This window comes from Delphinapterus leucas, chromosome 1 (assembly GCF_059928025.1).
Source record: "Delphinapterus leucas isolate spDelLeu-1000000601 "Yukka" chromosome 1, BTC_Dleu_Yukka2, whole genome shotgun sequence".
In the NCBI taxonomy this organism is placed as follows: domain Eukaryota; kingdom Metazoa; phylum Chordata; class Mammalia; order Artiodactyla; family Monodontidae; genus Delphinapterus; species Delphinapterus leucas.
The window spans coordinates 47,074,547-47,146,635 of NC_143129.1; the positions used below are offsets into that span (position 1 = coordinate 47,074,547).

Here is a 72,089-nt window from a genome sequence, read left to right on the forward strand (position 1 = left end):
TGCGTAGTGACTAACAGGAATCTGCTGAATGGATTAATGAATGAATGAAGGTGTGTAGGGAAAAACCAAGGCTTTCAATAGAAGTCAAACAAGCTCATTCTTAGAGATAGCTACATTCTGAAGCAAATTAAAAGTGTGATGTCATTGGCTTTGTCCTCTACGCAGCCCAAGTCATAAAGACCCAGAGAAAGAGGTCTAGGAAAAGATTTCTCTTATCTAGTGATATGGACTAAATGTTTGCTTCCCCTCAAAATCCATAGGTTGAAGCCCTAACCCTGCCCCCACCCTGCCCCCAGTGTGGCTGTATTTGGAGATGGGGCCTCTAAGGAAGTAATTAAGGTCAAATGAGGTTATATGGGTGCAACCCTGATCTAATAAGATTAATGTCCTTATAAGAAAAGACACCAACATCCCCCAACCCCCAAAGCATGCACGATGGAAGAGAAACCTCACTAGAAACCAAATTTGCCTTGATCATGGACTTCAAGCCTCCAGAACTGTGAGACATTAAATTTCTGTTGTTTAGGCCACCCAGTCTGTGGTATTTTGTTATAGCAACTCAAACCAACTAATACAGTTTCTAATGTCTGAAGTTTGGAAAACACAGATATTCCTTCAGTGTTTTCAGAAACCAGCTGCTTTAACAGTGTTCTCTCTCCAGTGGAACTGGATTTAAACTTCCCGTGTTGTGTTTTTTTGTTTGTTTGGCTTTGGTTTTTGTTGAAAGGAAATTTTAAGACTCCATCCAATCCAGCCTTCTTTTTACCATAGGTAGGTCAATATTTGATTTTCTATTCTTTCCTTCAACATTCCCCGCAACTATAAACTTTCTGACCTTTTAACACCTTAGCTAGCTTAGTTCTTGGTCTATGCAGAAACTCAATTTCTCTTCTTAAAAATGTATATTATCAATATTATTACTGATATCAGCCATGGTTATCTTAGTTAATAATGCTAATATATTTTCTTTCCTAATGGTATTTCATTTGTAACTCTGCTATAACTGTGGAGTGAAAGTTGGGGCTCTCTGAAAGATTTCAAGTTTCAGGGACTTCCCTGGCAGTCCAGCGGTTAAGACTTTGTGCTTCTAACGCAGGGGGTGTGGGTTCGATTCCCACACCCCCCCACACACAAAAAAGTTTCAGCTGCCTGTCTGAGCACTTTAAAAACAGCAAAACTTTTTAATTACAAAAATTTCCAGACCCAGGAGTAGAAAGATTAGAGCTTCACACAGATCCAACATTATCAAGATTTTTGTCACACTTGCTTAATCTATTCCTTTTCCTTTTTTTCTTTGCTGACATATTTCAGAACAAATCTAAGATATCAAGTCATTAAACTCTATGTATCTCAATATGAATCTCTTAAAAAAGGGAGACATTTTCTAATGTAAACACAATGTAATTATCTAATGTAGGAGAATTAACAATAATTCTTTTGTCTGCATGCTTCTGAAGTGAAACTACTCATACAGAATTCTGTACTATGAAAAAGTTAGCAATGCATTTGTATAGCAGTATTCTGTAGACTCAAAACGGTTTTAAAGTGAAATTTAGTATGTTCTGAAATGCAAGGTGCTGATCTACCATCTAACTAAAGCTGAGCTCAAGAAGGCCTGAGACAACTCTTAAAAACACACAGGGGCTTCCCTGGTGGCTCAGTGGTTAAGAATCCGCCTGCCAATGCAGGGGACACGGGTTTGAGCCCTGGTCGGGGAAGATCCCACATACCGCGGAGCAACTAAGCCTGTGCGCCACAACTACTGAGCCTGCGCTCTACAGCCTGCGAGCCACAACTACTGAAGCCCACACGCCTAGAGCCTGTACTCCACAAGAGAAGCCACCACAATGAGAAGCCCGTGCATCACAACGAAGAGTAGCCCTCATTCGCCGCAACTAGAGAAAGCCCGCACGCAGCAATGAAGACCCAATGCAGCCAAAAATAAATAAGTTAATTAAAAAAAAATACACAGTATAAGGTTGAAGTCTTTGTACATTATTTTAATAAAAAACACACTGCTGTGTACAAATATACAGATCTCAAGTTGTAACATTCAAATACAGAATGCGATAAAGTAGCTTTGTAAGTTCTCTTCACTGAGACAGATTTTCTGTCACATTTAGACTTTTATGATTATTAAGACATAATGAACAAGAGAAGTACGGATTTTCCAGCCTCATGATTAGTAAATTCCTCTGCAAAGGAATGAAGGTATTCAGTCATTAATAGGGAAACAGTTGGCAAATTAGATGACACTGCCTACAATGTATTAATGTAAGAGACACAATAAGAGATAAGAAACTGCAGTTAACGTTAGAAGTATAGGCAATATAGCTTTCTCAGACTTCTACCAATGATTATATACTTGATATATAAACATTCTTAAATGTAAAATAGTTCGGTATGATTGCATCTATTATTTGTTCCACAATGACAATTTGTTTAATGTATTAATCTGATATATATTTTTGACCTGGAGTCATTTACAAAGAAATAATGAGAAATCCTGAAAAGAAACTATTAGTTCCAAGTCAAATTATGTTTAAAAGTTAAGAGATCTATGGAAAACAGAAGTGTGGGTAAGAAACACTGGCTACATGCCAATTTTTATTTCTAACAGAAATTCTTACACATAATAATCTTCACAAAGTAATCATCTTCTTTACCTTACAAAACAAAACCAAAAAATCCTAAAATTAATCCCACAAGTCCAAATTAGCGGAACTTAGAGTAACAAAGTCAGAGCCAGTCTTGCCACCTGCACGCCAATTTGATAAATCAAACTGCTTTGCAGGGGTGGGGGAGGAGTGCATCTGCTCCTGTGCAGAACTGATGATGACTTTCAGTCCTTAAATAATGACAACTGTCACACAGCTCTTTTTTTAAAAGAAAGATGTATATCCAGGAAACCCAATGGAATATGTTACGTCTGAAATTCCATAAAAGCTGTAAGGCAGCCAAGTGTTGATGGTATTCAAGGACAGTAAAAGTTTGCACTCTTAATGACCATTGACAGGCTTTGTGCCAATATTCAAACAATACGCTTTTCACTGACTATCAATGCAAAGGTGAGGGAAGAAATACAATATTACATCATACCCCAGCACAGAGCTACTATATTTGTGTAAAAGAATCACTACTTATCTGTTGTTTTAAATGAAGTCCTGTCCAGGCATTAAGCTGGAATGTAAATGTTAATAGTGCCTAATCTCAACTCCCAAGATAAACAAAAAGAGTTTATGTGTCAAGACTGATCCTCTTTGGCCGCAGTGGATACCATTTTCTCTGGGGGCAGTCTTTAGTTCGCTTTCTTCTCAGTACCAAGTCAGTGTCTTTCCTAGCAGAACTCTCTGCTGGTGTGGTTTCTATTTGTGCTATAAAGCTCTCAGGTTTAACATCTGGTTTCCTACAACAACTGGAAAACACTTCTTGGTGGACTCTCTGGAGCTGGATAACAGGCTGCATCTTTAAAACTTGGGAAAATCCATCTCCTTGTTCAATTAATGCAGGCAAGGACTTAAAAAACAAACAACAGTAATACTTAACATTAATCTCAGGTTGAAACGCAAACACACAGAGATAGACACAACACTTGAGTATTTTAACTCTTCAGATCAAGGCTTTTTCTAAAACCTAATTTTTTAGGTCATAGATATTCAACTTTACCTTAAAATACCAGTTTTAGCTGAGCAATTTTAACAAAAAGCTAAAACTAAAAAGATATGTTCTGCTCCTATAATGCCTGGTAGTAAAATAAAACTCTGGCAAAACAGGAGGTAACAGAATTTCAGAGTTTAAAATTTAATGTCTAAAATTCCATATTTTACGATAGTAAGTATTTTAGAAATCTTAATTATCAAGAGCAGGGATCAGCACATTTTTTCTGTAAAGGGCCATACAGTAAACATTTTAGGCTCTGAGGGCCTTTACATCTCTGTCGCAATTATTCAACTTTCCTGTTGTAATGTAAAGAAGCCACAGACAATAAGTAAACGAATGTACATGGCTGTGTTCCAAAATAGTTTTATTTACAAAAACAGGTGGCAGGCTGGATTTTACCCTGTCCCACCACAGTTTGTCAACTCCTGATTAAGAACATGTTATGAGGGCTTTCCTGGTGGCGCAGTGGTTGAGAGTCCGCCTGCCGATGCAGGGGACACGGGTTCGTGCCCCGGGCCGGGAAGATCCCACATGCCGTGGAGCGGCTGGGCCCGTGAGCCATGGCCGCTGAGCCTGCGCGTCCGGAGCCTGTGCTCCGTGACGGGAGAGGCCACAACAGTGAGAGGCCCGCATACCCCAAAAAAAAAAAAAAGAACATGTTATGAGAGAAGTGTGAGTACCAGAAAATCATGGCATCAGTACAAACCACAAAAGAGTGTTACAGAAGATGATCAAAACAGAGGAGATTCTGAAGGAGTTTTAAAATAATTTTCCTGTACTAGAAATCTAAATATTTTCTGTTTGGGCAAAATAAATGTCAATAATATAAACAATTTTATGATAATAATATTAAAACTCCAAGTTGGATATACAGTTGATGGAAGAAATTTTCACATATGGAGGTATGGGGAAATCACTGTGGCTTATACATGATTTAGCCTGAACTTTACGCTAACTGAAACAGCCTGTCTTGTGGCCTGTCAAACACACATTGTACATCTGCTTTCATCATTAAAGAAAAGAATTTGTTCATCATCCACTTACATAAAGGGTTAAGCTGCAACCCACTGCAGCCACCCGGACAGTGAGCCCTCAGGGGAATTCAGGCATTCTGTGCTTTGAATGTATAGGCTTCTAGATAGTTAAGATGCAGATTTAAGGATGAATTTCAGTGACCCCAGATTCTTGCATCTTCCCATACACAGAAAAAATCCTAAATTCATTAACTTGAGATGTCTGTTCTTTGTGGTTAGCAGTCATCTTTTACCAAGCTGTAACCTTGACCACATTTTTTCCAGCCAAAAAAATTCATATATCCTCTCTCCTCCCCTACCCCTTCGGAGCAGTCCCAGCAGAGCTACTGAGAAGCTGTTTCCTGGGCTATAGTCCTCAGTTTGGCTCTAATAAAACTCTTCTTCTATTCTTATTGCATATTGTTTATTGATTATTTGCATCAACACAGAATAATATAGTGGCTGAGAGTATAGGCTCTGGAGCTAAACATCTAGGGTTTAAATCCTGGCACAATTACTTATTTGGGCAATCTACTTAGCTCCTCTGTGCCTTGGTTTCCTTATCTGTAAAACAGTAGCAGTACCTATCTCAGAGGGTTAGTGTAAGGATTAAATGAGGAAATATAATACATGTACAGCAGTTAGATGGTGCCTAATCCATACTAAATGCTGACTAAATGTTAACTGGTATTATTATCCAGAATTGTTTGATGGATTGCTAACTCTCAGAACTCAAAAATATAACCAACCTTTAAAGAAGCCAGGTATAATACTGGCACATAGTAGGTGTCTAATAAATGGCAATTATTCTGAATGTTACCGTCACTTAATAAATTCATTAAAGATCTAGTTAAAAGACTACTGAGAATTCCCGTTACAACAGACTAAAACACCTAAGAATGCTAAAAGCAAACACCTAGCCACACATGTTATTCACTTATAATTTAGTATGTAGCTTTTACCTTCATGGCTTCACTGATCTCCTTAGCTATTGTTTCTCCTCTGCTTTTCAAATTTTCCATACGAGGGGCTGCAAAGAAACCGTCGAACAGTATTTTAGGCTTTTTATCTAATACGAAGTCATAAAAGACATGCAGATGCTATCTGGACAACAATCTGTTAGAATTATTCACCTTGGCTCAATCTTTCTTAGAATACTTTGTAATCTATTTAAAACAAGTGTCCTATTAAGTTTATCCAGATAAATAAAAAGACCGTGAAAATATTAGAATAGCAGAGAAAAACTTATGGTTATAAGTATAAAATGATAGACAGGGATGTCCCTGGTGGCACAATGGTTAAGAATGTGCCTGGCACGGGTTTGAGCCCTGGTCTGGGAAGATCCCACATGCCGTGGAGCAACTGAGCCCGTGCACTACAACTACTGAGCCTGTGCTCTAGAGCCCACGAGCCACAACTACTGAAGCCCATGCGTTTAGAGCCCGTGCCCTACAACGAGAAGCCACTGCAATGAGAAGCCTGCACACTGCAACAAAGAGCAGCCCGTGCTCACTGCAACTTCAGAAAGCCTGCGTGCAGCAACGAAGACCCAATGCAGCCAAAAATAAATCAATAAATATTTTTTAATAAAATAAATAAAATGATAGACAGCAAGAACTGTACTATGAGTAGTCTTAACACTGTGTGTCCCTGAAAAAGAACCTAATGTTTGTTCTGCATATTATCTACCACTATGTTTAACATTTTCAAGCACTATCATCACATTTTAAAATAAATATAGGCTAATATTTGGTATCTGTAGTACTCTGAATTTTATAAAAGTAAAACATATTTGAACTTAGAATATACAGTCACACTACATCAAGGACACCTAGATGGAATTTCTGAAAAAGAAAATGTGGAATAGATTGTCAGTAATATTCATTTTTCTTTCCTTACTTCCTCAATGCTTTTCTTTTTTTTAAATTATTTGTTTGTTTATTTATTTACTTATTTATGGCTGCGTTGGGTCTTCGCTGCTGCACGTGGGCTTTCTCTAGCTGCGGCGAGCAGGGGCTACTCTTCAATGAGGTGCGGGGGCTTCTCATTGTGGTTGCTTCTCTTGTTGTGGAGCACGAGATCTAGGCACGTGGGCTTCGGTAGTTGTGGCACGTGGGCTCAGTAGTTGTGGCACACAGGCTTAGTCGCTCTGCGGCATGTGGGATCTTCCCGGACCCGGGCTCGAACTCGGGCTCAAACCCATGTCCCCTGCATTGGCAGGCGGATTCTTAACCACTGCGTCACCAGGGAAGCCCCACTCGATGCTTTTCTGATTCCTAATACATTTTCTTTTCTTCCAATCTGTGTTACAAATGTTCGTGCCTACTTCATAACAGAACTGCATATTTAATGATACCTCTGTATAAAAATCTTAATAAAACTCCAAGTGAAACTGGAGATAAGAAAAACCATTCCATTATGAAATCATCTACAAATTAGTTTTTTTTTGTTTTTTTGCAGTACGCGGGCCTCTCACTGTTGTGGCCTCTTCTGTTGCGGAGCACAGGCTCCAGACGCGCAGGCCCAGCAGCCATGGCTCACGGGCCCAGCCGCTCCGCGGCATGTGGGATCTTCCCAGACCAGGGCACGAACCCGTGTCCCCTGCATCGGCAGGCGGACTCTCAACCACTGCACCACCAGGGAAGCCCCTACAAATTAGTTTTTAGAAGAGTAGTTCTCACTAGAAATTGCTTAAAGTCTAAGCAAGTATATAACTATGTTAGGAAGGCCACAGTTTTACTGACTTCAACAGATTGGCAAATAAGCCAAGCAAAGAATTTCTTTCATAGCTGCTCTTTTTCTTTTCTGACTTTTCTTGGCTCAAAAAAGTGAGAACACATTTAGAATAAAGAAAATGAATAGCAAAGGCAACTGAGAGATGCCGGAGAGGGTGTGGAGAAAAGTGAACCCTCTTGCACTGTTGGTGGGAATGTAAATTGATACAGCCACTATGGAGGACAGTCTGGAGGTTCCTTAAAAAACTAAAAATAGAACTACCATATGACCCAGCAATCCCACTCCTAGGCATAAACCCTGAGAAAACCATAATTCAAAAAGACACATGCACCCCAATGTTCATAGCAGCACTACTGATAATAGCCAGGTCATGGAAGCAACCTAAATGTCCATCGAAAGATGAATGGATAAAGAAGATGCAGTACACATATACAATGGAATGTTACTCAGCCTTAAAAAGGAACGAAATTGGGTCATTTGTAGAGACGTGGATGGACCTAGAGGCTGTCATACAGAGTGAAGTAAGTCGGAAAGAGAAAAACAAATATCTTTTATTAACGCATATATGTGGAATCTGGTATAGATGATCTTATTTGCAAAGCAGAAACAGAGACACAGGTGTAGAGAACAAACATGGATATCAAGGGGGAAGGGGCAGGGTGGGATGAACTGGGAGATTGGGACTGACATACACTATTGATACTATGTATAAAATAGATAACTAATGAGAACCTACTGTATAGCACAGGGAACTCTACTCAATGCTCTGTGGTGACCTAAATGGGAAGGAAATCCAAAACAGAGGGAATACATGTATATGTATAGCTGATTCACTTTGCTGTACAGTAAAAACACAACACTGTAAAGGAACTATACTCCAATAAAAATTAATTTAAAAAAAAGGAACTGAGAGAATGGGCCCTTAAAGGAGAAAGGCAAAGGCAAAGGCAACATGATAGCCTCAGAAAAAGGGTTCTTGACCTTTTTTAGTTCCCAGAGATTTCTTTGGCAATTTGGAGAAGCCTATGGACCCCTTCTCAGAATACTTTTTAATGTATTTATTTTTTTAATTGAGGTATAATGTACATACAGTTAAATGCAGAACTTAAGTTTAGCATTCAACCACCTTTGACAAATGTACACCAAAGTCATGGGACATTTCCATCATTCCAGAAAGTTTTCTTGTGCCCCTTTCCCAATCTTCTATACAAGAAGCAACCACTCATCTGATTTCTATCATTATACGTCAGTTTTGCTTACTCTAGAATTTCAGAACAATGTTTTAAAATATAATTTAAAAATATAATTACTTAAAAATTGTAATAGGTAATACAGGTGCTTCTTTATTAATGATTTAAACAAAAAGATCGAGCGGCAGGTCTAATTACCATAATAAGAAAATAATGAGTATAAACAATATTGCGAGGTGTCTGCAACAACTGAAACTGAAAATATCTGTGGCTTCCAGTAGCAAAAAAAAAAAAAATTACAGGTACTGCTAATACTACCACCATTACCTGCATTCAAAATCGAAGGAAATGCTAAATTTCAGTTTGAGGTTAATAAAAATAACACTGTAATTTTTTTCCTCTCCAAGTTCACAGCCTCCTATATTCTCAGGACCCTTGCCTTAAAATAGTATGCTAATTTAATTTCAATTCTTTTACGATTTGGGGAGATTCCCCCAAGAGCATTCAGGCAATTATTAAATTTTCCCCTGGGTATGGCAAATAAATGATCCAACCTTCAGTACTCTTGTAGCAATCTGGCTTCCAGCCAGGCCCACATTCTCTCCTCATCAAACTTGCACACCTGTGTGGAGCTGCCCATTCTTCTAACATTTATTATGTACTTTCCATGGACAAATACCAGTAGTTAAGAGTAAGGAAAAATGGTCTCTGCCCCTCAAGGAACTTTCAGTTTAAAACAGACACATGGAGGGCTTCCCTGGTGGCGCAGTGGTTGGGGGTCCGCCTGCCGATGCAGGGGGCGCGGGTTCGTGCCCCGGTCCGGGAGGATCCCGCATGCCGCGGAGCAGCTGGGCCTGTGAGACATAGCCGATGGGCCTGGGGGTCTGAAGCCTGTGCTCCTCAGCGGGAGGTGCCACAACAGTGAGGGGCCCACGTGCCGCAAAAAGAATAATGAGAAAGTGTAAGATTAAATCCAACAGAAAACATATCTCCTACTTTGAAATTCCACCATAATTCAAATTACATTCAGTATATATATCCACTCAAAAAGAATTCAGAGATCACACTGTTGAAAGGCAGTAGGCAATAGAGAATGGATAAGACAAAAACAGAAATATGAGAAACTACAGGGAAGATATGTGGTTGACCTTTGTGGATAGATTCAGAGTAAGAGTAAAGAAAAGCAATCTAAAAATCGAATTAAAAATTTAATATTCACATAATTTCTTATCACTGTACAAAAATAGTTTTTAATATTTAATGTGGCAATAATAGGAAGTATTTAAAAATCATTTTTATAATAAAAAATGAGATTCCTACATTTCGTGTGCTTCTATTAATTCAGTAACATTTGGTTCTATTAAAAGGACTCTCAAATCTTCTATTACATATTTCCCATTAGCTTTGTTCTACACACAACGCTCTAAGTAATTCATCATCTTTTGAAAAAAGGAGTATGAAAGTTGTAACTGGATCTAAAACATTTCATAATTAGACTGATAAAATGTAACTGGTTGCAAAGAGTTGTTTCTTTTTAGTTCAATTTACCTTTCCTGCACATGTAAACTAACAGAGATAGAAAGAATATTTGAAGAAATATGATGATGATAGCAGAGGGAGGAACACTCCCAAACTCGTTCTACGAGGCCACCATCACCCTGATACCAAAACCAGACAAAGATGTCACAAAGAAAGAAAACTACAGGCCAATATCACTGATGAACACAGATGCAAAAATCCTCAACAAAATACTAGCAAACAGAATCCAACAGCACATTAAAAGGATCATACACCATGATCAAGTGGGGTTTAACCCAGGAATGCAAGGATTTTTCAACATACACAAATCAATCAATGTGATACACCATATTAACAAACTGAAAGATAAAAACCATATGATCACCTCAAAAGATGCAGAGAAAGCTTTTGACAAAATTCAACACCCATTTATGATAAAAACCCTCCAGAAAGCAGGCATAGAGTGAACCTGCCTCAACATAATAAAGGCCATATATGACAAACCCACAACCAACATAGTTCCCAATGGTGAAAAACTGAAACCATTTCCTCTAAGATCAGGAACAAGACAAGGCTGTCCACTCTCACCACTATTATTCAACATAGTTTTGGAAGTTTTAGCCACAGCAATCAGAGAAGAAAAAGAAATAAAAGGAATCCAAATCGGAAAAGAAGAAGTAAAGCTGTCAGTGTTTGCAGATGACATGATACCATACATAGAAAATCCTAAAGATGCTACCAGAAAATTACTAGAGCTAATCAATGAATTTGGTAAAGTGGCAGGATACAAAATTAATGCACAGAAATCTCTTGCATTCCTATACACTAATGATGAAAAATGTGAAAGAGAAATTAAGGAAACACTCCCATTTACCATTGCAACAAAAAGAATAAAATACCTAGGAATAAACCTACCTAAAGAGACAAAAGACCTGTATGCAGAAAGCTATAAGACACTGATGAAAGAAATTAAACATGATACAAATAGATGGAGAGATATAGCATGTTCTTGGATTGGAAGAATCAACATTGTGAAAATGACTATACTACCCAAAGCAATCTACAGATTCAATGCAATCCCTATCAAACTGCCACTGGCATTTTTCACAGAACTAGAACAAAAAATTTCAGAATTTGTATGGAAACACAAAAGACCCCGAATAGCCAAAGCAATCTTGAGGGAAAAAAACAGAGTTGGAGGAATCAAGCTACCTGACTTCAAACTATACTACAAAGCTATAGTAATCAAGACAGTATGGTACTGGCACAAAAACAGAAACATAGATCAATGGAACAGGATAGAAAGCCCAGAGATAAACCCACACACATATGGTCACCTTATCTTTTATAAAGGAGGCAAGAATATAGAGTGGAGAAAAGACAGCCTCTTCAATAAGTGGTGCTGGGACAATTGGACGTGTACATGTAAAAAAATGAAATTAGAACACTCCTCAACACCATACACAAAAATAAACTCAAAATGGATTAAAGACCTAAATGTAAGGCCAGACACTATCAAACTCTTAGAGCAAAACATAGGCAGAACACTCTATGACATAAATCACAGCAAGATCCTTTCTGACCCACCTCCTAGAGAAATGGAAATAAAAACAAAAATAAACAAATGGGACCTAATGAAACCTAAAAGATTTTGCACAGCAAAGGAAACCATAAATAAGACAAAAAGACAACCCTCAGAATGAGAGAAAATACTTGCAAATGAAGCAAGTGACAAAGGATTAATCTCCAAAATTTACAAGCAGCTCATGAAGCTCAATATCAAAAAAACAAACAACGCAATCCAAAAATGGGCAGAAGACCTAAATAGACATTTCTCCAAAGAAGATATACAGATTGCCAACAAACACATGAAAGAATTCTCAACATCATTAATCATTGAGAAATGCAAATCAAAACTACAATGAGATATTATCTCACACCGGTCAGAATGGCCATCATCAAAAAATCTACAAACAATAAATGCTGGAGACGGTGTGGAGAAAACAGAACCCTCCTGCACTGTTGGTGGGAATTTAAATTGATATAGCCACTATGGAGAACAGTCTGGAGGGTCCTTAAAAAACTAAAAATAGAACTACCATACAACCCAGCAATCCCACTACTGGGCATATACCCTGAGAAAACCATAATTCAAAAAGAGTCATGTACCACAATGTTCACTGCAGCTCTATTTATAATAGCCAGGACATGGCAGCAACCTCAGTGTCCATCAACAGATGAATGGATAAAGAAGATGTGGCACATCTTCTTGTGCCACATGTGGAATATTACTCAGCCATAAAAAGAAACGAAATTGAGTTATTTATAGCGAGGTGGATGGACCTAGAGTCTGTCATAGAGTGAAGTAAGACAGAAAGAGAAAAACAAATACCATATGCTAACACATACATATGGAATGTAAAAAAAAAAGGTCATATAGAACCAAGGGGCAAATGGGAATAAAGACGCAGACCTACTAGAGAATGGACTTGAGGATATGAGGAGGGGGAAGGGTAAGCTGGGACAAAGTGAGAGAGTGGCATAGACATATATACACTACCAAATGTAATATAGATAGCTAGTGGGAAGCAGCCGCAAAGCACAGGGAGATCAGCTCGGTGCTTTGTGACCACCTAGAGAGGTGGGATAGGGAGGGTGGGAGGGAGGGAGATGCAAGAGGGAAGAGATATGGAGATATATGTATATGTATAACTGATTCACTTTGTTATAAAGCAGAAACTAACACACCATTGTAAAGCAATTATACTCCATAAAGATGTTAAAAAAATAAAATAAAATAAAACAATGGGTCCAACTGCTAAAATGTATTAAAAATGTAATAAATAGGATATTTTCCTGATGTTTCCAGATTTTTTGGACACTTTGACTGAATTTATTGTACACATGAAAATATAATGGGCACATTATTTGAAAATGTAACATACTTTTTAAAAATAAGTTTATCCTATGTTTCCCAACTATGCAGACACTCTATCTAGATCCAGGTGGCAGTTGCATGTCTTAATGTGTACGTGTGTTTACCAATTCATCAAGCTGTGCACTGTATATTATAGCTCAGTATATACAAACATACACACAATAATGAACAGAATCTTTTTTTAACATTTACTCTAGAAAGTTCTTACTTTTATGTATAGAGTAAGGCCATCATTTCCTTCTTCATTGCTATTGCATGAATCTATCATTCAAGGGATTCTTAACTTTTTTTATAAACATATGCTACTTAAAAAAATGTTTCTTCTATAAACCCACAATGATGGACAGTAGCTGTTTTCCATCTGTTGCACAAGCAAAGACAATGTAAAAAGCACCAAGTAGTTTGGGTTTGTGCGTAAAATGGAGTTTAGGTCCCAGGCTTGGATAACTATGAACAGATTTTCACACATGAATGTTTGGTGGAACATTCTAAAGTTGTGCTGCACTTATAAGACATTTAGTATTCCTGGCTCCTGACTACAAAATGCCAGCGTGTACCCTCCCATTACTGTGGTAACAGAAAACTTCCCCCCACTTTTTCAAAGGGCCGCTAGGGGGCAGTACTGCCTCCAGTGAGAACCATGGTGTTCTTTTTCACCTTTCAGAATTTCCCTGGGAACAAGAACCTCATTCTCTTAATCTTGGACGGTCTAGTGCTGAACACAGTGCCTGACATGTAGAGTAGGTGCTTAATAAGTATGACAGACCAAGGCTATGATAAAGTATTCTATGGAGGCACAAAGGGAGGTGAGGTCAATCCAACAGGGGAATTGAAAGGAGAGTAAAAACTTCATACATGTTGTAAGAGAGTTGCCTAGCCTAAGAGGATTTGGATGTCTGGGGGTGAGTGGGAATAGGAGGTGGGTGGTAGAGGATGTGCTATACCAAAACAAGGGAATAAATCAAGAAAGAAGAAAACACAGGAACCAGGAAACATGGTCCAAAACAGAGAAGAAGTAAAGGAAATTCCCAGGATGATGAGGAAAGGAAACAGACAGGATGAAAGCTTTGCAGCAGGCCTAGAGAGCAAACAGTCCAGATTATGCTAGGAAGACAAAAGACTCCCAGAGGAATGCCTCCAAGAAAAAAGGAAAGGGTTTTAAAATGGATTTGATGGATAACCATTTGATGGAAGTGTTTACTATACTGAGAGGAATTTTACAGTTCTATTGAAGTGTTTGGGAAAGAATTAGTGAAAGACACAACAGCAAACAAAGCAAACAGAAAAATAAAGCATTCTGAAGGGGGATGAGAAGATGTTCAAGAAAGAAAATATACTCATAGTATGATTACCTGACTCATTTGAAGAACATTTAACATAACAGTATCAATGCTAAATACTAGTGATTATTTCTGACAAAAACGAGAGATTACAAGTAAAGCTGATGTGTGTAGATTATTCTTTTGAGAAACCTGGCTATGAAAAGGAGGAGAGTTCAGGGAAAAGAAACACAATGGCATGAAAGCTTTCCCTACTTGACCCTACGACAGCCCATTTCTGGTATTATGGGCTGTCATACATTGCCAATCAATCTTATGTAATAACTTTAGCAACTCTGTGAGGCAAGCAGATTTCATCAGCCTCCTTTTATATATAGGGAAAAAGAAGCTGTTGAGGGCTGAGAAATGTATCTGAACTGAATAACTGAATAAACACTGAATAGAATTAGAACCCACAGCACATGCTCTTCTGTATTCTATACATAACTTTCCAAAATATCACTTTGCCAGGAATTATACTATACTCAGAAGAATGATCAAAAATTAGCTCCAATATAATGAAAATCTCTTGAAATAAAAATAAATTATGCCTGGTAAAGAATGAAAAGTAGAATAAGTCTAGAGTTAAATTTGTTTCAAATGTTAACATTACAGTACCATTTTCTTTCTTTTTAGTTAAGTGAATTAAATTCCTTTCTTTGAAAACTAAGGATCATCAATAATTTTAGGAATAAAACCAAACACACAAAGATTTTTTTCTTTGGCCGCACCGTGCGGTATGTGGGATCTTCATTTCCCACCCAGGGATCGAACCCACTGCCCCCGCATTGGAAGCGCAGAGTCTTAACCACTGGACTGCCAGGGAAGTCCCAAAACACACAAAGATTAAAAAAAAACACAAGGGGGAGGGGAACACACAATTAAATATCACTAAACATGAAATGTCTGTAAATGTATCAAAAAAGCTTTTATCAACATTAACATCTGCTTTGGAAATTTCAAAATATATAAACTTTTCAATCCCTCACTTAAGATTCCTTTTAATGAATTTTTCACTTTTTGTAACTAGTAAGAGCATACAGATACTCCTGATATACACGCATTTGACTTAAGAACGTCTCACATGCAGACGGCTAGTCCCTGCCATGCAGGAGATGGGGATGGGCTTCCTCCAGAAGCGTTCCCAATGGCTCTCTCCATAGCCTCGATGGGAACATCTTCATGGGACCACTGTTCATACTCTCACCACAAACAAAGGTGTTTAGGAATCCCTCCTACTTAAACATCATGTAGTAGAACTAACGTGCATCTGAAATGTGATTCTCCTAATGTTTTTCATCATAAATGTGCAGTATTGATATTTCAGCTACCCTGTAGGTTACATAGATCTTTAAAGGGTAGCCTAGAAACGTATTCATTTATAATACCATTTGTAAATTGTTTTTCAGGGGGGAAATACAATTCAAATTCCAAAGCTCAGATTAAATATGAATGTCTGAAATGTAAGTGGGTGACTACCTGTAAATATTCCGGCAGTGGCTTAGCAAGTCATTATTAGGAGAGAAGAGGAACAGCCTCTAAGTCCTCAGCTTGTAGGGTCAGCAAAAGAACTGGAACTATCATAAAGTCTACTACAGAGAAACTTAAAATAGCTCCTTGTCATCACTACATGTTTAGAGAAGGACAGGAAATAATTAAAAGGGAGTCTCATCGATAAACTTCAAATAACTTTTAAAAAATGACGATATGGAAGCAATGATTAGTTTTACTAATAGGATCACAAAACATTGTAAGTGACAAATGAAAACTCATCCTATTAGTAGATAGTTAATTAAAAGATTGCTGCAAAGATATTAAAAAGTTTGCTCTTAAAAATGTGGAAGTTACGCACCCTTGAGTACACTGCCTTCCCTAGTCACTTGCTTTCTAAAACATAGGGAAATGAAAAAGTGGAAATGAAAGATTGAGTAATCAACCTTGTTTGGCTTTCAGGTCATTGCACTGACTAAACTAGGAAACATGAAATTCCAAAAGCCTGCACAAATTCAGAAATTCAGCAAAAAAGCATTAACTGAATGCTTCCTTTCTATTTCCACTGTATTTTATGAGCATGTATGAGCAAGCATGCATAACAGAGGATGTCTGGCTTGTACGAGTTTCTAAAGGGGTAACCAAAGGCATGAATAAGAACCATGAATTAAAAAGTACCATCCCTGGTGAAAATGAAACCAAAAACTAAGCAGTGACTTATGACTTTCTGGAAGATAACACTTTGCTACAATTTAAACACATCTGTTTAACACACCTGCTAGGTAGCAGGTATGTAATCCTCTGCAATCACTCCCACGTGCACCTCACCAGCTCCTTCAATACTGAAGAGTTGCATCTGTCTTAAGGTACCACATACTTTCAAACTCCTAGCTTGTGTTACCTGGTCTCAGCCAAGTCTCTAACCTTATCCTGTAATGCTCTTTCCCTCTATTTCTTCCACCACAGCTTCAGTGGTCTCTTGTTCTATACTCAACCTCATTCTTAACTTAGGAACCTTGTTCTAGCTCTTCTCTCTAACTGAAAAGTTCTTCCTCTTGATTGTCACAAGGTAAATTCCTTCTTGTTTCTTCCTCAGAAAAGTGTTTCCCATCACCTAAACACACCACCGTAACACTGGTTTTACTTATTTATTTTTCTATTTGTTGATACTTTTATTCTCCCACTAGAACATAAGCTCCACAGAGCAAGGACCCTGTCTGTCTGTGTTGTTCACCATTACATCCTCCACAGTGAGAACAGTTCTGGCATATAGTAGACATTCAATAAATATGCTGAATGGATGGGTGAATAATAATCAGGCAGTAAGTATTTACTGAGCATGATACTATATCATGCAAACACAAAGTAAAAAGCTCATGAAGCAAATACAATAGTATAATAGTGTTTAATGCAAACACAAAGTAAAAAGCTCATGAAGCTTTCAGTTTTGTGAGAAACCATAAAGTAACACACAAATACATATCGTAACAAATGATATTAAGGAAATAAACAAGGGTTATGATAGAGAACTGGAGAGAGGCTATTTTAGTTAGGGTAGTTAGAGAAGATCCTCTGAGGAGGTAGCGTTTAAATGTGAAAGAAAAATTGAAAAGATGTCAACCTTAGAAGCCCTGGGGAAAATAAACTCACGCACTTATGGTTAATTAATCTATGACAAAGGAGGCAAGAATGTACAATGGATAAAAGACAGTCTCTTCAACAAGTGGTGCTGGGAAAACTGGACAGCTACAGGTAAAAGAATGAAATTAGAACATTCTCTAACACCACACACAAAAGCAAACTCAAAATGGATTAAAGACCTAAGTGTAAGACTGGATACTATAAAACTCCTAAAGGAAAACATAGGCAGAACACCCTTTAACAAAAATCACAGCAATGTTTTTTTTGGATTTGTCTCCTAGAGTAATGGAAATAAAAACAAAAATAAACAAATGGGACCTAATTAAACTTAAAAGGCTTTGCACATCAAAGGAAACCATCAACAAAACCAAAATACAGCCTATGGAACGGGAGGAAATACTTGCAAACTATGTGACCGACAGGGGATTAATTTCCAAAAATACACAAACACCTCATACGGCTCAATATCAAAAACAAACAAAAAAACACCCAATCAAAAAATGAGCCCAGGGACTTCCCTGGTGGGACAGTGGTTAAGAATCTGCCTGCCAATGCAGGGGACACAGGTTCAAGCCCTGGTCCGGGAAGATCCCACATGCTGCGGAGCAACTAAGCCCGTGCGCCGCAACTACTAAGCCTGCGCTCTAGAGCCCGCGAGTCACAACTACTGAAGCCCGCATGCCTAGAGCCCGTGCTCCGCAACAAGGGAAGCCACCGCGATGAGAAGCCCGCGCACCGCAACAAAGAGTAGCCCCCGCTCGCCGCAACTAGAGAAAGCCAGCGAGCAGCAATGAAGACCCAATGCAGCCCAAAATAAATAAACATATTAAAAAAAAAATGAGCAGAATACCTAAACAGACATTTCTCCAAAGATGGCATACAGATGGCCAACAGGCACATGAAAAGATGCTCAACATCACTAATTATTTAAGAAATGCAAATCAAAACAATAATGAGGTATCACCTCACACCAGTCAGAATGGCCATCATCAGAAAGTCTACAAATAATAAATGCTGGAGAGGGTGTGGAGAAAAGGGAACCCTCCTACACTGCTGGTGGGAATGTAAATTGGTGAAGCCACTATGGAGAACAGTATGGAGATTTCTTAAACAACTAAAAATAGAGCTACCAGCAATTCCACTCCTGGGCATTTATTTGGAGAAAACTATAATTTGAAAAGACACATGCACCTCGATGTCCATAGCAGCACTATTTATAATAGCCAAGACATGAAAACAACCTAAGTGTCTACTGACAGATAAATGGATAAAGAAGCTGTGGTATATATACACAATGGAATACTACTCAACCATAAAAAGAATGAAATAATGCCATTTGCAGCAACATGGATGGACCTAGAGACTATCATGCTAAGTGAAGTCAGACAGAGAAAGACAAATGTATGATATTGCTTATATGTGGAATCTAAAAAAAATGATACAAATGAATTTCTTTACAAAACAGAAATAGACTCACAGACATAGAAAACGAACTTATGGTTACCAAAGGGGAAAGGATAGGAGGAATAAATCAGGAGTTTGGGATTAAAATATACACACTACTATATATAAAATACATAACCAATAAGGACCTACTGTATAGCACAGGGAACTCTACTCATTATCTTATAATAACCTACAATGGAAAAGAACCTAAAAAGGGATATATATATATAGAGAGAGAGAGAGAGAGAGACCACTTTGCTATACGCCTGAAACTAACACAACATTGTAAATCAACTATATTTCAATAACAATTTAAAAAAAAAAAGAAGCATTGGGAAGAAGCATATGTGAAAGTGAGGTACTTTCAAAGAACTGAAAGATGGGGTCTAGGGCTACAGCAAGAAGTGCCTGAAATGAATTTAGAGGAGCCAGGTCATGTAAAGGAATGCTGAGAAGTTTGAAGTCTATTATATTTAAAATTGGAAGATTTTAGGATTTTAAGCAAAGGAATTAAAGTTGATTTGTGTTTTTAAGAGTATCCTAGATTTTTATTCAAGTTGGTCTTGGAAGTTCATAAACTCCCCACCTTTGCCAAAACACCATCGGATAAATATAGAAAATTAAAAAAAACAAATCCCAAAGCATATGTAAAGTAAACATTTCTTTGAACCAGAAAAAAGCAGACGAGAAAAAGCTGTAAGTCAGGCTGAAGTTGCAGATCCACTGGTAGGCAGATGGTAGGTAGGCAGTAAGTAACCAGGAATTTGCTTCCTACAAGATAAAAGGGGATCAAAGTGCTCCGGAGGGGCAGGAAATGGGGAGAGTTAAGCTCATAATCAAACCAAGGGCTGAAATGGAGTTTTCCTACCCTGAAAAGGAGGCTGGAAAAAAAAACCTGACATTAACCACTGAGAGGAGCTGCAGCATACTTAAAGCTACACTAGAAGTTGATGGGAAGCAGAAAATACCTCAAAGCCCAGGCCTAGATTAAGCTGCCTGCTGACTTAGTGACTAGATCCACTATCTCCAATATTGCAGTGGAACAGGGGCCCCACAGTGTCAATTTAAGATATGGTTCTAGCCTGGGACTGTTCAGGGGCCAGACGGAAGGAAACCACAAAACTACTAGACAGGAAGAGGGGAAAGCAGCAATAAGAAAATAAGCACATGAAAAACTTAGTCAAGAAGCACTTGCTAAGCAAAATTCTTAAATACATGAAGAAATTACAACCATGAAAGACAGCCACTATAACCAATGTCAAGGAGAGGAACTTGCTGCAGATGGAATAAAAATAGAGCAATCTGAAAATGATTTTTAAAGGTTTAGGATCCTCCAATAGCTAAAGGAAATCATAACAGACATTACAGAAAAAAAATACGCTATGAAATAAAAACAAGAATACTACAAACATAGAAAAAATGATAAAGAAGCAAAGTTGAATGATTAAGTTAAAGATTTTCTAGAAGATGGGAGTCCTCAGATTGAAAGTACACACAGAGATCTGAGTGGAAGATGAGAACAAAAAGCAAGCAAAACAAACAAAAAATCCACCCAAACCAAAAAAATATGTGTATGATCTATTTAAATAAAATTGTGTGTATATGTACAAAAACATAAAGAAATTACCAATAAGCAGCACAGAGCTGAACTATATGTTACATAGTTGAGTGAAAAAAAATAACGGAATATAATATATTGTATAATACTTATATATAAAAAATAAATAACTCAAAACTCCCTGTGCCTATCTGCCCACATACAAATGCACTGATATAAAGATCTAAAATTAGACATATCAAACAGTTACAGTAGTTATCTATTTGAAGGTATGTGGCATCAGATAGACTTGGGAAGACAAGTATGGTGGACTTTCATTTTCTACTATATATACACCACTGATTATTTAAAAGTTTATAATAAGCTTACACTTATTAAGAGAACAAAACAAAAACTAATTATAAAAATATAAAACAGTTTAAAATAATAATATTAGATCTATGGCAGTTGAATTGGAGGATTCTCCCATATACTTAGAAGAGTCAGGTGTAGATAATCTGAATACATAAATCAATTTTCTGTAAAATAAATCATGCTCCCCAAATGTCTAGTACATATGTATTTCTATATGATTATATGAGAAGAGAAAAATGGATAAATGGATTCATACCAGATTAATGTTGGACATCTGAAGGAGCAGTAGATGGGAAAGGAGAAAGGAAGCCAAAAACAAAAAATAAAATGCTATCTTTATTTTTTAATTTAAAATAACATGTATAATTATGTACTTATTTCATAAATATTTCCTGAGCGTACTATGTCAGATAATGATCTTAGAGCTACGGGATACAAAAGTGGACAAAACAAAGTCCTTGGGGGGGGGAAGGGATGAAGACAATAAAATGAACAGAAATTACATAATGTCAGTAAGGAGTGGGGGAAATAAAGCAGGTTAAAGTGATAGAGTATGACCAAGTGGGTCAGTAGGGGATTTGACACAGATTGTCAGGGAAGACCTCTCTGATGAGGTAACACTTTGAACAGACAGCTGAATGAAGTTTCAGATAGGAACGGGGGAGCAGCAAGTGTGAAAGCCTCAGGGCCACTGTGTGTTTGGCACATTCTTGGTGAAACAGAAAGAATGCTAGTGTAGCTGGAGCTCAGTAAACAAAGGTGAGAGTGGTAAGAAACCGGGGTCAGAGATGGAATAAGAGGAGCACTCAGGGACCAGGTCAGAGAGACCAAGGGAAGTATGATGGGGAGCCACTGGAGGCTTTTAAGCAGGGGGTGACATAATCTGATTATGCTTTAAAAAGAATCTGCTGTGTGGCAAACTGAAATGGAAGGAGACCAGTGAGGAGACTACTGTAGCAGTCCCACTAGGAGAATACAGTGACAAGGACAACAGCAGTAGAGATGGATTTGGTAGGAAGTAGTTGGATTCAGAATATATTTTCAAGGTAAAGGAAGCAAGATCTTCAGGTAGATTGAAGGTGAAGCCTCAAGCAATATATTATAACACTTGGTCACTGGTTATAAACATGTTAATAGTGATTATCTCTTGAGTACATGATTTTGTGTGATTTAAATTTGTTTTTTATGCTTTTAACACTTTTGGAATGTGAATGCATTTATATATAATCAAGAAAAAGCAATAAAGTTGCTTTCAACGTTTAAAAAAAAAAAAGTGCACCTCAAGCACCATGCTACGTAAATAAAAATAAACATCTAGCCACATTATGGTAAAACTGCAGAACATTAAGAATACAAAAAGAATTCTGAAAAATCAGGAGAGAAAAAATAGATTATCTATAAAAAAATGGCAATTAGGGCTTCCCTGGTGGCGCAGTGGTTGAGAGTCCGCCTGCCGATGCAGGGGACATGGGTTCGTGCCCTGGTCCCGGAAGATCCCACATGCCGCGGAGCCGCTAGGCCCGTGAGCCATGGCCGCTGGGCCTGCGCGTCCGGAGCCTGTGCTCCGCAACGGGAGAGGCCACAGCAGTGAGAGGCCTGCGTATCACACAAAACAAAACAAAACAAAACTACAATGAGGTATCACCTCACACTGGTTGTAATGACCATCATCAAAAAATCTACAATAAATGCTGGAGAGGGTGTGGAGAAAAGGGAACCCTTTTGCACTGTTGGTGGGAATGTAAATTGATACAGCCACTATGGAGAACAGTACGGAGGTTCCTTAAAAAACTAAAAATAGAACTACCATATGACCCAGCAATCCCACTACTAGGCATATACCCTGAGAAAACCATAATTCAAAAGGACACATAGGGCTTCTCTGGTGGCACAGGATTAAGAATCTACATGCCAATGCAGGGGACACGGGTTTGAGCCCTGGTCCAAGACACGGAACAACTAAGCCCATGCACCATAAATACTGAGCCTGCACTCTAGAGTCCCTGATCCACAGCTACTGAAGACTGTGTGCCTAGAGCCCGTGCTCCACAACAAGAGGCTACTGCAATGACAAGTCCACACACCGCAACAAAGAGTAGCCCCTGCTCACTGCAACTAGAGGAAGCCTGCATGCAGCAACGAAGACCCAACTTAGCCAAAAAAAAAATTTAAGAAAAAAAAGGACACATGTACACCAATGTTCATTGCAGCACTATTTACAATAGACAGGACACGGAAACAACCTAAATGTCCAACAACAGATGAATGGATAAGGAAGATGTGGTACATATGTACAATGGAATATTACTCAGCCATAAAAAGGAACAAAATTGGGTTATTTGCAGAGATGTGGACGGACCTACAATCTGTTACAGAGTGGAATAAGCCAGAAAGAAAAGAACAAGTATCACGTATTAATGCATATATGTGGAATCTAGAAAAATGGTACAGATGAACCTATTTGTAGGGCAGGAATAGAGACACAGACGTAGAGAACAGACATGGGGACACAGCGGGGGAAGGAGAGGGTGGGACGAATTGGGAGATTAGGTTTGACATAAATACACTACCATGTGTAAATACACTACCTGCTGTATAGCACCAGGAGCTCAGCTCTGTGTTATGGGATTACCTAGATGGCGGAGGGCGGGGGGGGAAGGAGGTCCAAGAGGGTGGGGATATAGGTAGACATATAGCTGATTCACTTCACTGTACAGCAGAAACTAACATAACATTGTAAAGCAATTTTACTCCAATTAAAAAAAAAAAAAAAGACAGAAAATAACAAGAGCTGATGAGGATGTGGAGGAACTGGAACCCTCGAACACTGCTGGTGGAAATGTGAAATGGGGCAGCCACTTTGGAAAACAGTTCAACAGTTCCCATAAACATAGAGTTCCCATATGATCCAGCAATCCCATTCCTAGCTATATATACTCAAGAGAACTGTAAACATATGTCCACACAATAACTTGTACACAAATGTTCATAGCAGAATTATTCATAACCAAAAGTAGAAACAACTCAAGAATAGCTATATATTGATAAATGGATGAATAAAATGTGATATGTCCATAAAATAGAATATTTGGCAAAAAAAGAAATGAAATACTGATACATGCTACAACATGGACCTTGAAAACATGCTAATTCAAAGAAGCCATTCTTAAAGGATGACATATGACATGATTTAATTTATAAGAAATGTCTAGAATAGTCAAATCTATAGAGATAGAAAGCAGATTAATGGTTGCCTAGGGCCAAGGGAGAGGGATGAGAGATTAGGGGGAGAATGTGGGGTTTCTTTTTGAAGTGATGAAAATGTTTAAAAATTAATTATAGTGATGGCTGCATAAAACCCTGTGAATATCGAGTTGCACACTTTAAATGGGTGAACGGGATAGTATATGAATTGTACCTCAATAAAGCCACTAGAAAAAAATAAGTGTCAAAGATAATGATGTAATATATTCCATATGGTAAATGAAAGTAAATAAAACAAAATTCAAGAGCATGTAATAAAAACTAAGAGTCTACCGCCCACAGACTTTTACTCAAAGTACCTAAGGAACCCATCAACAGAGTAGTAAACCTAGAAGGAAGCCATGACAGAGAGTTTGGAACATTTTGCTATAAATTTAATTAATCACTGAGTGCAAAAAAGTAGCAACTATTGAAGTGTTTTTTAACAAGAGAAGAACTAAAGTTCTAGACACAAACAAGAAGGAAAACTGGGGGAGGGGTGTGCTTATTCAGTGGGTAATGTGTAATAAAGTCCTTTTCTTGCCCAGGAGGGGACTTGAAATACTGAATAACTCCCGACTGTGTTAGATAATTTTAAAATTATAGTATGCTAAAATTTTACAGGTAACACTAAAGGAAAAGAAGCACAGCATATAGCTTCCAAACCAGAAAAAAGGAAAATAAGAGAATAAAGAAAAATCTATCAACATGATAGATGGCAAAAAAGAGGGAAAATAGTAAAACTCCTATATTTGGAAACAAAAAAATATTCAGAGCTGAATTGTGAAAGTTCTACATGTCATGTCTCGAGGATATGGCTAAAGCAGGACTTAGAGATAAATCTAAATGTATCCTTAAACATATTTATTAAAATATAAGACTGAAGTAAACTTAAGTGTTTAACTCAAGAAGCTAAAAATAACAGAGAAAACTCAAGAAAGCAGGAAGACCACACCAAAGATAAGATCAGAACTCAAGGAACCAGAAAAGTAAAAAAACAATAGAGAAACTCAGCAAAACTAAAAGCTGACTCTCTGCAAAGACCAATAAAAACAAAGAAATCTAGAGCAAGATATCAAGAAAAAAGAGAAAGCAAAAACAAACAACATTAAGAAATAAGCATATGTGGAACAAATTTTTTTAATTACAAGCAACTACTACAGTTTCATACCAACATATTGAACACATGGATGAGACTATTTTCCAAACAAATATTACCAAATTTGATTCAAGAAAAAATTAAAAACCTGAAGAAATCAATAACCATTAAGTATACTAAATCAGTTAAGTCAAACTTACCCCCATACATACCCCAGGCTCACACAGTTTTATACATGAACCTTATCAACTCTTCAAAGAACAAAAAACCTCCAACATTTAGAAACTGTTTTATGAGGGCAGCATAACCTTGATGACAAAACTGGAAAGGGACAGTATGGTTTGTTTTTTTCATTGAAGTTCACCTGCTTTACTATTATTTTTTTTCCTTATTAGAGTATAATTGCTCCACAATGTTGGGCCAGCTTCCACTGTACAATGAAGTGCATCAGCCATATGCATATCTATATCCCCCCTCTTGAACCTCCCACCCACCCCACCCTCCATCCTGCCCATCTAGGTCATCACAGAGCACCGAGCTGAGTTTCCTGTGCTTTACAGCATGCTCAGGCCAGCCATCTTTTTTATACATGGTAGTGTATACATGTCACTCCCAATCTCCCAACCCGTCCCACCCTCCCCGCCCCTCCCCACCATGTCCACACATCCATTCTCTACGTCTATGTCTCTATTCCTGCCCGTTCAGTATGTTTTAAAACACGTTTATTTTCTGTGTGACTACAGATGCAAATATACTATAGGTTAATATACTAAATAAAATACAGGTATAGAGTATAAGTAAATTTAATTCAAGTGTATAAAAGAAAAAATATACTAATGAGTGTGGGGTTTTCTCTATGAATGCAAAGATAACCATCAGAAAAATCTGTCACTGTTAACTCACCATATTAACAGTTAGAGACAAAAAAGCATACGATCTAGGGGCACAAGGGAACTTCATGAGTGATGAAAAATTCTATATCTGAATTGTGGTCACAGTTACATAGTTGTATACATTTGTCAAAACTCAAACTGTATGCATAAAATTGATGTATTTTATTATATGTAAATTATACCTCAATAAAGTTGGTCAAACAAGTGTATGATCTCAGTTGATGCAAAAGAAGTGTTCAATAAAATTAAACATTTATTCATAATTTTAAAATATCATGGCCACTGGGCTTCCCTGGTGGCGGAGTGGTTAAGAATCTGCCTGCCAATGCAGGGGACATGGGTTCGAGCCCTGGTCTGGGAAGATCCCACATGCCATGGAGCAACTAAGCCCGTGCACCACAACTACTGAGCCTGCACTCTAGAGCCTGTGAGCCACAACCACTGTGCCCGCATGCTGCAACTACTGAAGCCCGCTCACCTAGAGCCCGTGCTCTGCAACAAGAGAAGCCACCGCAATGAGAAGCCCGCGCACCGTAACCAAGAGTAGCCCCTGCTCGCCACAATTAGAGAAAGCCCGCGCAGCAACAAAGACCAAACGCAGCCAAAAATAAATAAATAAAATAAATTTAAAATATATATATATATCATGGCCACTATCATTACTAGTATTCAACATTACACTGGAGGTTGTTTTTTTTTTTCAGTTTTTGTTTTTTTTCCTTAAAAAATTTTTTGTTGTAGTTGATTTATAATGCTGTGTTAGTTTCTGGGGTACTGCAAGCTGATTCAGTTATACATACATATATATATTCTTTTTCATATTCTTTTCCATTATGGTTTATTATAGGACATTGAATATAGTTCCCTGTGCTATACATTAGGACCTTGTTGTTTATATGTAGTAGTTTGTATCTGCTAATCTCAAACTCCTGATTTATCCTTCCCGCACCCCCTAAATATTTATAATGGAGGCTCTAATCAATGTAATAAGACAAAAATAGAACATGTATAAAGTTAGGAAAAAGATAAAACCTAGCATTACTTGCAAATGATATGATTATCTACATTTTTAAAAATCTAGTTGAAATTAGATAATCCATTAGAACTAACAAGAGTTCAGCAAATAAAAATCGACAGTATTCCTAAACACCAGGAATATTCAATTACAATGTGCAATCCCAAAATATTACTATTTACAATAGCTACAAAAAGGTATCTAGGAACAAATAAAAGATGTGTAAAACCTATGTGGAGAAATTTATAAAATACTGTTTTTTCCTTAAAACCATCTTTATTACATGTCTTTAAACACTTCTCTACATGCATTACAGAATATCTTATCAGATCCAGTCCCTTAAATAACAGTTTTCAACATAGCAAGCAGGCAGCACTCTTATAAACATCTTTATTACATGTGTTTATAAAACACTATTGGAGGACATTTTGAAAAACCCAAAATGAGATATAATATGTTCACAAATGGGAAGACATATATTGTAAACGTGGCACTTCTCTCCAAATTTATCTATAAATTAAATGCAATCCCAATCAAATCCCAATAAGATTTTTCAAGCAATTTTACAAGTTGATCCTAACACTTCCTATGGAAGAGTAAAGGGCCAAAAACAGGCAACAAAATTTGGAAGAAATTGCAAGATATCAAGACTTCTTTTAAACTACAGAAACTTAAAAAGTGTGGTAATGGTGCTGAGACAGCCAAGTCAACGAATAACGTTAAGAGAATCCAGAGGAATTCCCTGGTGGTCCAGTGGTTAAGACTCCACATTTTCACTGGCAAGGGCCAGGGTTCAATCCCTGGTCAGGGAACTAAGATCCCACAAGACGCGGGCCCAGAAAAAAAAAAAAAAGAAAAAGAGAGACAGAGCCCGGAAACAGACCCCCAAATACATGGAAACTTAGTATATTAGAGAGTGACATTACAAAGCAGTGGAAAAGAGATGGACTATTCAATAAATGATGCTAAGACAACTGGCTACCAGTACAGTAGAAATTAGATCCCTTCCTTATAAAATTTTTTTAAAAATTCAGTTGTATTCAAGACCTAAACATGATAATCAAGTCTATAAACAAAATAACAAAGGATCTTTATGTCATTTAGATAGACACTTAAAGGCACTGAAAGAGCATTTATAATGGAAAAACTCTGGTAAATCCGACTACATTAAAACTTATGTAAACATATATGTCATTATAAAGTTATAAGACAAGCCAAAAATTTAGAGCAAATATTTACAGTGCTCATAACCTAAATATCCATAATGTGTGTGTGCATGTACATTCATGTGCCTGTGTATATGACTCTTAGAAATGAATAAGGAAAATTCAAATAACCCAACCAAAAAACGGGCAAAGAATATAAATAGGGAATTCAAGGATGCTCAACCTCACTTTAAATACTATTGCATGTCCATCAAATTGGCGGAAAAAAAAAAAAAATACAGAAAGCCTGACAGTAATAATTGTTGGCAAAATGTAGAGAAGCAAGAACTTTCAAACATTGCTGGTGGGACGGTAAACTGATACGACTCTTTTGGAGGGGTAGTAAAGCTCATATGTAATAAAGCTGAACAGAGACAAGCCCTGTGGATCTAGAAATTTTGCTTTCAGAAATCTACCCCACAAAATATGTGACATATTTACACTTTGCAAGGACACAGGTATAAAAATATTCATTGTAATATTGTTTATAACAGCCAAAAAAAAAAAAAAGAAACTAAGTGTCCCTCAGTAGAGGAATGGATTTACAGAGGTGTATTCATACTCAGGAATATTATTTAGACACTAAATGAATAGAGAGATATGTGTGTATAAAATATTGAGGGGGGAAAATAAGTTGCAGAATGATATGACTGGTATGATACAATTTATGTAAAATTTTAAAACAAATGCCATACATTATGGATACATTGATAAAGTATCAATAAAAGCATAAAAACATGGATAGGAACGGTCCACTAACCTTGAGGATGGTGGTTACTTCTGAAGTAAGAGGGAGTGGAATGGGATGGTGAAGGGTACAAAGAAAGTTTCAACTGTATCCATACCTTTTAATTCCTAAGAAGGTCTGACCCAAGTTTGGCAAATTTGAATAGCCCTTAAAAATAAGTGGTAAATACAAAGATGTTCATTATGTTATACTCCATGTTTTCTATATGTTTGAAATATTTCAAAGAATTTTTTAAAAAATCAACTCTGCTTGAGGTGTATGCAATGGATTGGAAGAGAATAAGAGTGAAACAGAAGACCTTCAGGAAAGCACGTCTACAAATCCTGGCTACAGTGATGGTGACCTAGATTAGAGGTGATAATAGAGAGGTGAAGAGAAGTGGATGAATGTGAGATTATATTTCAAAGGAATAATTTGTAGGACTTATTGATGGATTGTAGATGAGGAGTTCAGGAGAGGAAAGAATCAAAGTTGACTTCTCACTAAAGCAGTACGTAGGTGAAGGTGTTGTTTACTCGGATGGGGAAAACCGGGCAAGGAATCAGTTGGAAAGCATGAAAGAATCCTGTTTTATGTTTATCTCTTATTTCTACTCAGACATAAGCTCTTTACGGGGAGAATCTTTTTTATCTCCATATCCCCCAGAGTACCTAATTATGCCAAATAATTGTTATATACATTGCTTAAGTAACATGTTTTGAAAACCAGACAACCTTCTTTAAAAGTGTCAGCTTTCAGGGCTTCCCTGGTGGCGCAGTGGTTGAGAGTCCGCCTGCCGATGCAGGGTACATGGGTTCGTGCCCCGGTCCGAGAAGATCCCACATGCTGCAGAGCGGCTGGGCCCACAAGCCATGGCCGCTGAGCCTGTGCGTCCGGAGCCTGTGCTCCGCAACGGAAGAGGCCACAACAGTGAGAGGCCCGCGTACCGCAAAAAAAAAAAAAGTGTCAGCTTTCAAATAAGGCTGATATCACTTAAAATTCTAATAACAAACAAAATTCCAAGAAGTTCTCTAAAAAGTTTTCCCATGTAACTTATTCAGATTTTTAACTTCTACACAAATTTATGCTTTCCACTTTTCTCCTAAGCCATTTTAATTAATTTCATATGATTTTATCAGTTGAATGTATTATAAGCTATGTAGTATTATAAGGTGTACCACTGTAAAAGAGACAGGATTTATTTTATTTTATTTTTTAATAAATTCATTTATTTATTTTTGGCTGCACTGGGTCTTCGTTGTTGTGTGTGGGCTCCTCATTGTGGTGACTTCTCTTGCTGTGGAGCACAGGCTTCAGTAGTTGTGGCATGCGGGCTCAGCAGTTGTGGCACACGGGCTTAGTTGCTCTGCGGCATGTGGGATCTTCCTGGACCAGGGCTCGAACCCATGTCCCCTGCATTGGTAGGCAGATTCTTAACCACTGCACCACCAGGGAAGCCCAGGGATAGGATTTATAATAGGGTTATTATTACATAGCATCTCCTTATAAACTACTACTTATATATTTTAGTTACAGTTTACAGACCCCCTTATCTCATGTGATTCATAACAACCTCAATGAGTAGGCAGGACATTTCTGTAACATTTAGTGACAGAGCTGGAATTCACACCTAAAGCATCAGGCTATGTAGACTTCATCATAAAGAAACTGAGGCTTGAAGTCAAGTGACTTGCCCAAGGACATCCAGCTAATAAAACAATAAGTTAATTTTGCTGTGCTTAAAGAGCTGCTGCTATTCTAAGCTTATAAACATTATGAAAATGTATAATGACAAAAATCTCAAAATTTATCCAAAAGATAGATTCTAATTATTTGCTTAACTGTGAAGTCAGAATCACATGACAAAGAAGATTTTTCCACTAATACTACATAACTGGAATGGTAGGAAGAAAATCACGTAGACTGTCAAAGGATCATTTAAATAAACCTGTTTTCCCTCCTAAGATAAAAAGGTTAACCAAGTTTCTTTGGAGAATTAACTATAGTTAAAAAGTAATACTTGAGTATATTGTGACAACACATTTTTCAATTATTATTTTTTTGTTGTTCAAAACCAAAACAAGTATATGTCAACCACTGCATTTTGGCAACTAATCCTTTTTAGCAAACCATGACAATTAAGCGTTAGGTCCTAGGTCAATTTTTATTATCAAATACAGTGAGTGCTGTGATTTTAACCAATTTCAGAGTATCTTTACTTCCCCCTCTCAGTTTATCCCATTGGCTTGGGACACTTACGAAGGGCAAGGGGACATGTTAGAAAGTAAATCAGAATTCAACAAGGGTGAGGTACTCAAAGCCATATGTATAGAAATCCCATACAAATAAATGAAGGTCTTAACTGTTTTACTGATATTTCAGAAATGGTACTTTTGAGCACCAAAGGCAAATTTCAAAAGGTCTCAAGAAAACTGCTAGAAATTTTTAAATGTGAAAATAGAGTCATTTAAAAATACATATGATCCACATTTTTAGCAAAGTCAGTTCTATTGCTGGATTTACAAAATTGGTATAAATTTTATTTCTTTGTGATTTAGAGGATGCACCTAAGTGGAAACAGAATTGAGTTCAAAGGCATAACAAGTGTATGTATCTCTTCTTAAGTTCAACATTATATTTTTGTTGGATTTTATTCTGTAAATGATGAGAAACCAGTGATGGTTACCACACTAAGGAGAGACACCATGAGTGCTTTAATAGTATAACTTTGGCTGTAATGCAAAGAATGGATGGTTTAATAGCATTAGAGATGGGAGGGTATTATAACAGAAGTTAGAGATTGACAAGGTGTTATAATAGTCTAGGTCAGGAGAGTGCTTAATAAAAGTCCAGATTCCTGGGTCCTAGCCCTGGAGATTCTGAGTCGGAAGGTTTAGAGCAAGTTCTTATAATCCTAAGTGAAAAAAGAGTTAAACACTGATGACTGGTAGTGAGTTAGAGCATCAAAGGGAAGATACCCTTGATGCTGAAACCTTTAAAAGAGTATCAGGAACTCCTGAAAATTACAAGCTCATGCTTAACTTTTACCATAAACACTGACTCACCTGGATCAGGGTCATGTTTTAGGTCCAATGAATGTACAACAGGGTGGTATTGCTTCTAAACATAAAATAAATTAAAATAGATTTAATTTAACAACTTAGCGCCTCATACAAACATTTTCTTCAGTTTATATAAGCAAATATATTATTAGTCAGTAGTACCATTCTTTTGCCAAAAAAACAAAAACAAACAAAAAAACCCAAAATTAGATCCTGAAAATCTGTAGGGAAGGGAGGAGAAAAGAAAAGATCAAACTAAGACTGAATTATACCTTTTATAGTATTGCCACCTACTGCATACACTAAGATATAGCACCATAAAAAAGCATAAGAGGGAATTCCCTGGTGGTCCAGTGGTTAGGACTCCACGCTTTTGTTGCTGAGGGTCAGGGTTCAATCCCTGGTCAAGGAACTAAGGTGCAGCCAAAAAAAAAAAAAAAAAAAAAACCAGGAAAAACAAAAAGCATAAGAAAAGCAATCAAGCAAATTAGAGGCATAGAGATGGAATCTTGTGTTTATACAGTACAAGGTAGTTTTCAAATTATGAATGGACTGTTTTTCAAAAGTTCATTTTAAGAAAAGTGTTTAGAACTCAGAACTCATATTCCCACAGAAACTGTTTTAAAAAGTGGCCAGAAAAAAAAAACAAAAAAAAAAACGTGGCCAGGCCACTATCACATCAGCACACTAATGCCTACCTACGTATCCTGTGATACATTGGGACTGCAATAGCAGAACTATAAGAACGGGATCCAAAATTCAGGCAAAAAGAAAGAGAAGAATGTCTCTCCTTTCTCTTGCCCAAAGTAGCAGAAGCCAAAAAGTTTTTGTTGTTGTTGTTGTTGTTTGTTTGTTTTTTAAAAAAGCTGTCTTTAGTATCCTCACCCCATCCATTTTGCATCAATTTTAAACTTCCACAGCAGTACCCCACCTAGGCCGGCCAACTTCCTTTCTTTTATGCAATACTGATTACTACATTTGGGTGGGGGAGGAAGGGTAGTAATAGAGAGGGAGATGCTGAAAATAAATACATTTTGAATGTTTTTCCCGAGGAAACTTTAAAAGTGGATGAGGCAAAGGGAGTGAGGTATTTCTTGGAGCATTGACTTCTATGGAAGAAAAAAATGAAAAATTTTGCTTATAATTATTTTTTTCTCACAGAATGATAACTAAAATGTTTTAGAGAAAGTACCTGTCTTCACTCTCTAAAACAATTCCTGAAAGGAAAGCAACTAGAAAATTTATATGTGAAAGTATGCTAATTTCAAAAACTAATGACAAAAAGTAAAGCACAATCGAAAGCAACATGTATGTCTCACTCCACAGGCAATGCCATTCCCAGCAAACCTACTTCCACCTCATCATGATTTTTGGAACAAAACAAATTATACACAATTCATAAAGCAAATTTTGTTGTTAAAAAACAGGTAGCCAATCTTCATCATCGATTTAACTAAAGGGTCTTCCAAAATACATAAACATATACAAATAATGTGCCAAACACAAATGACGGATAGAAGGAAAAGGCTTAAAAAATACATTTCTTTTTCCCTCCTGGTCTCAGAATTAAGTCACTGTCAGTCTTCTATCTTCAAATTCTATTTTATTTTATCATCAGCTGTATTCAAAACCTAGTGTGACTTAGAAAGAGACAAACAGTAGTAACTGAGGCAGGAAAGACAAAGAAAACAAAATGTCACTTACCTCCACTTGGATCTCATACTTTAATTTTTTTACTGTAGTAAAATAGACATTACATAAAATTTACTATTTTAAAGGTAAATCATCTTACCAGAATTTCTTGTTTTGCTTTTATGATTTTGATGACACATTCAAGGATCTTTCTGGGATACTGCTTACGTTTTGTGGCTATATCGACTATGATTTCATCAAACTGGTCTTCAAGGACTTTGATATCAGAATCTATTTCGAGGGAAAAATAATATCAAAAAATTCCTTAAAACACATTTTTTAATATTCTATATGAAAATGTAACATAATAAACTAAATTTAGAAAACACAAAATTTAAGGAAAACAAATGTGGCAAGTTAATGGATGCTCCACTTTGGTAACTGATTCATTTATTCATTGAACAGTCGATTACTTACTGAGCCCCTATGGAAAGCCAAGCCTAAATCAGAGAAATACAAAGATGAACATAACATAATCCCTGTTCTCTAAGAGCTCACGGTTCACTGGAAGAAACAGACATACAACTGCAAAACAACTGAATAAATACAGTAGAGGTATGAACAAAGTGCTATCTGGACAAAGAACAGTGGAACACTAACTCTGCCTTGGGAATTTAAGACCTTAAAGAGAAAATTACATTTGATTTGCAACTTGAAATATAAGTGTAAATCCACTGCATAAAAGAAGGTAGGGAAAAAAATAATAGGGAGATGCATTTGAGGCAGAGAAAACAGTATCTGCAAGATCAAAGAGTCTTTAGGAAACAGAAAAAGATCTAAATGGCTGCAGGTTAAAGTATAAGGAAAAAAGGATGATAATATATAGAAGAGCCACACTGTAAAGAACATTTAACATCAGGGATGCTAATAAGTTTTGACTTTGTCATGTGGTGAACCAAAGCCGTGACAATAGCAGTGAGTGGAATAGCTAGATTTGAAACAGGTACAACTGGATAAATGGTAGGAAAACATAAAAGATATGGTGACTTTAGAGTTTCTTTGATTTGGCTAAAGCTATCTTATCAGTTGCTTATTTTAAAGTACAGTTGCATATTTTAAAGTACAGTTGACCCTTGCACAACGTGGAGGTTAGGGACACCAACCATCCTTGCCGTCAAAAATCCAAGCATAACTTTATAGTTTGCCCTCTGTGGAAACTTTAGAGTTTCCACATCTGTGGATTCAACCAGCTACAAATGGTGTCGTACTGTATTTGGTGAAAAAAATCCCTGTATGAGTGGACTCTTGCAGTTCAAACCTGAGTTGTTCAAGAGTCAAATGTACTGATTCTCAAACTCTGAAAGAATGAATAATCACCTGGGGAACTTGTCAGAAGTGCAGACATTTTTTTTTACTTTTTAAAAAACAGCTTTATTGAGGTATATCTGTCATACAGTGAGCTGCACATATTTAAAGTATACGATTTGATAAGTTTTGACATATGTGTATACCCTTGAAACCACCACTACAGTCAAGATAATGAACACAACCATCACCCCTAAGTTTCCTAATGCTCCCTTGTAATCTCTCCCTCCTGCTCCTCCCAAACTGCTCTCTATCCCCAGGCAATTGCCGATCAAATTTTTGTCACTATATTCTAGTTTTCATTTCCTAGAATTTTACATAAATGAAATCATACAGTACATACTCTTTGGTAAGGAGAAGTGCAGAAATTTTGATTCCTAGTAGAGTTCTCTCAAATGGGGCCCAGAAATTAAGCACCCCAGATGAAATGAATGCAGGGGATACATCAACTTTATTTTGAAAATCACTTTAAAAAGTAGCAAATATTAAGTAGCTAAAAATACTAAAGAGCTAGGTCCTCAGCTTAACTGGTCTTACGTCATTTGTTTTCTGCTATGTCAAAGTCTATCATAGAAATAGATCTATTTATTTTATTGAGTAGAGCTTCATTAGGGAGAAGTCTGAAACATGTTACATATTTTGAGAACATTTTGAGACACTGCTGACATACATCAGCATAAACATATCTATCATAAAGATTAATGAGGTATATATATCATGTATGGCCTTGCATTCATGAAAAAAATATTCACCAAGTCCAATTAAATTACTTCTTCTGAGAATATTATAAAATATAGTCATTTCTTACTTTGAATATTCATTTAAATGAGCAGTCTTCCCTATATTTTAATTTATTATTTAAAAAGTTCAATCACTAGCCTGAAAGGAATATTGTAACTATTTCACAATCAGTTTAAAAAAACAAGTCTCCCAGCTAAATCTTCCATGTAGAGGAGAAAATGGTTTCTTAGCGCCACCTAATGATAAAGCTACAAAACTGAAATGTATAAATTTGAGCAGGGAAGAATTTGTCATTAATCTAACAAATATGTACTGCGTGCCAAGCCAAGTATTGAAAACATAGTGATGAGAAAAAAATATATAATCCCTGCTCTCAAGGAACTTATCTTTTAATTCTTAAATGTGTCAGGTCCAGCCTTCTGAATTCAATTCCTTTCAGGGTAGAGGGGCAGGGAGGAAGTTGGTTTCATTTGCACATTCATTCATTCTTTATTCATTCACTCATTTGCACAATGATCTCAATGAACAAAACAGACAAAAACCTCTGCCCTTGTGAAGCTTACTTATTGATTCTATGTATCAGATCAGACACAGATCCTATTAATTCTACCTGCTAACATCTCTTGAACCCGTCCTCTTCTCTCCTTTCTTAGGGTAAGTCTTCACCTTTTGGTGTATTACTGCAATAACGTCCTAAGGTCTTAGAGGTTCTCCCTGGAATTTCTCCCTTCTCCAATCTGTCCCCCACACAGCCAGCAGTTAGCTTTCTAAAACACAAGCCTTTTCTTGTAATAGTAGTGCACCCTTATCTGCGGTTTCACTTTCTGCAGTTTCAGTTACCCATGGTCAACCATGGTCTGAAAATATTACATGGAAAATTTATAAGTTTTAAATTGTGCGCCATTCTGAGTGGCATGGTGAAATCTCGCAACATCCTGCTCTGTCCCACCCAGGACATGAATCATCCCTCTGTCCAGTGTATCCTGCCCATTAGTCACTTGGTAGCCATTGCTGCAGTATCGTGGTGCTTGTTTTCAAGTAACCCTTATTTTATTGATACTTAATAATGGGCCCAAAGCACAAGAGTAGTGATGCTGCCAATTCAAATATGGCAAAGAGAAGCTGTGCTTCCGTTAAATGAAAAGGTGAAAGTTCACAACTTAATAAAGGAAAAAAATTGTATGCTGAAGTTGCTAAGATTGACAGTAAGAATAAATCTTCTATCCACGAAATTGTGAAGAAGGAAAAAGAAATCTGTACTAGCTTTGTTGTCGTACCTCAAACTGCAAAAGTTACAGCCATATTGCATGATACGTCCTTAGTTAAGATGGAAAAGGCATTAAATTTGTACAATAAGATATTCTGAGAATGAGGGAGAGAGATCATATTCACATAACTTTCATTATAGTGTATTATTATAATTGTTCTATTTTATTATTAGTTATAGCTGTTAATCTCTTGCTGCGCCTGATTTCTAAATTAAACTCTATCATAGATATATATAGCATGGATAAACAAGGTCGTACTGTATAGCACTGGGAACTATATTCAATATCCTGTGACAAACCATCATGGCAAAGAATATGAAAAAGAAAATACATATATGTATAACTGAGTCACTTTACTGTACAGAAAAAATTAACACAACACTGTAAATCAACTATACTTCAATAAAATTTTTTAAAAAACAGTAGATATAGGGTTTGGTAGTATCTGAGATTTCAGGCATCCACTGGGCGTCCTGGAACCCATCCCCCTCAGATAAGAAGGGACTACTGTAATTTTACTTTAAAAACCTTCACCAGCTTCCTATTACCTACAGGATAAAGTGCAGATTCCTCAGCATATCCTACAGGGTTTTTTGTGATCTGGTCCCAACTTATCTTTCTGGTCACATCTGTCATTAGTATTCCCAATTCACTGCTGACATTTTGCAAACATATCACTCCTTTGTGCCTTTGCATATGCTTTTCTCTTTGCTTCAAATGTCCTTCCTACCTCCTTTCTGTCTAGCACACGCTTACTTATTAAATGCATTTCCTTTAACAACAACCTACTCTGTTACGTCTTCTCCTACTTCCTGAAGAGTAATAGTGATTCTTTGTCTATTTCCTTCCCTTAATGATGAGTTCCTAAATGGTAAGAACCATATCTTTTCATCTATTTCCTGGAATTTGGCAGTGTCTGGCATTTATCAAGTGCCCACGAAAGAAGGTAAAAATGTAGTATTCTCAACTATTTCCCCTCAGAGTTATAAGGGGGAAAAGGGATAGAGAATATCCACACTTCAGAGCCATCTACCCAGGCTGCCAACCTGTCAGAAAATACATGGTAATCTATAAACTGATGAATCATATTGCTGAAGGCAGTCTGGACCAATCAATAAAGCGATTCCAAAGTGAACGTCAAAGAACAAGAGTCAGTTGAACACACAGTAGAAGCTGTGTAGTTTGAAAATACTCCGAGGTGATTATGATACACTGCCCCTCCCCCACTAATTGGCAATCACTCTGATAATATTTGGAAAATCTGATGTTATTTTTTCCATTTTAATATATAAACCGGAAAGTGAACTTTGGTGACTTTGAAGAGATAACTATAATAATGCCGAGGATTAAACAGTGAAGTCTTCTGGGCAAAGAATTATCTTAATGTTGAGGAGAAAAATTATAGCCACAGAGAATTACTTGATGGGCTTGGAATAAGCTCAAGGGTATAAGTGGTTAAGCTGAACAGCTAGCAGTGATATCAATCTATGCTGGTCAAATCTCCATACTATCACCATGGGGACCAACAAGACACTCCAGTCCTCTTATGGGGCAGCCCTTCTCCTGGACATTGCTGGAGAGTTCTGCCTCTCTTCCCACACTGATCACTCTTTTTCTACTACATTTTTTCCTTCCTACACTGACCATTTTCTTTCTATTAAAACTTTTTCTTTAGATATGTCAACATCATTAGTTAGGGTACAATCTAGTCTGCTCTACACCAGGAAAACACTCTGTTTTATCAAGGAGGTTTCTACAAATACTGACCTCATCTTTTACATGGTACTTTTATAGTTTAACTTCACATTTCTAAGAGTACTTCACTATCTACTCAAAGGATCACTTGTAAAAATACAACTTGATTTATAAAGTATTAAGCATAGGGATTCTCTGGACCTGTTTCTTCATCTGGGGATAGTTCTACAGTATTTTCCAACAAGCTATTGACAAGGGTACTTCTGAAGTTTAATCAGATGAAAGTCTTGTTGGGAATGCCAGATAGTATATATCAATATAAAGGATCACAGTAACCACTACATTGTTTGCCTCAGCTTATGACCTCAATAGTCTTCTAGATTACTTTTCTCTTTTTTCCAGCAAAGGAACTCTTCCACTAAAGGAATTTTAAAAGAAGTGACATTGAAAATGGGGATTAAGAATTAGCACTCAAAATAAAACTAGAGGGAATTCCCTGGGGGTCCAGTGGTTAGGACTCCGCACAGGTTTGATCCCTGGTTGGGGAACTAAGACCCTGCAAGCCTCGCAGCACGACCAAAAATAAAATAAAATTAAATTAAATTAATAAATAAAACTAGCCACAAAAATAACTCAGAAATGAATGACAGAGGGACAAAGTGAAATCACATACCCATAAAGTAATTGTCTGAAGCTTCCTGCCATGCTTGCCCATTAATGCTGACATTCTCTTGCACAGCTGATTCAAAAGTCTGCAATAAAGTCACAATAGTCAAGTCACTGAAAGTAACTTTAAATACTGAATTCAAACATTTTGGCAAAATAACAATTTCAGATTTGTGATAGAGAATATTAAAAAAAGTAGCAGGGGCTTCCCTGGTGGCGCAGTGGTTAAGAATCCACCTGCCAATGCAGGGGACAAGGGTTCAAGCCCTGGTCCAGGAAGATCCCACATGCCTTGGAGCAACTAAGCCCCCACGCCACAACTACTGAGCCTGCACTCTAGAGTCCGCGTGCCGCAACTACTGAAGCCTGCTCACCTAGAGCCCGTGCTCCGCAACAAGAGAAGCCACCGCAATGAAAAGCCTGCACACTGCAACGAAGAGCAGCCCCCACTCGCCACAACTAGAGAAAACCCGCACGCAGCAACAAAGACCCAACACAGCCAAAAATAAATAAATAAAATTTTTTTAAAAAAAGAATGCATCTATAACTGAACCACTGCTGTACAGTAGAAATTAACACATTGTAAATCAACTATACTTCAATAAAATAAATTTAAAAATAACTATCACAAAAAAGAATGTGATAATACTATATTATGTGGTTTTAGATAAAGAGATGTCAACATAATTAAAGCCTCTGCCTTTTATCCGTTCTCTTAATTAAAGTAAAACACAAGTTAATTCCCTTGGTAGTTTAAGTCTTCACACCTTTTATCTTCTAATCCACTTTCTCATCCATTAAATAAGGTATAATAGGTTAAGCCAAGTTCCTCTTTTTTGTAAGATAATTAAATGTTCTAAGCAGCTTAGCACTTCCTAGAAAGGGGTAAATTCTAAGATCATTACACAACAAAACAGTCTTCTCCCAAGAAACTACTAAAAATGTACTCAGGTATGTCTCTATTCTTCCCTTGCTTGCAAGGAGAGAATGATATAAGAGCCAGTGTACACAACACTGGAATACAGAATCACAACCCAGGGAGTGTTCCTTCATTCTCCATCCATTTACCCTTTATTTTGGTTGCACTGTGGTCATTCACACTCAGAACTGTACTGCATTATAAGCATTTTAACTTTTTTTCCTGAATATAAATAGATTATGTGCTTCCTTTTGACAGGCACAAATCCCTCAATTTGTTGTGTCTTTCCCAAAAAAACTATCTTCTTCAGGGCTTTGCAAAATATTTAAGAAAGGAAGGGGAAATGTATTATAAGGGCCAGTGTGTGATCTTACTGAAGTTTATAAAAGACAGCTTCCTTATCTACTTTAGACTTGTAGGGAAAAAGTTCTCGCTCTCTTTACAAGATGTTCTAAAACAAACAAAAGGAAAGACCAAAAGCTAGCCTGGTGACTGACTGACTTCCAGGATTACCCTCTCCTGGAGAATTTCTCATAGTCTCTGTCTGCACCGCCCAATAGGGGAGCAACTAGCCACTTTATGGCTGCTGAGGCCTTAAAATGTGGCTAGTAGGAAAAGGAGATGAGCTGTAAATTTAAGACAGATTTGAAAAGCTTAGTATGAACAAAAGAATGTAAACTATCTCGTTCATTTAACTATCTCGTTCATTTTTTAATTATTACAAGTTAAAACGATATCTTGGACATGGTTAAATAAATGTTATTAAAATTAATTTCACCTATTTTTTCTTACTTTTAATTTCAAGTTACATACATGGCTCGCCTTGTATTTTTCTGTCGGACAGCACTGGTCTAAGTAATTAACAATACCCAGCTGCCTCTAGCATCTACTTCGTTCCCTCCCGTGTCCCGGGCTGCTTCTAACCAAGCGTGGGGCACCGTTAACTCTGCCGAAGCCTGGCGTGCGCTCTTTCTGACCACTGAGACCTGGGGTGTGGAGAGGGGGTGATAAAACAAGACTGGGCCCGTACCCACTGCGCATCTCGCAGCACGGGCTCCCGAATCTCCTCTGGCAGCGCGTCCCCCAGCTTTTGCACGAAGCGGCCGCACAGTTCTAGCATTTCCGTCACGGCCCGCTTCGAGGTGCAACGCACCCGGAAGTCTTTTCGGGAAGTGGCAAGAACCGGGGCCCCATCGTCTGTCCCGGCCACTCTCTCCACGTCCCGCGGAGCAGAAAGGGCCACCGACACAAGAGCCCCCTCCATTTTCCCAACTTGAATTGTGGGCGGGAACTCTGGGAGCGGAAGAGCGGGTTCCCCTGGAGGAAAGAGCATACGTCCGGCCGGAAACTCGGCCTGCAGCAGCAGCGTTCCGCCTGAGGCTCCGCGGGCAAGTCGAGGGATTCAGTGGCTGCGGCGATGGGGGCGGTGGGCGTAGGGCTGGTGGACTGTCACTGCCACCTCTCCGCCCCGGACTTTGACCGCGTATGTGAGGGCGAGGTCGGGCCCGTGGGAGCAGGGAGGCCCCCATTCTTTCCCTTCAGGCTATCCTTGTTCTTCTCCCTTAGGGCGGAGCCCCAAATCCTCCCAGGCCCCCGTCTGTGGTCCTGTGCGATTTGCTCCTTACTCCTTATTTAATCTCACTCACACTGATTTTTCTTTCTCATCCCGAATATCCATATCCTCTATCTCCACTTGGCTTTTATTTGCTGTTACTGGCTACTGGAGTCCTTCCCCCTACCCCGCCTTGGCCCGGCTATCCTACCAGCCTCTCAGCTCCGGGCAGAGAATCCACTTTCCCCAGGACGCCGTCCGCGAAACTCGGGCTCACTCCCGCACGCCGCGTGCTCCAGTTCTACGGGGGAGCGAAGCAAACAAAAACCAGCGCGCGCACACACACACGTAATTTCAAAGTGTTTTACCCGCTACATTGGAAACTAGAGGCTAATAAAAAAGAAGAGCGGGGTCTATTTTAGGGGAAAAACCTCTCAGGAGGTGAAGCTTAAATTGGTGCTGGAAAGACAAAGCGGTGAGTGCATGGTGGTGAGGAAAGCAGGCGGGTTGCAGGCCTCCAGGCAAGACAGAATTTGAACGTTCAAGCTACGTGAGGAAAGGCTGGGTGGAGCCTGATGAGCTAAAAAGAGAGACGCGTAAAACAAGACCGAAGAGGTTTGCTGAGGTTTAGTGTCAGGAGTTCGCATTTCATTAGAAGCACAATGGGGATCCAGTAAAGGGCTTTGCTTTTTAAGGAGAGAGACAAGATCTGATAATCCATTTAAAAACCATTTTGCTGATGTGTGGCTAATGGACAGAGAACAAGAATGGAAGCTAGAAGACCAGCTTAGAAGCTTTTGTAGTATTTAGACTAAAGATAGTGGTTGCAGGGGAGTTTGAGAGAAGCAGATGGATTCAAGGTATCTTTTACAGATAGAATCTGTAGTACATGCTGAGAGGAATTGAGGAAAGAGAGGGAAAGGGAGAACTTGAGGATGCTGTAGAGAGGTGGTGGTGCTGAGATGAGGGAAAACAGGTTGGAGAGGGCAGGCAGAAAGAATAGGTTTGTTGAGAAAATGGTTGTTCCGCACATGTTGAAACCTAATATCCATCCAAGTAGAGATGTCATATGGTCGTTTAAAAATGTGAATCTTGGGGCTACTCTGGTGGCGCAGTGGTTGAGAGTCTGCCTGCCGATGCAGCGGACACGGGTTCGTGCCCTGGTCCGGGAAGATCCCACATTCCGCGGAGCGGCTGGGCCCGTGAGCCATGGCCGCTGAGCCTGCGCGTCTGGAGCCTGTGCCCCGCAACGGGAGAGGCCACAACAGTGAGAGGCCCGCGTACCGCTAAAATAAATAAATAAATAAAATAAAATGTGAATCTTGGGTTCAGGAGAGAGTTATAGGCTGGAGATAAAAACTGGGGACTCATTAGCATAATGAGCATAGTAATAAGAGTACTTAAGGTGAGTCAGAGAGAGAAGCATAGGGTTCTGAAATCAGATAGAGAAGAGAGAGCCAGTCAAGGAGACTGAAAAGTAGCAGCCAGCTAGAGAGGCGTATTTGCAGGAGCCAAGAGTGGAAAATATCTCAAAAAGGAAGGAGTGGACAAGTGAGGAGTTTCTAATGCTGCTGAGGGGTAGAGTAGGAGGACAGAGAAGTGTCCTTTATATTTGACAATAACAGTTTCTGTTTTAGAGTGGGAACAGAAGCCACATTTTACTGAGAGAGTAGATGGGAGGTAGGGTCAGCATAGGCTCTTCACATTCCACCACCTTGTTCCTTGCCATCGTTGTCATTCTTTATGGTGCCTCAATTACATTGATATACACAGCCAAAGGACACTTACTTATCCATCTAAAATGATTGTGATTACTTATGTTTATTTTAGGATCTGGATGATGTGTTGGAGAAAGCCAAGAAAGTAAGCCAATACCTATAATTGCCCCTTTTTTGGTTGTTTTTATTTTCCTCCTAATTTTGATCTAAAACAGCTTGAAATTTAGTTATACTATGTTGTTGTTACTTCAATAATAATAAGTTAATAATAAACAGCATTTATTGTTTACTGTGTGCCAGACACTGAGCTAAGCCCATCCTGTACATTATCTCATTTAATGTTTCACAGCAAGCTTCTGAGGAAGCTACTGTTTTATAGCCAACCATTACCATTTTATAGATGAGGAAACTAAGGCCTAGAGATTAACTTGTCCAAAGACACACCATTAGTGAGTGATGTAGACAAGATGGTCTGAATCCAAAACACATTCCCACAGCCACCATGCTTACCAGCAATATGGAACAAATTGGTCCATCTTTCAGTTCTTGAATTAACATTATTCTGGAGATCTTGGAGAAATTATAAAAGTTTTCTGAAACAGTTTGATTTGTGTGGGAAAAAAATTATTAATCTTTGGAAGTGTTTATGAAGCTAGCATTTTGTGGTCTTCCCCAAAAGTGATATTCAGAAATGGTTGCCATTTTTACATACAGCCATCTTTCACTGTGGCAGCTTAATTAGGAGTATGGGGTTTGGAGTTACACAGGGCTAGTGATGTTGGGCAAGTTATTTGACTCCATCCAGAACTCTGTCTCTTGATCCATACAGTGGATTACAGCAATGCCTATGTCACAGGAGTATGTAGATTAAATGGGGGGTAATATTTATATTCACCGAACGTAATACCTGAAGCATAGTAACTACTCAGTGATAGCTATTACGATTATATTGATGGAGTATGAGTGAGCAAGGATAACTAAAAGCACAGAAAACTTTAAATTTTTATTTAATTATATTGGATGTATATTGTTTGAGACTAACTATTCTCTTCATTTTTGTTGCAGGCCAATGTTATGGCTCTTGTGGTGGTTGCTGAACATTCAGGAGAATTTGAAAAGATTATGCAGCTTTCAGAAAGGTGTTACTTCTCATTAAGATTTAGAAAGAGTTGCTAATAAGGATGCAGTTATGATTTCATATTTATAATATCAAAGATCATCAATTTTTAAAGAGAATGAGAAGAAAAAAATCACATTAACATAGCCCTAAAAAAATTCTTTCCTACTTGTTCTTCAGAGTAACTTTGTCTCCTAGTCTAATATTCTGCTTTCTTAATTCGTTCTACATTTTTAGGTATAATGGATTTGTCCTGCCGTGCTTGGGTGTTCACCCAGTTCAGGGAGTTTCACCAAAAGACCAAAGAAGTGTCACGTTAAAGGTAACAAACAGTCTTATAAAACAAGAACCATAAAAAATCATAACATCTTTTGACTCAGTGCTCCTCCTCTTTCAAATTAATATTATAAGGCAATAATCCAAAAGAAATAAATTCTATCTTCTTTCACAAAGATGTTTGTTACAGCAGTTACTTGAAATAGAGAAAAAGTGGAAAGAGCCTAGAGGTTAGGAGATAAATAGCTAGTTAACTTATACAGTGTTAAATATAACTATAGAAAGTGTGGACTATAAGGTTTATGTAGCAACATGGAAAATGTTTACAGTATAGTGTAGGGAGACAAGCAGGATACCAAATGGTTTATTCACTGTGACATCCATGTAAAAATATATTCTATAAGGAAAAGACTAGAGAGAAAAGTACAGAAATTATACTCATTGTGATGGTCTGGTAGAGTTATAAGCACCTTGTTTTCATATTTTTTATCATGTTATCATATTGCTTTGGCAATAAAAGTGATAAGATATCCAGAAAAAGAAAGATACAAATTCATAGATGCGGTACTATAAGGGAACAGATGAGTTCAAGTACATAGTGTGTTCTTTGAACATTGAACTATCCCTATAGGAGTGCTCTTGATCTGTTAAACTGCATTACTTTTATACCCGCTCTAAAAAAACTCCTACCCACAAGATCTCACTGACTCACAGTAGTCAATAGGTCTTATGTTTCAGACTTTTCTCCTGACTCAGCATCAGGGAGATGCACAGTGTCCTGAGTGCTTTATTACATAATGAGATTGAAAGCCCCATATTGAAGAAGTAAAGACTTTTTGTTATCTATGAATAAATTAAGATATGAAGACTATCATTTTTTATAATAATAAATCTGTATTCCTACATTGGGGTACCCGAGGTAGTTTTACTTATTTTGAAACAAAATTACTTTTAATTCACTTCAGGTAAAAATAAGTACTTAACCTGTAGATTTCCTGAGTTGTTGATATGATAAAATTAGCTAAATTGCCAGAGAGTTGCAATTCCCAATTCCCAAAATGTTGGGGATCATAGCAGGACAGTATTTCTTTCACTTATGTAGAGATTTATACTAATAGTCCTTCATTTCAGTAGTCAGTCAACAAGTGTTTAGTGAGCATGTACTATATTTCAAACACTGTTCTAAGCACTATAGAGTAAAATCCCTCTCACAGAAGCTAGATTCTGGATTGGGGAAGACAGTCAACAGTTAGATACGTGAACTAAGTGCTTTAAAGGCAATGAAACAAGATTATGTGATGGGGATTGTGGATGCTGGTTTTTAGATTGTGTAGTCAGGGAGGGCCTCTCTGAGGAGGTGATGTTTGAACTGCAACCTGAATGCAGTTGGCCATGCAAAGAGAGGGGTCAGAGTGTTGAACACAAAGGAAACAATGAAGCACAAAGGTCCTAAGGTAGTTACAAGTTTTATGTGGTCAAGAAATAGAAAGAGGGCTGATGTGACTAGATGGAAGAGGAAGGAATAGTGAGGTCAGAGGGATTGGGCAGGGATCCCCCATCACCTCATACAAGGCGTTGTTGGATTGTAGTTTACATCAGTGGGGGATTTAAAGTAAGGAGTGACAAGATGTGATTTCTGTTTTGAAAAGATACCCTTGGCAATGGTGTGAAGAATCAATTTTGAAGAGGGCAAAAAAGGAAGAAGGGAGAATAGTTAAAAGACTGTTGGCAATAGTCCATGTGAGAAACGATGGTGGATTGGACCAGAGTGGTAGCAGTGGAGATGGAGAGGAGTGAGTGGATTTGGCATGTTTTTGGCATGAATGTAGAACTGATAGGACTATTTAACTTACAAAACTAAATAAAATACCAACAATATACAGGTAAGTCTAGATTCTCAAAGCAGACAGGAACTCAGCAAATCTCAAGGTAGCCCGCTGGAGAAGACCAGAGTTAAGCAGTTTTGTTCCTAACGTGCTTGTAGTCCCCACAATAGTTTAGTTTTCCCATTGTGGTTAGATTACAAGCTCCTACCATGTGGTACAAAGGTAGGTATGTACAATATGTAAGTATTCATTAAATTACCTTGGTTTATAAAATGAAAATTGCCTAGCATCACACAAATCTTTCAGCATATTCAATAAATATTATTACTAGGCAGAATTTAAGCCCCTGGGATACCCTGGGGAATCACAATTCACTGTCTACAAGCTACTGCCCCCTCCAGGCAGGGCACGTGCTGTCCGTTTGGCTCCTGTCCCTACTTAACCCACTTCACTCATTTCGGTTACACGCCTGACCCCTGTTCTAAAGGTTCTGAAGACTAAACATTTTCTTTAATAAAAAAATCAATTCTAATTATTTTAAATCATTCAGAATAAAGCTCTCCTCCCTCCCCTTTGCCCTTCTTTCTTCCATCCTTTCCTTCCCTCTCCTTTCTTCTTTCAATAGCATAGTGGAAACAGCATGGGCTTTGAAGTCAGAGAGACTTGGCCTACTGGCTTCTGTGATCTGTGGCACTTAACTTTGCCAAGTCTCAATTTCCTCATTTGTAAATCATGAATAATTATTTAGTTGTAGTATGCCCAGTCATAGGGTATAGAGGTATAGGATATTTTAAAACCCCACAATAGAACCATTAGCTGTTGAAGAACTTGAGACTTCATGGAGGAAGTGGGAATAGAACTGAAGTCAGTTTTAGACCTATGAATGTACTTATAAATATTTTTACATCTATTAAAATGATAAAGACCACACATACATTTATACATATTGGATCTGTGATATGAATTATATTAATTTCTATTTACTATACCTGACTTGCCAGAAACTTCCAAAATATTTCATGAGGAATGGGAACAGTCTCATTGTAAATGTATTTTGCTTCTTTTTATAGATAATACATATTCCAAGAAGCATATTTTCCCTGTATCTGGTCTTCATCCAAATGTGTAATTTCTTTCTGACTGAAGACTTTCTAAGTGTCAAACATTTCCTGAGTAATCTCTCCAACTTCTCCAGTCCCTTTGAGGTCCCACAGACACACAGTAGTTTGGGTGTTTGATATGGAAAATCTTTGCCTGACACTTTGACCTACTCAGCTATTGCCAGACATCTTCTCTGGTATTTAGGGTTATATACTCTTAGCTCCACATGACAATATTAATTCTTCATTGAGTCTACTGGAATGTCTGAGGCCTTGATTTACCCTTCCTCATCTTCTTTTCTCTCTCTTGAGGTATAATTATAAAATCTCCTCTTCTTCCTCTACCATATGGTTTACCTCCCTTTTCTTTTTTTTTCTTTTTTTTTTTTTACGATACGTGGGCCTCTCACTGTTGTGGCCTTTCCCCCTGCGGAGCACAGGCTCCGGACGCGCAGGCTCAGCGGCCATGGCTCACGGGCCCAGCCGCTCCGCGGCATGTGGGATCCTCCCAGACCGGGGCACGAACCCGTGTCCCCTGCATCGGCAGGCGGACTCTCAACCACTGCGCCACCAGGGAAGCCCTACCTCCCTTTTCTTAATTCTCCCTTTTTCTGATTATCCTCACTAGAAGTACCTTGAATTTACATATTCTGAGACTAAAATCCTCAAAGTAGTTTAAAATGTCTAGAAGCAAATTTTCCATGTATTTGTCTTTCCCTTGTCTTAAAGGGATCCCTCACAGTGGGAATTCTCTTTAAGTGGAAATAGTAATATCATGGAAACTAACAGTACACAGTTACTTCAATAGTTGGCAAACAATATATTTGTGATATTTAGTATGTATATTGTTGAACCTTTAGGACAAAAATAGGCTACACGGGACTATAAAGACAAAAGAAATTAGTGAAAATAGTGCAAAGGATGTATGGGATTATCACTATTAAAAATTCACAAGGCATCAGTACCCTAAGAGGAGAACATAGCAGTGCACTCCCCAAAACTCACAAAGGTGACCACTTGGTGGCTTTCTTCTCTCTTGCTCAGCTATTCCAGGAAATCCAGTTCACTCCTCCTAAATGCCAGGAAATGCCTCCTGAACAGAAGGAAGGGTTTAAGTGGGAATCTTCGTAAGAAGTCATGTTCTTGGGACTTCCCTAGTGGTCCAGTGGCTAAGACTCTGCGCTCCCAATACAGGGGGCCCGGGTTCAATCCCTGGTCAAGGAACTAGATCCCACATGCCACAACTAAGAGTTCGCCTGCCGCAACTAAAGATTCTGCATGCCACAACTAAAAGATCCTGCATGCCCCAATGAAGATCCCGCACACAGCAGCGAAGATCCTGTATGCCGCAACTATGACCTGGCACAGCCAAATAATAAATAAATACTTTTTCAAAAAGGAAGTCATGTTCTTGTAACATAAATGGATGTGGGATGTTTGTACTCAAATTTCCAGACAGAAGTACTCACCATTATAGAAGGATTACATTCTTAGTTCCTCAGCTGGTTAAAAGGTATTGACTATGTAAAGGACCCAGTATAGCATAGTGCCTGGCATATAATGGGTGTTTATACAAAACCTATAAAATTCCCTTCTCCTATTTTAATAAATTTACTTTTTTTTCATCCCAGGATTTGGATGTAGCTTTGCCCATTATCGAGAATTATAAGGATCGATTGTTGGCAATTGGAGAGGTAAATACCCACTAGCTGATCAAATGATTTCTAATCCAGACTTTCATGTGATAGATGAAAATAGTACTTAATTCAGTGTTGGTGATTATAACAGACTTGGATAATTATGTTCACCCTGTTCAGCTGAATAATACTTTGTCAGTACTTCCTCAATAATCAAAAGTGCTTAGGGATAAAACAATAGAAGTCTCCCCATGGGCTTATGTTAATGAAAGAAAACTATTACCATTTCAATGTACTTTCCTCTTTTTTTCCTTTTGCTTACATAGGGTTATCTCTCTGGTTAGTTAAAATAGTATATACAAGCATACTTTAAATAGGTTAGAGTTTATAATTAAAGAACATTTTTTATTAAATAATTTACAGCTGTGAAACATCTTATCACTTGGTAATTCCACTTATAATTAAAGATAAAAGATAAGAATAGCACTTACATTCAGAATCTAGGTTATCACGATGCATGCCAGAATAGAATCAAGGGAAGCAGTCATTTATAATCTTCACTGTCCAGTGTGGTTACCACATGCAGCTGTTGAGCACTTGAAATGTGACTGGCCCAAATTGAGATGTACTATCAGGATAAAATGCACTGAGGATTTCAAAGTCTCAATACCTTAAAAAAGGAATGTAAAATAACTCAATTTTTTTTTATTGATTATGTGTTGACATAATAATATGACTATATGATAATATTGATAATGTTTTAGATATAGTGGATTAAATATATCATTAAAATTAATTTCACCTGTTTCTTGTTAGTGTTTTTAATGTAGCTACTGGAAACTGTAAGGTTGTGTATGTGGCTTATGTGTGTGGCTCCCATTATATTTCTCTTGGACTGTACTGCACCATAATATGTCTTCGGGGATTCATTAAACCATAAACATGTAATTCTGTTTTATTTTTCCATTATAGGTTGGACTAGATTTCTCCCCCAGAATTGCTGGCACTGATGAACAGAAGGAAGAGCAAAGACAAGTCCTAATCAGACAGGTCCAATTAGCCAAAAGACTAAATTTGCCTTTGTAGGTTAATTATCATCTTTCTATATTAATAGTTACAGAGCAAATTAAGTAATGATTCTCCTGAAATTGAGCTCTACTTTTCTTTTTCTCTGAATTGCTTTAATATAACAAAAATAATAATTTCATATTAAGTACTCAAAAGGAATTTTTTTGTTGTTTACCAGAAATGTTCACTCACGTTCAGCTGGAAGACCCACCATCAGCCTCTTAAATGAGCAAGGTATTTAGGTTCCTGAGAAAAATGTGCCTAATGTTTAAGTTTGACAATTCCAGTCCATATTCCCAATAGAACAAGCCATGCTTTACTTGATTTCTTAAAGGGAAGGGAATGGGTCAAGGGTAGAGATGGAAATCAACTAAGATGGTTTTGCAAGTCAGCCTACTATTTACAAGGTTTTCAGTGTGATTATGATGTTTATCAGGCCAGGATAAAGCAAATAAAAAATTGGATCAAGTAATTTTAATGCCTTAATTTGAAAATTAGCAGCTCCAACATTTTAGTCAGCGTATGTGAGGGAGGAAAAAACAAAGCAAAGAAGGGTGATCACATTGAGTTACTATTTTGCATGTTTTATGGCTGTTGCTTTAGAAAATGGTATTATACAGATTGTGGCCATCTTATATAAAATGTACTGTCATCTTCACCAGTTGTTCCTAAAGAAAAAATACTTCTCATAGGATTACTTTTCAAATTTTTAAAGTGCTGTCCACGGTAAGAAATGTACTTTATTTTGAAACTCGATATATACACATACATACTGTTTTTGGCACTGACTTTATTTCAAAACTCAGTATATACATATACAGAAAACTGACAAAAGTTCAAGAAGCAGTACATCTATATGTATGTGTGTATAGATATGTGTGTGTGCGTGTGTTTATGCACACAAATATATAAGCACACACTGGCCAGTCGTGACCCACTAATTTGATTTCATAATTCACAGTAGTAGCTCACTAAATGTCACACCTACCAACAGTATCAAATAGTGAAGTAAACATAATTGCCTACAATTAGAAAGCACTGTATTTCTCAGTGATGAGTACTGAGTCCCCCTGGATTCACCGAGAACATGATTTTTGTGCAGGCTGAGCAGCCATCCTTTAAGAACTGGAGATGGTTTTTGTGAAACTAACTCTGAGTGTTGAATTTGTGAGTCATTTATTTCCTCATTTCTTCTTTCACTAGCATCCTTCTTAAGGACAATTTGCTTAAAAACCTATTAGGAACAGTAATTTGACAGTTCAGAAACTTTTGGAGAAGGTTTGATGGTATAGGAAGTTTAAATAATTGCTTAAATTGTATTTATTAATTTTATTCTAAAGATTTGGAGAAGGTTTGATGGTATAGGAAGTTTAAATAATTGCTCAATTATATTTATTAATTTTATTCTGAAGATTAAGAATTTACTATATTTTTATTCTACTGGTTGAACACTATATGTTTATCTACTCTTTAGAAATCATAGAACCTTATAGTGACCGACATTTACTTAAAATCTGTGTTGTTCAATTTGATTAGTGGTAAAACCTCTCATTAAGGAAATAAAATGGAACTGTGATTTATCTTTAATTTTTGAGAGGTGCCGACAAAGTGTTGCTGCATGCATTTGATGGTCGGCCATCTGTAGCCATGGAAGGAGTAAAAGCTGGGTACTTCTTCTCAATTCCTCCTTCTATCATAAGAAGTGGACAGGTAAATTCTTTCACTAAACCTCATTTTATACTTTGTGAAATATAATTTGAAATATGAACTTTTATTATATACTTGTGATACTGTTCTGGTTTCATTGCAAAAATTAATCTTAGGTCCCTACCTCGTATAAAGAGTAACTCAAAAGTGGATCAAAGACCTAAGTATAAGAGCTAAAATTATAAAACTCTTAGAAGAAAACAGATCTAAATCTTTGTGACCTTGGATCAGGCAGTGGTTTCTTAGCTATGACACCAAAGGCACAAGCAACCAAAGAAAAAATAGATAAATTGGATATCATCAAAATAAACTTCCACTCACAAAAAAAATAAACTTCCACTAACAAAAAATTGGGCAGCTCATACTCAAAAGACCTGAACTTCTGATAGCTTTCAGAAAAAGGATATTAAAGGCAGTGTGAGGGAGGAGGCTGCAGGGTATGTGAGCAGCTTGTGCTCAGTTCTCGAATTGATTGGCGTCAAGGTGAAGTTTTGAGCATCATCAATCTTCTGGTTTCAGCTGGTCTGGGGTCTACATGCTTGAGGTCAGCAGTTTCCATCTGGTTGGGGTCTGCTTCCTGTAAGAACAGCTTAGGAGTGTGTGTCAGGCCTCTATCTATAACTTTCAGGGAACTGGGAATTTGGTGACTCTGCTATGTGGCGAATTCATAGCCTAAGTTGTTACCAGTTTTCCGACCCAACAGCTATTCATTGCTCCTACATCTTCACATTTCCTAATCACTAATTCTTGAACCAGCCTTTTGAGGCCCAGGGGAGGCCTGGGAGACTTGAAGCAAAAGCAATTTACTTCAAAATACAGGGACACTGGGCCTTATATACGGTTTCAGGTGGAAAGTTCTAGAAATGTCAATTAGGTCATGTTAATTGATAGTCCATGATTACTTTTATTTTTCCTACTTTTATCATTTGTGGAGAAATTTCTTTTTTATTTATTTTATTTATTTATCTTTGGGTGTTGGGACTTCGTTGCTGTGCACGGGCTTTCTCTAGTTGAGGGGAGCAGGGGCTACTCTTGTGGTGCATAGACTTCTCATTGGGTGGCTTCTCTTGTTGCAGAGCACGGGCTCTAGGTACGCGGCCTTCAGTAGTTGTGGCAGGCGGGCTCAGTAGTTGTGGCTCATGGGCTTAGTTGCTCCATGGCATGTGGGATCTTCCCAGCCCAGGGCTCGAACCCGTGTCCCCTGCATTGGCAAGTGGATTCTTAACCACTGTGCCACCAGAGAAGTCACTCTTCCTTGGATCTTTCAGTAGGCACATGATATCAGATGTTTGGGTTCTTGCTGGATGTTACCTCATTTTTTGCTCTTGGTTACTACTCTTTGGGTTCCTAGAGGCTTCGGATAATTTTTGGCAAAGAATGTTTCTTCTTAAATCTAACCATTAATGTAGAATGATGAGAACATAGTGAACATTTATTAATTGAATATTAAAGTATGAATTTTAGATTCTTGCAGAGTAGTATGCATTGACATGTGGGTTTAATGCTACTTATTTAATCTTTACTTCTCATGTTTTAAACTTACTAGCTTTCTCTTTTCTCTAAGAAGCAGAAACTTGTTAAACAGTTGCCTTTAACTTCGATTTGCTTGGAAACAGATTCACCTGCGCTAGGGCCAGAAAAAAAGGTAAATGATTTTCTAATTTCTACATTATTTAGATTGTGTCTTTTATTTGAACTATTTTCAGTTTAGCTGTGTTTCTCATTGCAGTGTAAATATAATGGGATCCTACTTTAATGCTAGGTTGAAAGGTTATATTGACTTAATTTCAAGTCTTTTGTAAATATGACTGTTGTGCTACACAGAATATTATTTGATATGGGTCATGTCCTAATTTATGTAATATTGAAATCCAGACCAGTATAGTAAAAAGCTTAGTGTCTAGAGGCAGAAAGGGCTGGATTCAAATCCTGTCTCTGATACCCACTAGCTGTATAACTTTGGGCAAGTTCCTTAATCTCTCTGAAACTGTTTCTACATTTATAAAATGTGGGTAAAATAATAGTAAAATACTTTGAAGTATTACAGTGGGGATTAAATGAAGTAATGTATATGAAAGTGCCTAGGGCTTCCCTGGTGGCGCAGTGGTTGAGAGTCCGCCTGCCAATGCAGGGGACACGGGTTCGTGCCCCAGTCCGGGAAGATCCCACATGCCGCGGAGCGGCTGGGTCCGTGAGCCATGGCCACTGAGCCTGCGCGTCCGGAGCCTGTGCTCCGCAACGGGAGAGGCCGCAACAGTGAAAGGCCCGCGTACCGCAAAAAAAAAAGAAAAGAATATAGTAGAGGAATGAGAAAATAGAGGATTATAACCACATTTATTTTCTTGTTTGACTGTAGGACAGAATGGTACAAAATTGCCTTCCTGGTTAGTATGAAATAGGATGAAAATGGCCTAGCCTTTTCACCCTAAACAGAAATGAATTTCAAATGCTCTTATAACTCAGTTTTATGTTTGTATTTAGATGATTTGATAAAAATTGTGGGTTTCTGGCATAGTGCCTTGCACATAGTAGGTACTCAAAAACATTTATTGAATAAATGAATTTTAAAACTGAGGAATTCCCTGGCGGTCCAGTGATTAGAAATCTGCACTTCCACTGCAGGGGGCACGGGTTCAATCCCTGGTCGGGGAACTAAGATCCTGCATGCTGCACAGCGCAGCCAAAAAATAAAAATAAAAAAAATAAAACTGAATATGCTTTTTGTTAAGTAAAATGTGTTTGTTCTAGAAAAATAGAAAACAGAAAATCATAAAATAGAACCATCTACCACTGAAAGTTTACCACTATAGTATAGTGGTTAAAAGCATAAACTCTGATAACAGCTTGCACAGGTTTAAACCTCAACTGGGCTACTTACTCGCTGTTTAGGATCCCTTCTTATCTGTAAAAAAGGGATGCTAATAATAATAGTACCTATCTCACAGAGTTATTTTGAGGATTAAATGAGAAATTCCATGAAAACCTTAGAACAAAACCTTGCCTACAACAAGCACTAAATAAATGAAAGTTCTTATGTCCTTCCACACTTCTTTATGTCCATATATGTACACATAATCTTTTTTTCATAAAAATAGGATTAGCCTCAACACATCATTTCATAACTTGCTTTTTTTTTTGCGGTACGTGGGCCTCTCACTGTTGTGGCCTCTCCCATTGCGGAGCACAGGCTCTGGACGCGCAGGCTCAGCAGCCATGGCTCACGGGCCCAGCCGCTCCGCGGCATGTGGGATCCTCCCAGACCGGGGCACGAACCCGTGTCCCCTGCGTCGGCAGGCGGACTCTCAACCACTGCGCCACCAGGGAAGCCCCCATAACTTGCTTTTATGTGGTGAACACATGTAAATATCAATAAATATACTTTTCCTCATCATGTTTAATAAGTATATAAATTTTAGTGTGTGAATGTGCCACAATATATTTAACTTGATACTGTCATTTAGGTTATTTGTTTCCAACACAGTACAGTTGACCCTTGAACAAGAAGTGCTTAGGAGTACCAACACCCTCCCCAACCCCCCAGCCCCGCCCCATACCATGGAAAATACATGTCTGTCCACCCTCCACGTCTGCAGTTTTGCATCTGCGGATTCAGCCCTCATTTTCGTGGTTCTGCATTCACAGATTCAACCACGCTTGGATTGTGTAGTACTGTAGTATTTATTGAAAAAAAAATCCATGTATAAGTGGACCCACACAGTTCAAAACCATGTTTTTCAGGGGTCAACTGTATTATAAACAATATGATGAATGTCCTTGAACCTAAATGTTGATGTGCATTTTTCATTGTTTTCTTAGGCTACGTTATCAAGGTTATTTTTTAACCTTGTTATCTTATTCCTCTGAACATTATCATCCTGAGTTGATAACTTAATAGTAACAACAATAATATATTTCATCAAATCTAAATGCCACTGATTGTAGATGTACCACTGTTTTGTGACCATTAAGGAAAAAAACAGTACAATTATACTTTCACATGCCACTGAATGTCATTAAAATATATGTCAATTTCAGAGATGTTAAGATAGGGGAGAAATGCATCTTAGAATCAGTGAAATATGACTACATAATCTGTGTAGTCTTCCAGACACCATGGCATTACTGAGTCAAACTGTAACGTAGCCTGTGAGTTGAAATGGCCAAGCTACAGAGCTTGACCTTTGCAAGCACTCACTTGAGGAACAAAGGACAGTTAATTCATCAGTGAGGCAGGTCACCAAGTGTCCACTTTGTGCAGACTGCTTCATATGCTAGGTGCTGGGACCTCGACTGGTAATACCCCAGGGCTCTTTTCAGGAGCAGGATAGACTTATACAGTTAATGTTGTAGCCTTAGCTTTCAAGCTGAAGTTCAGGGCCTTTTCCTCAACTTCGCCTCACCCCCATTAAAAAAAAAAAAAAAAAGCTCATCAGTTGTTTTTACCAACTCATTTTCATCTCTTTTATCTACAGTCTTCAAGGATTGCTTCCCTTGAGTGTCATGTTTGATTAATGTCTGCTTTGTCTGTCTCAGGTACGGAATGAGCCCCAAAACATTTCCATTTCAGCAGAATATATTGCCCAGGTGAAAGGGATCTCAGTGGAGGAAGTTATAGAAGTGACAACACAGAACGCATTGAAACTGTTTCCCAAACTTCAGTACCTGCTCCCGAAATAGCTTCAAAACAAAATCAAGTGCAGAGGGCACTGTTTGAGAAAAATAAATGTTCTGATGAAGAGTCTGAACTGAAGAAGCCATTGTATCGGGATTATAATTTTAGAGAAATATTTTTCTTAGAAGTAAAACTGGGCTTAGATCCTAAAACCCTGGGTTCTAATTCTACCTTGCACTGCTTTTCAATTAACGGAGTCCTAGCAGGAGATTGGGAAATACCACTGCTTCTTACTTTGCCCTGTTAAATAGAACCACCAAATGAACTGAAACCGTTTCTTCTGGCAAGGGTGGCTCCCACAGGTAAGAAATAAGTGCTACTGTGATGGCATGGAATAGGCTAAAGTTTGATCCTTTACCACCTGTTTGACTTCCCACAGGATTTATCCAGTGAAAGGCGAGTGTCTAGTTTTTTATACTATCAGAAATCTTATCTTTTCTGGGTTTACAAAATTGAACTTTTAGTACTTTGAATTATCTCTCATTTTAAGAGAAAAATGTACAAGGTTTTTATATAGATCTTAGATTTTGACTTATAAGCCCATGGTTCGTGCAATCACCGTTAAATACCAAGCACCACAGTTTAATTAATAAATTGGTTTTAAGTTCCAGTCTGAAATTTGTCACATGTTTAAAATGTACATAGCTCTATTAAAAATGTATCTGAAAAAAAAGAAAAAAAAATGTATCTGACTTTTTTGCATGCAATAATATTTTATATTTTTCAGTTTTAAAAATCTCTGGTATGAAAAGGGTCCAGTGGATGGTGGTGATAGTAGCACAACAATATGAATGTGCTTGAAGCCACTAAACTATACCCTTAAAAATTCTTGAGATGGTAAATTTTATGTTATGTGTACTTTACCACAATTTTTTAGAAAAACATCTTAGGTGTAGGTTACAAGGGTATTGAGATCCATACCAAAACATGAGTATTTAATTTTGTTAAATTACATAAGCAGCAAATACTGGAAAAGTACCTGTCAGAGAAATAAGCTAACTTCCTAAAAAGCCAAGTGATTTTACATAATCTTCAATACTTTGAAATGAATTCATTTATAGAAGAATCAAAACTAGTTCTAGGGCAGATTGTCCAAATCAAACTAGACTATCTAAGAAGCAGAATAGAACGTTTTATGAGATACTTAACCACTTATCAGCATCATGACAGATGAAATGCCCACATTTAATGGGAGGTTATATTAAAACTAGACTTCTGATCTCTCTTTCAACTCTATATTTCTTTTGCCTGTTTTCTACCTCCTTCAGCTCCCATTCCCTTTCTCAGACTCTCACCTTTAAGATCCAACTTAAATGACTTCACCCTATGCGATCACCCCAGCCAGACATGACCCTTGCCCTCTAAATTGCATAGGCATTTTCTTCACTTATTCATCAGTTTCTTTCATTTTACACAAATAGTTATTGCTCCTCCTTTAGGTTACCCATTAATCTAGGTCTGTAGGCTACAGAGAGGAATAAGATATGGTTCTTGCCTTCAGTTCATACTTTACTAAAGAAGATAGACAAGTGGACAAATTTCAAAGCAATGTGAGAAGTACTATAATAAAGGAAGAATGAAGTACTATAAAACCAGTCTGATGACATTATAACACATAACTCCTTCTTACTAGGGTTACTTTATGTTTTTCACCTCCAGAGATTGCAAACCTTTTGAGGACAAATACTTTTTTTGTTTTTGCATCATAGAAAAAGACATCTTCTACATGTCTTGCAACAAGGTTTGCAATATCATATGCTCTCATGTATCTTTTACATAATGGAGAAGGTCTCTGAGGAGGGGCCAGGATGGCAGAGTAGGAAGACCCTGAGCTCACCTCCTCTCATGGGCACACAAAATTACAACTATTTACAGAGTAACTGTTGATGAGAAAGACCAGAAGACAAGCAGAAAAGAACTTCTGCAACTAAAGAAGGAACAGCAATGAGACAGGTAGGAAGGGCGGAGACATGGTATAGTCAAGACCCATATGCCCAGGTAGGTGACTCTTGAACGGAAGGATGATTACAACTGCAGAGGCTTTTCTCAAGGAGTAAGGAGCCTGAGCCCCACATCAAGCTCCCCAGGTCCGGGTGTCCTACACCAAGATGAGCCCCCAGAATGTTTGGCTTTGAAGGCCACGGGGGCTTACTTTCTGGAGACCCAGAGGGCTGCGGGAAATAGAGACTCCACCCTTAAAGGGCGCACACAAAATCTCACACATGCCAGGACCCAGGGCAGAAGCAGTGATTTGAAAGGAACCTGGGTCAGACACACCTGCTGATCTTGGAGAGCCTCCCCAAGAGGCAGGAGGCACCTGGAGCTCACTCTGGGGACATAAATAATTGCAGCAGAAAATTTTGTGGAGCTGCTTCTACCACATGGACACTGGTTCTGGCAAGTGCCATTTTGGAATCCTCCTTCAAGTTTATTAGCGCTGGGACCTGGCCCTGCCCACAAGCCTGTCAGCACCAGTACTGGACACCTCAGCCCAAACCAGCTGGGGGAAGATGCTGCCCCACCCACCAGCTGGCCTGCTGTCTTCAGACACATTGAGCCCACAGTCATCCTGGGACATGGCCCTGCCCACCAGTGCTAGACCCTGGACCAGCCTCATCCACCAGTGGACATGCATCAGCCCCATGATCACCTGGGCTGCAGCCTGGGCTCCGTCCACCAGCAGACCATCTTACCAGCCCTGGGACCCCCAGGCCTGCAGCCAGAGATCCTGGGGCATAGGTCTGCCCAGCAGCAGGCCAGCACTAGCCCCAAGACCCGGCTTCCCCCTCAAGCATGCAGACACCAAGCCCAGGACAACTGCAGTCCCTTAGCCCAACCTATGTCAGGACCCAGCCCACCCACCAGCAGGCCAACACCAGCTCTGTGACACCTTGGTCCCCTCATCCAGCAGCCCCAGGATCCAGCTTACCCACCAGCAGGCTGACGCCAGCTCAGAGAAACCTTGGACTCCTCAGCCAACTGCTCCAGGATCTAGCCCATCTCACCAGCAAGTCAGCACCAGCTTTGGGACACCCCAGAACCCACAACCAGCCATGTCAAGAACCAGCCCACTCACCAGGAGGCTGACACTAGATCTGGGAACCTCAGCCCCACGACCACCAATCCCAGAACCTAGCTCCACCCACCAGTGGGCCAGCACTAGCCCTGTGACACCTGGGACTCGACAGCAAGCACTTCATGACCTGGCCCTGCTAACCAGCACCTGGCAACCAACCAAACCGGGGGCCAGCCACACTACCAGACTTCCCACAGTACTCAGCCTGCCACAACAGGAGGACCCACACAGCCCACATAGGGGGCACCCCTAGAGCATATAGCTCTGGTGACCAGAGGGGAGTGTGCTGCTGAGATGCATAGGATGTCTCCTATGAAAGGCCAATTCTCCAAAGTCAGGAAGTGTAACCAATCTAGCACATACACAGAAATAAAAACAGCAAATTAGGCAAGATGAGGCAACACAGGAATATGTTCCAAACAAAGTAGCAAAATAAAACCCCAGAAGAACTAAGTGAAGTGGAGATAGGCAATATATCTGATAAAACGATCAAGTTAATGATCGTAAAGATGTTCAAAGAACTCAGGAGGAGATTGTATGAACAGAATGAGAAGTTAGAAGTTTTTAACAAAGAGTTAGAAAATATAAAGAAGAACCAAACAGAGATGAAGCATACAATAGCTAAAATAAAAAGTGCTCTAGAAGGAATCAACAGAAGATTAAATGATATGGAGGAGTGAGTCAGCAAACTGGAAAACAGAGTGTAAATCACTGATGCTGAACAGAAAAAAGAATAAAAAGAAATGAGGACAGTTTAAAGAGACCTCTGGGACAACATCAGGCATACTAACATTCACATTATAGGGGTCCCAGAAGGAGAAGGGAGAGAACAGGAGCAAAGATCATATTTGAAGACAGAATAGCTAAAAAATTCCCTAACTTGAGAAAGGAAACAGACATCCAGGTTCAGGAAGCAGAGAGTCTCAAACAGGATCAACCCAAAGAGGACCACACTAAGACACATTGTAATTAAAACGACAAAAATTAAAGATAAAAAGAATATTAAAAGCATCAAGGGAGGGACTTCCCTGGCAGTCCAGTGCTTAAGACTCCATGCTTCCACTGCAGGGGCCATGGGTTCAATCCCTGGTCAGGGATCTGATCCCTCATGCCGTGTGACGCATCTAAAAAAATAGAAGGAAGGGAGGGAGGGAAGGAGGAAGGAAGGAATCAGTGTTTTAAAAAAAAAGGCATTGACGGAAAATCTACATACTAAAGTTACATACTACAAGGGAACTCCCATAAAGCTATCAGCTGACTTTTCAGCAGAAACTCTGCAGGCCAGGACAGAATGGCATGATATATGCAAAACAATGAAAGGGAAAAACCTATAACCAAGAATACTCTACCTGGCAAGGCTTTCATTCAGATTTGATAGATCAAGTTTTGCAGACAAGCAAAAGCTGAAAGAGTTCAGCACCACCAAACCAGCTTTACAAGAAATGCTACAGGGACTTCTCTAAATGAAAAAGAAAAGGCCACAGCTAGAAACATGAAAGTTACAAAAGGAAAAAGCTCATTGGTAAAGGCAAATACACAGTAAAGGTAGTAAATCAAGCATGTATGAAAGGAGGTTAAAAGACAAAAGTAGTAAACTCATCTATATCCTCAATATTTAAGGGGTATACAAAACAAAAAAATAACATGTCAAAAATAGTAAACATTGGGGGGAGTGGAGTAAAAATGAAGAGTTGATAAAATGCAGTTGAACTAAAGAAATCAGCAACTTAAAACAGTCACATGTAGAGTCACATGTACATAAACCTCATGGTATCCACAAACCAAAAATCTATAATATACAAACAAAAAAGAGAAAGGAATCCAAACATAACACTAAAGATAGTCATCAAGTCACAAAGGAAGACAGTACTGTATGATTTCACTTATATGTGGAATCTTAAAAGAACAAACATAAAAGAGAAACAATTATAGATACAGAGAACAAACAAGTGTTAGCCTGAGGGGAGGGAGTTGGGGGAGGAAAAAAATAAGTTAGGGGGACTAAGGTGAAAACTTCCAATTGCAGAATAAATGAGTCACAGGTATGAGTTGAACAGTGTGGGGAATATAGTCAGTAACTATGTAGTATCTTTGTTTTGTGGCATATCATAACTAGACACCATGGTGATCAGTTTGAAATGTATAGACATCACTGTGATGTGTAACATAACAGGAACTAACATAGTGTTGTAGGTCAATTATACTTCAAAAACAAACTCATAAAAAAAGGAACAGTATTTGTGGTTGCAAGAGCTGGATGTGCAAGGAGGGGGAAGTGGATGAAGGCAGTCAAACAGTAAAAACTTCCAATTATAAGGTAAATAAGTACTGGAGATGTGATGCACAACATGATAAATATAATGAACACTGTTGTATGTTACACATGTTAGGTTTTTTTTGTTTTGTTTTAACATCTTTATTGGAGTATAATTGCTTTGCAATGATGTGTTAGTTTCTGCTGTATAACAAATTGAATCAGCTATATGCATACATATATCCCCATATCTCCTCCCTCTTGCGTCTCCCTCCCACCCTCCCTATCCCACCCCTCTAGGTGGTCACAAAGCACCGAGCTGAGCACCGAGCACCCTGTGCAATGCAGTTGCTTCCCACTAGCTATCTATTTTACATTTGGTAGTGTATATATATCAATGCTACTCTCTCACTTCATCCCAGCTTACCCTTCCCCCTCCCCGTGTCCTCAAGTACATTCTCTATGTCTGCGTCTTTATTCCTGTCCTGCCCCTAGGTTCACCAGAACCATTTTTTTTTAGATTCCATATATATGTGTTAGCATACAGTATTTGTTTTCCTCTTTCTGACTTACTTCACTCTGTATGACAGAATCTAGGTCCATCCACCTCACTACAAATAACTCAATTTCGTTTCTTTTTATGGTTGAGTAATATTCCATTGTATATATGTGCCACATCTTCTTTACCCATTGATCTGTTGATGGACACTGAGGTTGCTTCCATGTCCTGGATATTGTAAATAGAGCTGCAGTGAACATTGTGGTACATGACTCTTTTTGAATTATGGTTTTCTCAGGGTATATGCCCAGTAGTGGGATTACTAGGTCGTATAGTACTTCTATTTTTAGTTTTTTAAGGAACCTCCATGCTGTTCTCCATAGTGGCTGTATCAATTTACATTCCCACCAACAGTGCAGGAGGGTTCTGTTTTCTCCACACCGTCTCCAGCATTTATTGTTTGTAGATTTTTTGATGATGGCCATTCTGACCTGCGTGAGGTGATACCTCATTGTAGTTCTGATTTACATTTCTCTAATGATTAGTGATGTTGAGCGTCCTTTCATGTGTTTGTTGGCAAACTGTATATCTTCTTTGGAGAAATGTCTATTTAGGTCTTCTGCCCATATTTTGGATTAGGTTTTTTTTTTTTTTTTTTTGCGGTATGCGGGTCTCTCACTGTTCTGGCTCTCCCGTTGCGGAGCACAGGCTCCGGACGCGCAGGCTCAGCGGCCATGGCTCACGGGCCCAGCCGCTCCACAGCATGTGGGATCTTCCCAGACTGGGGCATGAACCCGTGTCCCCTGCATCGGCAGGCAGACTCTCAACCACTGCGCCACCAGGGAAGCCCAGGTTTTTTGATATTGAGCTGCATGAGCTGCTTGTATATTTTGGAGATTAATCCTTTGTCAGTTGCTTCGTTTGCAAATACTTTCTCCCATTCTGAGGGTTGTCTTTTCTTCTTGTTTATGGTTTCCCTTAGGTCCCATTTGTTTATTTTTGTTTTTATTTCCATTTCTCTAGAGGTGGGTCAAAAACCATCTTGCTGTGATTTAGGTCATAGAGTGTTCTGCCTGTGTTTCACTCTAAGAGTTTTACACTGTCTGGCTTTACATTTAGGTCTTTAATCCATTTTGACTTTATTTTTGTGTATGGTGTTAGAAAGTGTTCTAATTTCATTCTTCTACATGTAGCTGTCCAGTTTTCCCAGCACGAGTTAATGAAGAGGCTGTCTCTTCTCCATTGTATACTCTTGCCTCCTTTGTCAAAGATAAGGTGACCATATGTGCATGGGTTTATCTCTGGGCTTTCTATCCTGTTCCCTTCACCTATATTTCTGTTTTTGTGCCAGTACCATATTGTCTTGATTACTGTAGCTTTCTAATATAGTCTGAAGTCCAGGAGCCTGATTCCTCCAGCTCCGTTTTACTTTCTCAAGATTGCTTTGGCTACAAGTTGTGAAATATTTTCTTCTAGTTCTGTGGAAAATGCCATTGGTAGTTTGATAGGGATTGCACTGAATCTGTAGATTGCTTTGTGTAGTATAGTCATTTCACAGTGTTGATTCCTCCAATCCAAGAACATGATATATCTCTCCATCTGTTTGTGTTATCTTTGATTTCTTTCATCGGTGTCTTATAGTTTTCTGCTTACAGGTTTTTTGTCTCCTTAGATAGGTTTATTCCTAGGTATTTTATTCTTTTTGTTGCAATGGTAAATGGGAGTGTTTCCTTAATTTCTCTTTCACATTTTTCATCATTAGTGTATAGGAATACAAGAGATTTCTGTACACTAATTTTGTATCCTGCTACTCTACCAAATCCATTGATTAGCTCTAGTAGTTTTCTGGTAGCATCTTTAGGATTCTCTATGTATAGTATCATGTCATCTACAAAGGGTGGCAGTTTTACTTCTTCTTTTGTGATTTGGATTCCTTTTATTTGTTTTTCTTCTCTGATTGCTGTGGCTAAAACTTCCAAAACTATGTTGAATAATAGTGGTGAGGGTGGGCAACCTTGTCTTGTACCTGATCTTAGAGGAAGTCGTTTCATTTCTTCACCATTGAGAACGATGTTGGCTGTGGCTTTGTTGTATATGACCTTTATTATGTTGAGGTAGGTTCCCTCTATGCCTACTTTCTGGAGAGTTTTTATCATAAGTGGGTGTTGAATTTTGTCAAAAACTTTTTCTGCATCTATTGAGATGATCATATGGTTTTTATCCTTCAAATTGTTAATATGGTGTATCACATTGATTGATTTGCATATATTGAAGAATCCTTGCATCCCTGTATGGTCATGGTATATGATCCTTTTAATCATATACCATCATATACCATCATGGTATATGATCCTTTTAATGTGCTGTTGGATTCTGTTTGCTAGTGTTTTGTTGAGGATTTTTGCATCTATGTTCATCAGTGATATTGGCTTGTAGTTTTCTTTTTTGTGACACCTTTGTCTGGTTTTGGTATCAGGGTGATGGTGGCCTCGTAGAATGAGTTTGGGAGTGTTCCTCCCTCTGCTATATTTTGGAAGAGTTTGAGAAGGATAGGTGTTAGCTCTTCTCTAAATGTTTGATAGAATTCACTTGTGAAGCCATCTGGTCATGGGGTTTTGTTGGAAGATTTTTAATCACAGTTTCAATTTCAGTGCTTGTGACTGGTCTGTTTATATTTTCTATATCTTTCAAGTTCAGTCTCAGAAGGTTGTACTTTTCTAGGAATTTGTCCATTTCTTCCAGGTTGTCCATTTTACTGGCATAGAGTTGCTTGTAGTAATCTCTCATGATCCTTTGTATTTCTGCAGTGTCAGTTGTTACTTCTCCTTTTTCATTTCTAATTCTGCTGACTTGAGTCTTCTCCCTTTTTTTCTTGATGAGTCTGGCTAATGGGCTATCAATTTTGTTTATCTTCTCAAAGAGCCAGCTTTAAGTTTTATTGATCTTTGATATTGTTTCCTTCATTTCTTTTTCATTTATTTCTGATCTGATCTTTATGATTTCTTTCCTTCTGCTAACGTTGGGGGTTTTTTGTTCTTCTTTCTCTAATTGCTTTAGGTGTAAGGTTAGCTTGTTTATTTGAGACGTTTCTTGTTTCTTAAGGTAGGTTTGTATTGCTATAAACTTCCCTCTTAGAACTGCTTTTGTTGCATCCCATAAGTTTTGGGTCGTTGTGCTTTCATTGTCATTTGTTTCTAGGTATTTTTTTATTTCCTCTTTGATTTCTTCAGTGATCTCTTGGTTATTTAGTAGTGTATTGTTTAGCCTCCATGTGTTTGTATTTTTACAGTTTTTCATGTAATTGATATCTAGTCTCATAGTGTTGTGGTCGGAAAAGATACTTGATACAATTTCAATTTTCTGATTTACCAAGGCTTGATTTGTGACCCAAGATTTGGTCTAGCCTGGAGAATGTTCCATGAGCACTAGAGAAGAAAGTGTATTCTGTTGTGTTTGAATGGAATGTCCTATAAATATCAATTAAGTCCCTCTTGTCTAATGTGTCTTTTAAAGCTTGTGTTTCCTTATTTATTTTCATTTTGAATGATCTGTTCATTGGTGAAAGTGTGGTGTTAAAGTCCCCTACTATGATTGTGTTACTGTGATTTCCCCTTTTATGGCTGTTAGCATTTGTCTTATGTATTGGGGTGCTCCTATGTTGGGTGTATAAATATTTACAATTGTTATATCTTCTTCTTGGATTGATTCCTTGATCATTATGTAGTGTCCTTCTTTGTCTCTTGTAATAGTCTTTATTTTAAAGTCATTTTGTCTGATATGAGAATTGCTACTCCAGCTTTCTTTTGATTTCCATTTGCATGGAATGTCTTTTTCCATCCCCTCACTTTTAGTCTGTATGTGTCCCTAGGTCTGAAGTGGGTCTCTTATAGATAGCATATATATGGGTCTTGTTTTTGTGTCCATTCAGCCAGTCTGTCTTTTGGTAGGAGCATTTAATCCATTTACATTTAAGGTAATTATCAATATGTATGTACCTATTACCATTTTCTTAATTGTTTTGGGTTTGTTATTGTAGGTCTTTTCCTTCTTTTGTGTTTCCTGCCTAGAGAAGTTCCTTTAGCATTTTCTGTAAAGCTGCTTTGGTGGTGCTGAATTCTCTTAACTTTTGCTGCTCTGTAAAGGTTTTAATTTCTCCGCTGAATCTGAATGAGATCCTTGCTGGGTAGAGTAATCTTGGTTGTAGGTTTTTCCCTTTCATCAGTTTAAATATGTCCTGCCACTCCCTTCTGGCTTGCAGAGTTTCTGCTGAAAGATCAGCTGTTAACCTTATGGGGATTCCCTTGTATGTTATTTGTTGCTTTTCCCTTGCTGCTTTTAATATTTTTTTCTTTCAATTTAATTTTTCTTGGTTTTATTAATATGTGTCTTCTTGTGTTTTTCCTAAGGTTTATCCTGTATGGGACTCTCTGTGCTTCCTGGACCCGGGTGACTATTTCCTTTCCCATGTTAGGGAAGTTTTCAACTACAATCTCTTCAAATATTTTCTCAGACCCTTTCTTTTTCTCTTCTTCTTCTGGGACCCCTATAATTCGAATGTTGGTGCATTTAATGTTGTCCCAGAGTTCTCTGAGACTATCCTCACTTCTTTTGATTCTTTTTTCTTTATTCTGCTCACTGACAGTTATTTCCACCATTTTATATTCCAGGTCACTTATCCGTTCTTCTGCCTCAGTTATTCCGCTATTGATTTCTTCTTGAGTATTTTTAATTTCAGTTATTGTGTTGTTCATCACTGTTTGTTTGCTCTTTATTTGTTCTAGATCCTTGTTAAATGTTTCTTGTATTTTCTCCATTCTGTTTCCAAAATTTTGGATCATCTTTACTATCATTGCTCTGAATCCTTTTTTAGATAGTTTGCCTATTTCGTCTTCATTTATTTGGTCTTGTAGGTTTTTACCTTGTTCCTTCGTCTGTAACATATTTTTTTGTCGTTTTTTGTTTTTTTGTTTTTTTGTTTTGATGGGTGGTGCTGTATTCCTGTCTTACTGGTTGTTTGGCCTGAGGCCTCCAGCACTGGAGTTTGCAGCCACTTGGATAGAGCCGGGTCTTGGTGCTGAGATGAGGACCTCTGGGAGGCCTCACTCTGATTAATATTCCCTGGGGTCTGAGGTTCTCTGTTAGTCCAGCAGTTTGGACTCGGAGCTCCCACTGCAGGAGCTCAGGTCTGACCTCCAGCCTGGGAACCAAGATCCTGCAACCTGCGTGGAGCAGCAGAAAAAAAGGAGCAGTACAATATCAAAGAATTGAAAAACAAAATAAAATTGGAAAGATCAAAAATATATTAGGAAAAATATAATTGAAACAACTACAACAAGGTAAAATAAAAGCACAACAGATAAAAGAAAAAAAGGGGGGAGGGGGAGACAGGGGGAACAAGCCAAAAGGAGAGAACAATAACAAAGTGTAAAGAATAAAATAAAATTAGAAAAGTAAAAGATTAGGAAAAATAAAAATATAAATGAATCAACAACAATGAATCAACAAGGTAAAACAGAACCCCAATCTAAAAGAGGAAAAAAATAAAAACCCTTGGCTTTGGGGGTGGAGTTTAGGGGTGGGGGTGGAACTTAGGCAGGGGCAAGGTTTAGGGTTGGGTGGAACCTAGGCGAGTGGGGGGGGTGACGTTTGAGTGTGGGGGTGGGACCTAGGTTCAGGACCCACGCAGCAGGAAAAGACCTTGGGGGCGGGGCCTGGGCGGGGCCTAGGCAGTGCCTCTGCTTAGCACCTGGGCTGAAGGGGAGAGGCAGCACGTCCAAAGGAGGGCCTCTGGAGTGTGGAGTTCCGGAGTTTGGAGGTAGGGCCCTGGATGAGGGTGTGTGGGTGTGTTTTAGGCCCAGTGCAGTTGGAGGGCGTCTCAGAGGGGGTCTCCGAGTGTAGAGGTAGGGCCCTGGGTGTGGGTGTAGGGGCGGGGCTCGGGCTCTGGGCGGCAGGAGGGAGGCTCCGAGGACAGAGAATTAGGCCCCGGAGCCCACCAGACTCCCTGGTGCCTAAGTGGACAGGGAAAGCGTTGGCCGCGTTCCCTTCCATTCCTCCGTGCCCCCCCACCATGGTCTCCCGCAGGGTCTCCCGCATCCCCTTTGGACCCCTAACCATGGGTGGGTCCTGCTGGGTGTGAGAACACCTCTCCTTCCCCAGCCACCCCTCAGGGGTGCTGGTCCTGAGGTCCGGCCTTTACTTTTGCTCCCCCTTCCCTCCCTCCCACTCCCTCAGGACCCGCATGGCTGGAGGGGGCCTAGGTGGGCAGAGGATCAGGCCAGGGATCTCAGCAGGTTCCTCGGGGTCCAAGTGGGCACGGGAAACTTGTCCGTGCTCCCATTTGATCCTCTGCCCTCCCAATGGTTCTCCAATTTCCCCCTTCTGGCGTGGGATCCATTCCCCTCCCCCAGCCACCCCTCAGGGACGCCAGTCCCGTCCTGCCTCCACTTCTCCTCCACCTTCACTCCCCACCATGCCCCACATTCTACCCAGTCGCTGGGGGTTCCTCCCATCCCCTTAGGTGTCCATGGTCCCCCTCCGGTGCCTGGTAGGTGCCCCAGTTGTGCAGAGACCCAAATTCCACGTCCTCCTAGTCCGCCATCTTGACTCCGCCCCTACATGTTAGTTTTTAAGAGTAAATCCTAAAAGTTCTCATCACAAGAAAAAATTTTTTTCTATTTAATTTTGTATCTGTATGAGACGATAGACATTCACTAAACTTACTGTGATAATCACTTCATGATGTATGTAAGACAAATCATTATGCTGTACACCTTAAACGTTTTCAGTGCTGTATGTCAATGATATCTCAACAAAACTGGAAGAAAAATTCGTGAATAAATAAATAAGGGAATGGAGACAGTAAGTCCAACTGATTGCAGTTGAGAAGTCCAGTATTTTATCTTTCAAACTACTCTTTGAAATGGATGTTGGATAATATGTGTATCTTCACTGGGTTTATTATTTGTTTTTAGATGCATATTTTTCTCCTCTAACCTATAAACGTATTAAATACTACTCAAGTATTTTCTAACATTAAACCTTTTGAAAAATAGGAATAAACTCACTTGGTCTGGAAAAGCAACTCTTTTTGCATTCTCTAGGAGCTGTTCCCCAGCTGAAAGACAAAAAGAGCTTCTCCCCTCTATGCATATGGTGACCTGCCATACTAAAGGAAACAATTTTTTTAAAGCTTTTTTAAACCGTTTTTTTCTTAATTTCTATATTTTTTCTTGTTTTCTTTTAATTTGTATTAATTTATTTGTTTTTGTAATTTGGCTGTCCTGCGCAGCATGCAGGATGGTTCCCCGACCAGGGATCGAACACAGGCCTCCGCACTGATAGCACCAAATCCCAACCACTAGGCAACCAGGGAACTCCCTAAAGAAAACATTTCTTATTCCAGCTCTCATCTTTTTTTATTATAGTAAGAATCAGATAGGATAGCATCCTTCCTTTTTTTTTTTTTTTTTTTGGCTGTGTTTGGTTTTTGTTGCTGCAGGCAGGCTTTGTCTAGTTGTGGCGAGCAGGGGCTACTCTTCGTTGTGGTGCACGGGCTTCTCATAGCGGTGGCTTCTCTTGTTGCGGAGCACAGGCTCTAGTCTCACAGGCTCAGTAGTTGTGGTGCGTGGGCTTTGTTGCTTCGTGGCATATGGGATCTTCCTGGACCAGGAATCGAACCTGTGTCCCCTGCATCAGCAGGAGGATTCTTAACCACTGCACCACCAGGGAAGTCCCAACTACATTTTCTTTAATTTTCTTTTTTTTATATCAGAAAAAAAGAGAGAGAGAGAAGATTTCCAACTAAGCTGGATATCAAGAGTTCTATGTTTTAGAACTTTAGGGTTCAATTTATCATGCTTTCAAAAGTTTGCACAAGGCATACAACAGAGGCCCTCTTTCTGGGTGGGCCTAGCCATTTACCCTAGGGGCAAAAAAAGAAAAACAAAATACCCTCCATTATTGCTTATATTAGCCCCTGAATATTAGCCCCCATTTTTTATTTTATACTGTGTGGGCTCAGGTAACCCTATTGGTTTCCTTTAGTATGTTTAATTAATATTGCCTGAGCAGCAGATTTATGTGCCTGTCTTATAATACCAGGCAGAGGAAGCATTCCCTAGTGAGACATAATGCCTTTCCTGATAGGGATAGAATAGGATAGTTATATACGTAGTTGTAGAAGTCCCAATAGGGGACTATACATAGAGAGGGAAACCTAGGAAAACTTTGGGAGACCACTGTAAGTTAATGATCACTCAAGAAAGCTGTTGGAACTTGTGGAACGAAGCAGCCTAGCTTAACTATAAAGCCATAAATAAAAACACCAAATCCCAACCACTAGGCAACCAGGGAACTCCCTAAAGAAAACACTTCTGGAGATAGGCCCCAGGCCATTAGGTGGAAGAAAAATGTTACCACCTTTCTACTGATAATCCTAGTTTGATCTCATAGGGTCAGACACTCTCCAGCCTGATACGAAGGAGGAACTAGTGATGTAAGCCTCATGTCTACTCGAAGAAGGGGATCTTTTCCCCTTTCCTGTCGGAGTCCAGCTCCAACGAGTCCAGGGAAACCTGAGGGATGGACGGTGTCGGCGAAGGAAATGAGACCTGACACCCTTGTAGATGTCAGCACATTAAGCTAAATTTATTTTTTAGAGCAGGTATTTATATGTAGGCAGGTTTCATCATCATGTACAAAATTTAAAAATCTTAACATGTTCTAACCTCAAAATGTTTTTATCAGTTTTTTGAAAATGTCCCCAGTTTTTAGATGTACTAACAAGATAATTTTCTAAGTTTTCATTAGTTGCAGGTTATTTTCTAGTAGTTAAGCCAAGCTATTATGTAAGTTTTTATTACAGAAATGCAATCTTCGTGTTTTTTCTGCATGGGCAAGTTTTTTGAATAGTGCCTTGAAAATATTTACAATATATTCTACAGTTCCTGTGTTCCTGACTCCACTAGTAGCACTCACAATACGTTCTACGCTCCTGTTTATCATCCAGCAATTATTGCCAGAGTATTAACCTTTCTTTTTAGTGGACCCATATAAAACCAAAATTATCAACAACCCCTTCGTAGGGCCACAGTTGTTTAATTGGGGGTGTTTTTCATAGGAACACCCCTATATTTCCAGATTGTGTATTGTGTTCCCAGTTTCCTGGGGCCGGAATAGGTACTTTCCATTTTGT

At 38.5% G+C, this 72,089-nt stretch overlaps 2 protein-coding genes across 4 annotated transcripts; one reads left to right on the top strand and one right to left on the bottom strand.

The window, feature by feature from the left end:
* Positions 1 to 1,984: 1,984 nt before the first annotated feature.
* NSL1 (NSL1 component of MIS12 kinetochore complex) lies at positions 1,985 to 42,474 on the bottom strand. Of its 2 annotated transcripts, none has more exons than XM_022593422.3 (6): positions 41,425 to 42,474; positions 39,483 to 39,561; positions 33,901 to 34,031; positions 32,112 to 32,166; positions 5,636 to 5,703; positions 1,985 to 3,516 (listed from the first exon to the last, which is right to left on the bottom strand). In XM_022593422.3, exons 1-6 carry the CDS (start codon positions 41,725 to 41,727, stop codon positions 3,238 to 3,240), a joined length of 915 nt encoding a protein of 304 aa, XP_022449130.3. In that variant the 5' UTR covers positions 41,728 to 42,474; the 3' UTR covers positions 1,985 to 3,237. The 2 variants fall into 2 exon arrangements, with proteins under 2 accessions (XP_022449130.3, XP_089765718.1); XM_089909592.1 differs by having other exon boundaries at positions 41,548 to 42,473.
* TATDN3 (TatD DNase domain containing 3) lies at positions 41,565 to 57,794 on the top strand. 2 transcript variants are annotated; one of them, XM_022593423.3, is made up of 10 exons: positions 41,565 to 41,877; positions 43,777 to 43,809; positions 44,730 to 44,803; positions 45,019 to 45,103; positions 49,615 to 49,677; positions 50,593 to 50,702; positions 50,867 to 50,922; positions 52,286 to 52,398; positions 53,960 to 54,040; positions 56,929 to 57,794. In XM_022593423.3, exons 1-10 carry the CDS (start codon positions 41,812 to 41,814, stop codon positions 57,070 to 57,072), a joined length of 825 nt encoding a protein of 274 aa, XP_022449131.1. In that variant the 5' UTR covers positions 41,565 to 41,811; the 3' UTR covers positions 57,073 to 57,794. The 2 variants fall into 2 exon arrangements, with proteins under 2 accessions (XP_022449131.1, XP_022449132.1); XM_022593424.3 differs by having other exon boundaries at positions 41,593 to 41,877; positions 53,963 to 54,040; positions 56,929 to 57,789.
* Positions 57,795 to 72,089: the final 14,295 nt, after the last annotated feature.

Coding starts and splice junctions, on each gene's coding strand:
- NSL1 (XM_022593422.3), bottom strand. CDS start 41,727: ATGCTCTTTCCTCCAGGGGAACCCGCTCTTCCGCTCCCAGAGTTCCCG. Junction 5,704..32,111: donor AAAACATGACCCTGATCCAG/GTGAGTCAGTGT, acceptor GTTTCTTTGCAG/CCCCTCGTATGGAAAATTTG. Junction 3,517..5,635: donor AGATCAGTGAAGCCATGAAG/GTAAAAGCTACA, acceptor TTGTTTTTTAAG/TCCTTGCCTGCATTAATTGA.
- TATDN3 (XM_022593423.3), top strand. CDS start 41,812: ATGGGGGCGGTGGGCGTAGGGCTGGTGGACTGTCACTGCCACCTCTCC. Junction 52,399..53,959: donor CTATCATAAGAAGTGGACAG/GTAAATTCTTTC, acceptor CTTTTCTCTAAG/AAGCAGAAACTTGTTAAACA. Junction 54,041..56,928: donor CGCTAGGGCCAGAAAAAAAG/GTAAATGATTTT, acceptor TGTCTGTCTCAG/GTACGGAATGAGCCCCAAAA.